At 39.8% G+C, this 72089-nt stretch overlaps 1 protein-coding gene across 1 annotated transcript; it reads left to right on the top strand.

The window, feature by feature from the left end:
• Positions 1-23417: 23417 nt before the first annotated feature.
• TAS2R1 (taste 2 receptor member 1) lies at positions 23418-68230 on the top strand (the record flags this gene model as incomplete). Its single annotated transcript, XM_080698279.1, has 9 exons — positions 23418-24316; positions 25297-25359; positions 27991-28112; positions 28203-28271; positions 54738-54853; positions 61025-61048; positions 63593-63691; positions 64045-64108; positions 67998-68230. The coding sequence occupies 9 exons, from the start codon at positions 23418-23420 to the stop codon at positions 68228-68230; spliced, it is 1689 nt and encodes a 562-aa protein (XP_080554405.1).
• Positions 68231-72089: the final 3859 nt, after the last annotated feature.

Below are 72089 nucleotides of genomic sequence, written 5' to 3'. Positions count from 1 at the left end.
CAGCCAGGAATTCCTCCCAACATGGTGCGCTCCTTTGCAACCTGACTTCCTATTCTTACCAAAAAGAAGATTCTCTATCTCTGCCTCCTTGAGGTAAAGCTGGATCTGTGATTTGCTTTGATCAGGACAACTGAAGAAGGGCATGGAGCTAGTTTTGGACAGAGTCCACAGGGAGAGTCCACAGGTGCAGGAAGGACTGCTGACCACTAGCACCCACCTCAAGTGTGGCTGCGCCTACCCTTGACCACTCAGTCTCCACTGGGCCACCTGACGGCTGCAGCTTACCTTGGGTAAGACCAACAGAAGAACTGGCTGCTGAGCCCAGTCTCACCTGCTGACCCACAGAACAGTAAGCACAAAATATCTTGTTGCTTTGGGCTGTTAAGTTTGGGGAGGCTGCTAGTGACCGTGTGTATTGATGCAACGTAAATCAGCCAATCCCGACTGATACTCATGTGTGTGTTTGTATGCACTAGAAGTCTGTATATTATTTACACACACAGATTCATATAAGCACAGGCCAGTTAATTTTTATTAGCAGACGAGGTAAGGAATGTGACTCAGTTTTCCTTTCATACATGAGGAAGTTCAGATGTTCACTGAAATTCCCCTCGCCGCTCTCGAGATAAACTCAGCAGATGGCTAGAGTGAAGGGGTCTTTTGAAATGGGCCTGTGGAAATCACGCCCTACTAACTGGTTCTTCTGTAGACAGAATCATATTAAAGCCAGATTGTGAGGCTAGAGGATCAGTGTCTCTGTTTCTCCTTTGTGCTCACACACTCCAGTGCCGGAGATGACGAAGGAGGCCACCTTCGGGGTCAGGAAGCACGGCACCCACGGGCAGAGGGCCCTTGGGATTGCTGTTCTGATGGTCTTGCTGTGGGAGGCCAGGCCAGCTCATTTGGGCTGAAGTGCAGCGTGGAAATCTACTGATGGCTTTCACGCAGAAAGTTTAGTAGCATGAAAAGTTATAAAGAACTTTCTAAATTATTTCAGCTGAGCAGGAGGGTTGCTTTACAAGGAGAAACCAGAGTTCATACTGATTACCGCCTAGGGCTACACAGGATAGGATTGGTTCAAGTGGAAAGGTTTTAATTAAAGGGGAAACTTGAATGGAAACTCTGTATTAATTTTTATGTTGTTGCCATAACAAATGGCCAAAAACGTATTGGGTTAAAATAACCTCTGTTTATTATCTTGGGTCTTTCTAGGTCGGAAGTTCAGGGCGGGTCTCATCAGGCTGAAGTGAATGTATTGGCAGGGTGGGGCTCCTTTCTGGGGGTAAAATCCTTGCTCATTCTAGGGCTGGCATATTTCCGTTCCTAGGGGAGGTCGGCTGAAGTCCCTGTCTCCTCTCTGGCTGTCACCTGGGAGTCCACCTTCGCTCGGGGGCTCTGTCTACACCTTGCGCTCTGTCCCTGTGTCTCAGAACCGGTCGCCCTCTTGAACTCTTTCTTGCTTTATTGACTCTGATTCACTCCTGCCTTGCCTTCTGCCTTTGCCTTTCAAGTTCATGCAATTAGGTAGGACTTAACCCAGGGTAATTGTCCCATCTCAAGGCAGGGAACCTCCATCAAGTCTGCAGTTCCCCTGTGCCACATAAAGTGACATATCTACAGGTTCCCGGCATTACAATGTGAAGACCTTGGGGGTGGGGATTTTCATTTTTAACTTACCATGGTCCAAGGCGCAGAGTGATTGGATGTAAGGACGTCAAGGCCACTGGATTTCACCTCTCAAAGCTGATCTCTTTGGAGGCACTTACTTAAAGAAGGGGCAGATTAAGAAATCTAATTGCCTCTGTGACAGCTCAGACACGTCTGTGTTAGAAAGAATGAGGTTCCTATGTTGCCCTCTTTTGGGTCAGCTTAGAAATATTTCAGGATTTCCCATAGAGCTTATTATTTATTCCCCATCAAAATTTTTTTGGTTGTTTGTTTGGTTGGATTTGAGTACTAGGGATCAAACCCAGTGCCATTAAACCTCTCTGAACTACCCCCAGACATATTTTATTTTTTATTTTAGAACAGTTCCTTGCTAAGTTGCTAAGGCTGGTCTTGAACCTTCAATCTTTTCATCTCAGCCTCCTAAATACTGGGATTACAGGAGTGTGCCATCACAGCCATCCCTAAAAGTGTTTAATTCCTCTTACAAATGTGAACGCTCAATGTTATCCATTTCCGGCCTGAGAGACCCACTGTGAGTGAATGTGGGTCTCAGGAGGTGAACTTTCCTGTGGTGATGGGACCAAAGAGCCCTCAGGAAGCAGGCAGCATCTTCACAGGCCCTTGCTGGGGAGTAGCCCTGCCCCAGGGCGTCGGCTCCTTTCAAGGTAAACACAGGTATCTGAGGAGCCTAGGTAAGGACTCTTTTCATACCTGGCCCTGTGGGGCTGTCCCTTCAACCTCTTCCAGAGACAAAAAGTTTCAAAAGGAAATCCATAGTAGAGCAAGATCTCTACTGACCTGAACCTTCGCTACCTGGCATAAATGTTCACAGCATATGATTTGCCTTCTAATATTTTTAGATGGTTGTTTTATCACCAAATATGTTCCACCCAACCCCAATTTCTCAGACTCCAGGAAACCCAGCAGGAGGGGCCCTGGGTGATATCATGTGACCACGTCCACCTGCACCAGTGTGGTCACTCATGGTCTAGGTGGCTTTGAGAGACCAAAGACCTCAGTGCATAGGGAAGTAGCTTCCCAGCTACAGGGTTCCAAGTGGGGGAAGGTTAAGCCTGAGATCTGTCTCTAGATTTGGTAGCACCGTCCTCCAGTGAGCAGCCCTAGAAGCCTGGAGTGGTGGTGGGCATGCTTAGGATGTTAGAACAGCCCTGATCCCAGGGCAGGATTTCCTGGCTGCTTGTGATCCCCTCATCATATGGGTCAAACTTTCAAGTGCCCACTTAAAAAGTCCACAAACTGGTCTCATCCATCTTCACAGAGCTTAGCAAACTTTGGGGGGTCTCATCCATGCTAGGAAATTAAGAACAAGAACATTTATTAAACTGGGACTCCAGTTTGCTAATTTGTCACAGGGGACAGACGTTGCAGGCAGGAAGATGCTGGTATCCAAGGCAACCTCTCCCGGAGCAGCAGAGTACAGACCAAGAGCGAAGGAAAGGCTGAGGGTGTGTGGCATGTTCTAGTCACACCTCATCTCCCGCAACTTCTGAAAACAATACTCCAGTGATTAGAAGGTGGCAATGTACTGTCGTGGTGGCTTTACAGCAAAAAATATTCCCGGGTTTTCTCAGATTCCCAGCAGGCTGTTCATGAAGATACATCCTGTCCTGCTAGCTGCAGTAGAGCTGAATAAGTAACAGCTTTTAAATTGGATTATCAACCAGTGTTGCTACCAATTACTTGCATATCAATAGCAAGCCATTTGGGGTAAATTAATTTGAACTGCGGGTAACTCATACATTATTGATTATTTGCCAGAGTTAATTCTGGAAAGTAACTGGTGCACTTTATTTCAACACTTACAACATGCTGCAGTGCTACTCAGTGGTGGGCTTCTCAGAGCGGCAGTGCTGAGACCACCTCAGCTTGACAGAGATTCACACTCTTGGGCCCTCCCACCAGCTGCTGAACTGGAATCGCTAGGGTTGGAGTCCAGGAAGGACCTGGACTAGTTTTTCAGGTGATTTATGAGAGCCACAGGTATCAGGGGTAAGAACTCAGGTGCTAGGATTGGCACTGCCTGTTCCTGTTCTACTGTCGGCTGGATGCCCTTTGAAAAATCGCTCACCTCTCTGAGCCTCCAGTTCCTTATCTGTAAATGAGGCTAAGACAGGTGTTTGCCCCCCAGAGTTCTTGTGAGGATTAGTCGGGTCAGTCTGTGTGAAGTGTGTTCTGAATAGGACGTGAAAGACAGTGGGTTCCCTCTTAGGGTTCACTGTTGATTGCTCCACTCCAGGGTGATAAGTAGCATCACAGAAGGGTTTATTCTGATTGCTCTGATGTGCAGGCGCTCAACCTCCGGATGGAGAAGGAGCGACAGGGGTGATCCCTGTGCAAGTGACCAACAAGGCTGGGCTGCATCCTGGTCACTTGTCAGTCCCAAATGTGGAGCTGGGCCCCTTCACCAAGTCACATGTGCAGGCTTTTTTTTTTTTTTTAAGTTGTAATAAAATACAAATAACATAAAATTTACCACTCTAACCATCTCTACATGTACCGTTCAGTACTGTTGAGAACAATCTCGTTGTGCAAAGGATCTCTAGAACTGCTTTCCTCTGGCAGAAGCACCTCTGTGCCCCGTTACTCCTCGTTCTCCTTTACCCAGGCCCTGGCAGCCCACGCTGTCTTCCGACTCTTAGAATTTGACCGCTCCTGGTTCTTCATGTTAGTGAGACCTTAGAGAATCTGTCTTTATGTGTCTGGCTCACTTTTGATCAGCATAATGTCTTCCAGGTTAATCCATGAACACATGTCCAAATGCTCTTCCTTTTTGAGGCTATAGCCCGTGACTATCATTTTTTATTATTTACTCATTTGTTTGTTGGTACTGGGGCTTAAGCCAAGGGGCATTCTACCTCCAAGCCTCATGCCAAGCCCTTTTAATTTTTTATTTTGAAAAAGTTTGCAATGCTGTTGATGGCCTTCCTAAATTGCTAAGGCTAGTCTAAAACATTGTGACCGGATTTCAGGTGTGTGCCACCATGCTGGGTTCCCTGACTGCGACTTTTAAGATCATCTTGTTTAGTTCCAAAGGTTGATATCATCTTAACCCCGTCTTCTGTTTGGACCCATGAGGAAAAGCAGTGTAGAGTGTGGGCCAAGGGTCAAACCAATCAGAGCTGGAACTTTTTCAGTAGCCAGCAGATGGGACATTTTGGAGTCATGGAACATCTGGAAAGAAGTGGGTCAGAGCTAAGTGCTTCACTTTCAGTCCTGAGCAGAACAGAACCTTAAAGTAAAGTTGCTTCAACATAACAGGGCTTTGAAAACATCTTTGGAGTTTTTTAAGATTGTATAATTAAGTCCAATGAATTCAAGTCAAAACAAGAAAACACCAACTTAACCACAACAAAAATCTTACCCATTCTATCAAGCCCGTAAAAGAAAGCTATTAATTTTTAGATATATAAATTTATACTATCTCATCTAAGAATACTATCTCACCTAATAGAACATACAGGAATATTTGTTGAGCACCTACATGCACAGGCTGCAGACTGAGCCCTTGGGCAGAAGCATCACCCTCAGAACTTACCACTGTGGGCACTCTGAGAAGAACACTGGTCGTGAAGTCGACCCCAGTGACAGTGGCCAGAAAAACATACACAGAGTGACAGAGGGCTGCAAAGTTGGGCTTCCCAGTCAGTACCGGGTCAGGGGAGCCACAGAGAGTAGTGGCTGAGTTGGTGAGCTGGGTACTGACAGCAGCTACCCAGGAACCAAACAGAAGTGGTGGTCCTGCAAAGAGGACTGAAAGGGCCGGTCAAGGTCACAGCAAGGCACACCCTATTTATATATATTATATATATAAATGTATATATATGTATACATACATATGTATACATACTGGGGATTGAACCCAGGGGCAGTCAACTTCTGAACTATACATTAGCCCTATTTCATTTTTTTATTTTAAACATGGCCTCACTAATTTGCTGAGCCTGGCCTTGAACCCGTACTTTTCCTATCTCAGCCTCCCAAGTCTGGGAAGACAGGCATTCGTGGCCACATCTGGCTTCCCTTGTTTTAGTTTGCCTGTTCCTTCTTTCTCGAGAGGTTGAACACTTTGAGACACTCACTGATTGTATTCTTTTTATTGTAAATTGTTCATTCATATTCTTTGCCTCTTGGGGGACACTGGGGATTAAACCCCAGGAATTTCTTCCTCTGAGCTAAAACCCCATCCCTTTTTATTTTAAAACAGGAGCTCCCTAAGTTGGTGAGGCTGGCCTTAAACCTTCAATCCCCCTGTCTTAGCCTCCTCAGTACTGGGATTACAGGTGTGCAACATCATGACCAACTTCTTTGAGTACTTTTCAAAATCCAAATGCCCATGTATTTTCTTTTTCATTTGCAGAAACTTATTTTACACTAGAGATACATTAGCCCTTGGTGTCTTGTATACTTAACAGTGTTTGGAAACCTAGATGGCCTTTGTTCATTTCCTTCTTGAAGTTTTCAGAGGCATTCATTTTCAGTTTTAAGATTTCTCTCCAAATAAGGCTCCTACCTTGATGTGTTTTGACAGATATGTGCTTCATGTGACCCTGTCTGCAAATCACATGTGGAGCATATTCCCCCTACAAAAGTGCTCACTTTTGCTCCAACTACAAACCTAACTACAGTCAATGGACTGTCACCATTCCTTCTGTCACAGCTTCTGTGGGTAAACTATGTCTATACTGAAACTTCATAAGAGGGCACTGCAATCAGCTTTTAGTCACTGGGATGAAAATATTTGACAACCTCAACTTAGAAAAGGAAGGATTTATCTGGCTCACAGTTTCAGATTTCTGAGGTTTCATAGGTCAGTCCATGGTCAGCCAGCTCAAGGAAGCAGGGCCTTGGGGCATATTGGAGGGTTAAAAAAGGCCTGATCAGCTCATGGAGCAGAGAGAGAGAGAGAGAGAGAGAGAGAGAGAGAGAGAGAGAGAGAGAGAGAGAGAGAGAGAGAGAGAGAGAGAAGAAGAAGAAGAAGAAGAAGAAGAAGAAGAAGAAGAAGAAGAAGAAGAAGAAGAAGAAGAAGAGGAGGAGGAGGAGGAGGAGGAGGAGGAGGAGGAGGAGGAGGAGGAGGAGGAAGAAAAGACAGACACATTCCTTAAAACTATACCCCCCAGAGATCCACCTCCTTACTTCTGAACCTGGCTGCATTGATAACACATGAGGTTTTAGGGGACCTACAAAATCCAAACCATATCGTATGGGGTTATCCATACAGACTCATGGGTGTCTGTCTTTACTTCTCCACATAAGTTTTTGTGTTAATAGGTTATGGTAAACAATCGTCACCCCACTGCACTGTGCCATAGAATGTTAGAACTCACTGCCTGTATTTTGGTGCTCACTGTCCAATCTCCCTTCACTCATCACCTATGCTCCCTACCCTCCCATTAATCAACACTCTACTCCCTTCTTTGAGATAGCATCCCACCCCACTCAGAATGGCAGCTATGAAAAATAATAAAAATAAAAATAAATGCTAATGAAAATGTGGAGAAAAAGGAACTCTTCTAGGTCATTGGTAAGAATGTAAATTAGTACATCCATTATGGAGAACAGTATGACAGTTCCTCAAAAAACTAAAAATAGATCTACCCGATGATCCAGTGATCCCACTTCTGCATACATATTCAATGAAAATGAAATCAGCAGAGCAAAGAGACACCTGCACACCCATGTTTACTAATAGGCACAATAGCTGAGGTACAGAATCAATGACAGTGTCATCTGAAGATGAATAGATAAAAAAAATATGGTACATATGCACAGGGGCTATCATCCACCATAAAAATGAAATTTTAATATATGTGACAAAATGGATGATACCAGAGGACATTGCATTATGTGAAATAAGCCAGAAAAAATATACTCATAGGCCGAAGCCATGATCTTTTTTTCCCCAAAAGCATTAGATATTTTTAAACAGAAAATGTAGGTAAGTTTTTTTTTTTTTCCCTAGCTGAAGTGTACTAGTTTTAAGTAAAACTTCAGGCAACTTGGGAATTTCTATGAAAAATTTTAATATCTATTATATTTTTCTTTTGAGGTACTGGGGACTAAAGGGACATTCTACATCTGAGTTACACCCCCAGTTCTATTTTTTATTCTTTATTTTGGAACAGTATCTCACTGAGTTGCAAAGGACCTCACTAAGTATCTGAGGCTGTCTGCAAGCCATGATCTCTCGTCTCAGCCTCCCAAATGCTGGGATTACAAGTGTGCACCACCACACCTGGCTATTGCCTATTATATTTCTTGTGAATCTGATCTGAGATACAATGATGGGGTTCTTAAAGTATTCAACTAAACTGCTCAGCTAAGCTGTCATACTCAGCACATCAGAAATTTAGCAGTAGAAATGATACAGGGTTTCTGAAAATAATTTCGAAAGAGCCTGAAAGATATAAAAGATGCAATAACTGAAGTGAAGGCATCAGTACAAACTATAAACAATATATAACAACACAGAGAATAGAATCTTGCTTTTGAAAGATTATCATACCAAAAGTGAATGCATAGTATATAATTTAGAGAAAGCAATTCAACAGCATGGGAATCAAAGAGATAAGGGCTCATATTAAAAGAGCTAGCCTAAGAAAAATAGGCATAGAAGAAGGGATAGAAGATAAAAGCAAAGGGATCGATAATCTTCAAAGAAGCAATATCAGAAAATTATCCAAACGTAGAAAAAGAGGTTGATGCCCAAGTACGGAGAACTTATAGAACTCCCTTTAGACAAGATCAGGAAAGGTTCACCATGCCACATAACAGTCAAACTGACCAATGTAGAAGCCATGAAGAGAATCTTAAAGGCAACAAAAGCAAAAGACCAAGTGACATTCAGAGGCAAACCAATTAGAATCAGTCCAGACTTCCTAAACCAAGTCATGAGAGCCAGGAAGGCCTGGTGTAACGTATCCCAAACTCTGCAAGAAAACAACTTTTAACCCCAGATTTACTACCCAACAAAACTATCTCTCAAATTAGATGAGAAAATAAAAATCTTCCACAAACAAAAGGAGCTGAAAGAATTTGTCTTCCAAAGAAGCACTAGAGAAAATACTCAAAGATTAACTGCAAAGTAGAAATAATTAATAAATGCCAGAACCAGAGAAACAATAATTTTAATTAAGCAAACAACTAAGCAAAGAAAAACAAACACAACCTCAAATAGAAGATAAAACCCAAAATGTTAGTCATTCACAACATTAATTATGAAATAAGTGGTTCTCTAATTTTGATGTGTCAATATTTAGCATTTTATTTTTCACTTTTATTTCAAGTTCTTTGGGTATTTGGCAGAGCAGGTTGAGGTGTTGATTCTGACCCATACAGTAATCCTGGGATCCCTGTCCTTCTGTCTGTGACTTCAACTTCCTCTTGTTTTTTGAAATTCTCTCTAGTCTGCCAGGAAAACAGACAGAAAGTGAGGATAGTGCTTGGGTAGCTCTTGTCGGTCAGGCCTCGGAATGGCATTTATCAGGTTTAGTCATACTCTTCTAGCAGGAATTCTGTCATTAACCTGTGTGTCCAGGAATATTTCTGGGAACTGCAAATATCTGTGGCAGACATTGTGCACTTGATTCTCAATATGAAGACATATTTGATGTAGATCTATCTGGAAAGACCATGATATCTTAGCAGTCAGAAAGGTATTTGTCTTATGGAGAGCAGAAGGATGTGGTGTCTACATGATTAATTCCATCTCCTAACATGATCATATGTAGTCATGTGAAAATACATATAATTATTTCATCAATCCATGATTTGATCAGAAAACATTGATTCGATAACGGACCTTGATTTCCTCCCGATGTTTAAGGAAAGTGGCTTTATAGGCATAGTTGTGACTAAGACCAGATCAAGTTAATAGATAAAGCTGAGAAGTACCTCCAGTGTGCATGGAAATATAGAAACCCAGCTGCCAAGGATCATTGCTTGGTTCCAGGTGACACCTTATCCCAGCTGCTCTGGCACTCAAATGGAAGGGGAATGGATGAGGGGGTTGGGGAACACTAGGCCTCAGCTGCAGCTTCTGTGAGCCATAGACCAGCTTCTGTTTTCTAGAATGTTCTTCCCTCTTAAAGCCTCATGGGGTAGCTCAGGGTGGGGATCTCTGGACAGGGTTGGAACTGCACCCACTCAAACAGAATGAGATACATATTGACCTCGACTGAAGTTCTACATATATTCATAAAATTGGGGGCTGAATTTTAATCTTAAAAAAAGAAAATCTTTAAAAACGCTACATATTTCTCCACTTAATATGCTTGTACTGACTTGAAACATCTTCCAGAATGTGAATATCCACTTTCCAGTTTATATTTCTTGTGACATCAGGATTTGGCATATTAGAAGTTCTTAAGTAACATGTTATTGAATCATGTCACATTTTTCTCTTGAAAATTCTCTCATCACCCATTTTTGGTTTGGCTCTCTTTCTCCAACCCAAGTTCTATCTCCCTCCACATTGGAATTTACTTGACCCATTACTTATAACATGTCTCTACACAGATTTATAATAATTAGACTTAAAAATACCATAATGATTGGTTCAACAGTGTATATGTGAAGCTGGTAATACATTCCCTCCCTCAGGCTCCACATTGAAAGTCTAGAGAGCACTGGTTTCCACAGGTCTGATGATAGGATGCATTTCTTTTTTCCATCTGGGACTTTGCCACCCCACCACACAGGGTTTCCATGCTCTTGGTACTGTGAGACTTTGAGCATCACATAGGAGTTGTGATATTTCCCGAGTATTCAATATGATGGCCATTTCCCAGACACCCCGCAGGCTGCATTCTCTAGCTCTCTAGCTCACCTTTCTGCAATATCAGCAACAAACAGACACACTTTTTTTGGGTAAACATTCAGTTATGTGTTCATTCAACAAAAGATTGTGGGTATCCACTCTGCATCAAGTCCCATCTAGTCACAGATGTGAGCAGACACTAGGTTTTCATTTTACGTGCTAAGAAGAGAGATGGATAAAAAATTAACAGGTGAGACAGTGATAAGTACTCACCAAACAGGAGATTAACATAGGGTCATGGGATAAAGGGTGCTGGTGACCAGTAGAGCCACAGAGGTGAGGTCAGATGAGGTGACACTTGAGTGGAGATCTTAGTAGGAGAGGGCAGGAGTCACATGAGTATGAGGAAGGAATGCTCCACAGATTCCAGGCCACAGATGGCATGACATGCACATGAACACACGGACCCCACCCTGGCATCCAGTGCACTGCACCCAGCAAAGCTCAGCCCCAAACAGAGGCACAGGGTTGTGTGGTCCACAGTGTAACAGATCTTGAGCCTCCTAGAGGATCTGGCCCAGAGTGCAGAGATGGATCATCCATCCAGCATGCTCACTGAGGTGTGAGACTTGCACACACGACCCTTGTTTTACTCCCCTCCCTTGGTCTCTATTGTTCAGTGTTTTCAGGGGCAAGCATAGATGTTGTTAAAATGACTTCTTCAATCTGGAAAAAAATTTTCCTTTTGTGAAGGTATTCATAAACAAGTATAGCATGTCTCAAAGATTATAATTCTTAAGCAAGTTTAGACCGGATATTTTTCTTTTATCTTACTCAAGAAATACAAATCCTTCTGTTGTTGTTCTCTTTGTTTGCAGATATTGACCGAAAATAGACTGCCCTTGAGAATCCTTTAAAAAATCATTAAGTGTACTTTCTTCCTCTATTACTAATTTTACTTTTATATACAATTCCTAGAACCAATTGCAAATTCTATAATATCTCCATTTGGACGATGAACTGCTTATAATTAAATTTGCTTTTTAATTGCTTATTTATGTGACAGCTATTATACCTCATCTAAAATACACATTCGTTAAGTACTCTCAGTTTTAGATAAGAAATAGATACCTATTCTTTTTTTAAAATGCAGCTTCTCAAAATCTTTGCCCCAAATGAAGAATATTAGCAGTTTTGTTGGTCATGAACCTAACTTAACTTTAGTAAAATCATCTTTTGCTTGAAAATGCTGACCAGAGTGGTTACAGTTTGCATATTTTGACCTCTTAAATGACAAAAACAAAACAAATGTAAATGTGGCCCTGCTTTTAACACACTTTTGCATGGTGCACAACAACTTGCTAGAACAGGCATGGCTGCGTTTGTGTTTCATTAAGCATCCATATTTGAGATAGAGCTTGCCCTGGGACATGTTCCTGCTAAGTTTTGATTGAATCATAGAATATTGAGAAAATAGAAGCGGATACAGTTACATTCCAGTGAGGTGGTAGGAAAGCTATTCACTCAGGTGTTTTGGAAAGATGAGATGTTGCTGGAGTCTCCCTGGGAAATTACCCAGCAGTCATGAAATTAGAGTCAGCAAGCTGCTGCACAGTCTTTTGTAAGTACTCCTAAATCTTGCTCAACACTAAAATTCTCTTATATAACATTTACCATGTTATGACCAAAAAAAAAAAAATAACAAGGTAGATAATTTTTTAAAATGCAACTGTGACCCATTCTTTGAATTATTCCACTGTTTCCAAGCATTGCTGGTGATGGTTAGCAAGTGGACACATAATGTTTGGTAGGTGACTAGTATTTGTTCAGTAGGTAAATAAACAAATGCAGTGTCGAAGAATTGGATGATACATAAGATTAAGACACCTGCCAAATAAAGGAGTGGATCTATAAGGTTGCTTGTAGTTGTAAAATAACTCCTACACCACTTTGGGCAGGCCTCCTTTTGATGTTGACCCTTGGAATTCAGCTGGTGTTTCTAGCTCTTTTTAACAACTAGGAATTTGGGACCTCAGATGAAACTTACTGTATGCCTTGCCAGATGAGAGAGTGTTAAATCAGATTGAATAACAAATTAAAGGATGAGAGCTTTCCAGATGGGGAAAGTTGTAGAGGAACTCCCCTGAGACTTCCTGGGTGCCGCTAGCTCCCTCCTCTTGCACCAGCACGTGGTCTTCTAGGGTTGAAGCTGGCTTGAGATTCAAATGTGTCCAAGATGTCACAGGTCACTGATGACATCTCTGTCAGCACAAAGGTTGTTATTCTAGACTCTTTGTGTATCATGTTCATAGCAAAAAGTAACAAAAATGCCAGAGATGCTGTAAAAACTTGCTTTTTTAATTTTGTCAGGATCCTGCTCTGCAGAGTATATGTGAGCCCATAGAAAGCAAACATGGAGGGCACTGGAGGCCCAGCCCAGATGTGAGCCTGTACTTGGAGCAACTATCTCACGGCCCCAAGTTTCAGGGGTCTTGGCCCAGCGCAACATGACCCTCATCTAACATCACAGAGGCCTGCGTCTGTACTTCCTCTGCCAGGCCTCAGTAACCCAAAACAATGCAAGAACAGTGCAACTCCGTTCTGTTAGATCATTGAAAAAAAAATAGAAGACATGAAAGCAGGTTTCTTAAATCAGGTTTAAAAGTGGTTGGAAACTAAAATAGGGCCTCCGTGTCTCCTCCCATCAATCTGAGTCAACATGAGCATGTGAGCTGCATTCATTGTAAGTCCGTGTAATTAGGATCATGTTTTCCTCTTGGACTCTTCTCTCCCGTTCCATATTGCTGTGCATTTGTGATCATATTTGTTTCCTCTCTTTTAAATCAAGGAATGACGTGTCTTGAATATATCTGACAATAATTACTTTTTAAGTACATCTGAGCTCATCTTGTTTTGATGGCTGAAAGTACTTATTTAATGGTAGCGTGAATTCTAAGGAGGAACCAAACTTTGCGAATTATTATTTTAAAGTGTGGCTAGCAAAAAAGAGTGCATTTAACCCAACACACATCTCAGACCTGATTGATTAGTTGTAAAAGTTACCCAACTCTCATCCTCTGCAGTAGAATCTGTGTTCTCTAGAATTATGTTATTACCTAGAATCTATGTCTTGTGCCAGATAGGAAGAATAGATTTAAATATTGGTGTTGTCTATTTAACTATACAAGATAACATTAAGATTTGTAAATAAGAAAGGATATTTTATAAAAGAAAATTTCTATATAATGTAAAACATACATAGGTGAAGTAGACAGTAGTAAGTATTAATGACTACAGAAAATCACAATTAAAGGTTTTCTTTCTTTCTTTCTTTCTTTCTTTCTTTCTTTCTTTCTTTCTTTCTTTTTTCTTTTTTTTTTTTTTGGTGGTACTGGGGTTCCTGAAAGCCCTTCTACCTCCTGGCTACACTCCCAGACCTATTTTTATATTTTTATTTGGAAACGGGGTCTCTTACGCCAGCGCGGCTGGCTTCGAACCTGCGTGATCCTCCTGTCTCCGCCTCCCGAGCACAGGGATTACAAGCGTGCGCCACCATGCCTGGCTAAAGGTTTACTTTCTATCTGCCTTTCTAATAATATGTTACTATTACAATTTAAAATATATCAAACCAGTTTCACTCTACACAAATGGTTTAGATCCCCTTGCTGAATGGTGTTGACTTTTCTGAGATTTTAAGGCCAGCTACAGATTTCTGTCTAAGCCTTGAGGAAACAGTGGTGAGATACAGATGCTGTGTGTGGGTGTGCACATCTTTCCTGAGAAGCATGGCCGCTAGTCCTATCCTAGGGAAGATCTTGGACAGTAAGATACAGAACCCGTATACTTGGTAGAGGATCTACTCTTCACGAGGAGGTGAAAGAAATCCACAGAATAGATGGCAGCTGAATAGTTGCTGAAGGAAGGTACAGAATATTATGCATCCTTTCTGAGATTCTGTTTTCTCATTTTACATATGGGAAGGAGTCAGCACAATAATCACTAACGTCCTCTATGGATCTGATGTAATGCAATAAATTCTCTGTGAAATTTACTCTATTGAATTCAAATAGCCATGTGCATAGATTTCTATTCCATCCTAATCAGTAAGAATCACTCTATGTCTTGGTCACAGATTTTAACCTTCACTTTTATCCTCACTTCAGATGGTAGCATCTTACTCTTGCTTTCTGTTGATGTAATAGGACACTGAAGACTGACGTTTATAAAGGGAAGGAGTTTACTTAGCTCATGTTTTAGGTGCTGGAGGTGCAAGATTAGGTGTCTACATCAAGCAAAGGCAGCATACTGTGTAGTAACACAGAAAAGCAGAATATGAATATAGAAGAGACGAGAGAGGGGGCTAGACTGGCTCTACTCTAATCCTGAAAAGCAAGCCCACACTTAGGAGAGAGGCAGTAATTTCTCCTAATGACCTAATTACCTCTTAAAGTTCCCACCACCTCTCAGATTTTAATATGCATTTAGAAGGAGATAAACCTCATTTAAACCAATTCAGGTAAGATATGGAATATTTTATTCCCTAGGAAAAAACATTATAATGTGTATGCAGCACTGAATTTTAGCTAGTCCCTTTCTACAGACGGAAAGCGTTATTCATCTGTTTACATTATTGTTCATTAAGGAGCTATTTTCAGAGCTACATTATCCACTGATACATGTTACCTAGTCCAAGATGCAAAGGATGGGCACAGAATCGCCAAAGTTCATGGCACAAGAAAATACAAGACCTGGTTCCTGCTTCTGGTAAAACAAATCAAGGCAAAAGAACCTGGGTCTTCCAGAAGTTGACAGAGTAGCAGAAAGCTGCTTTGAGGGGAGGGAGAAGCAGGACACAGGATAGCCTCTCTGCTGAAAAGCCCAGAATGCTCGGCCTTCTCTGTTCATTGTAATTCCTAGGTAAGTTTTCTCTCACCAAGAAGCAGTACATGCACATTTTACTTCCAGGAGAAAAGCACACTATTTAAGATCAGAGCAGAGCAGAAACGGTGCTTTGGGATTTAAGATTCATACTCAAGGAAGTATGTATCGTTTTCTTCCACGTGTAGAAGCATATTAAAATCTCTCTGACCATGCATCTCCTGGACAAAGTATAGTCAGCCAGTGTTAAGGATATTATGTGTAGTGTAAAATGAACAAATATTCTGATGCCCATGCGGTAACCTTGTGCTTTATGAGGTCTTCTTACAGCACAGTGTGAACATAAGCTGTCAGGGAAAGTATATGACAGGGAAGGGATAATTAAATGTACAGGGAAAGACTCCAGAAAAGGTCTGTTTCTTTTTGTTTTTCCTAAATAATTCTCATGCAGATATGTTTGAGAAAATTCATTGAGTTTAGTGGCTAGAGCTCTGGAGTTTAATTGAGCGATTACAGGTTTGAGCCCTAGGTATAGCACCCAATGACTGGCTCTAGGCAGAAACCTCCTCTGACTCCAGCTCCTAATTGTGGAAAGTAGAAAGCATGTCATTGTGTTTCCACGTGGCCCACGGCTCACAGAGCACACCCAACATGACAAAATCACCTGAAGCTCAAATCAGTAAAGAGTGGGAATTTGTGGGTTCACTTGAATGTGAAGGCCAGCAGAGAGGAAAGGCTGGTTCTGGGAGTGAATCTTCTAAGCAGCACCTGGTCTTGTTTCTCTTGTCTGACCTCTACGTGGAACCTGTTGTTGGGCAGATTCAGGTCCCTCTCTGTTGGTGACAAGATGGCTGCTGAAAACCTGCAGGCAAACTACTTTCTCCCCTGTGCAGAAAGGGGCATTTCACCCAGCCTACTTAATCTAAAGTTTAGAAATTAGTTTCACTCCAGCTTGATAAATTTGGGCCTCACGTTTGTCCCTGATTGGATGGTCCCTGACCAGTTGAGTGGATATGTTAATGGTCACACCTACCTACTCCTGGATTCAGCAATGGGACTGGTCCCAAATTCACATAAGAGTCATGGATGAGAGGTGGTTTCTCCAAAGACAGGCAGTGAAGATGGAAAGGAATGCTGGCCAGCCAAAAAAAAAAAAAAAAAAAAGATAACTTTCTCCCTTTGATGCCTAGACCATTGAAAAGAGCCAAAATTCTCATTGGGGGTATTAACATGGGATGCAGTTGGATTTGAAGTCAAGTTGTGGCTTATATACTAAAATACTACTTTTAAATTTCATGACTGAGGGCGATTTCCAAATCTCTGTGCACCTCAATAGAATAATACCTTATAGTTCACAGAATACTCATTTCACAGAGCTGCCAAGAGGGCCAATTCATATTATCTTTTAGTTGTGTAGCATTTTAAACACTAAACAAATGCTAAGTATTCTGCCTTGTCCCCATAGCCTCTGGCCACAGATTTTTTTCAATGTCAATTATTTCCATCCTCCATGTAATATAGCATTTCTGTGCTGTTTAAATTGTTTTGGTACATATAAATTAGGAAAAGATTAGTAATTTTTGATAAATTCAGCAGAAGACAAATGATCAAATGTATCAAATATAGCACCTAAAATATCTATGAATCAATTTTCCATATGAATAAAGGAGCAGCATTTCTAAAAGGGAGATGAAATAGAATTGGCTGTACATAAAGGGATTAGGATTAGGACCCCATAACCAGTGGGGTTGCTTCCCGGTAGAGTGTCGGTGCACTGTTCTGTTCTCATTGGAGATTCCTTCCAGAAAATGCTGGCACTGGAGGGGACTCACATGTGACATGAATGCGAAATGTTCAGTTTCATATTTGCACTGCTCAGACCCTCCAGCTGGCAATCTCCTTCATACTTGATCCTTCATACTTAATCTTCTTCTGTCTAGTGGTTTGAACTGTCATCTCTGTGCTAGAAAATTCCAATATGTATTTCCAGCCCTTATATTTCCCACCAACTCCAAACTTATCATCCATCATTTAACAACATTTCTACCAGGATAGGCATCTCAGGGGAAAAGTGTCCACAACAGAGCTCTTAATTTTAACTTCCCTCCAATCTTGCCATTCTTGAAAAATGGCACCAACTTTCACTGGATTATGCCAATGATCCAAAGGAAATTCTTGATCTCTCTTTCCTCATCCCCCCATTAGAACCATATGACATTTCCATTGGTTTTCCCTCCAAACTATATTCCACACCCAGCCGCTTCTTCCATTTCCACAGCCCAATTCAAACCACCGATATCCCTTGCCTCATCTACTGTGTCTACCTTCAAATTGGCCTTTCCTGCCCATGTTTGTCCTCTCCTGACTTCCAAGTATTATACCCAGGAAAAATGGCTTTTGAACATAGTAGCCAGGATAAATGTTTTAGAATATAGATTTTATTATGATAAAGTTTCTTCCTGTCTTGACTTTGCAATGGGATTCTGCCACAGGAATGATGAAACCCAGCCATTGTTGTGGCTCTGGCCCTAGGTGGTCTGGCTGTGCTCACCCCTCTAATTCCATCTCATAGGATGCTTCTTCTCACTCATGCAAAACAGTCTGGGCTTTTGAGTTTTCTGGAACGCTCCAACCTCTTCTTTAGATGGAGGAAGTTCTCTCTCCCTTTCTCTCTGCCTTGAATCTTCTTTCCAGGTCTCCCACCCAGGCCTCTTATCACCTCCTCTCTGGAGGAGTCCTTTCCTCCTGATCACACCTTCCAAAATAATGCCTCCATCTACCTGGAGTTAGTAATTTCTTTGTTTCTTTAATTCTCATCTTCCACACTACAGTGTAGGAACCAAGATGGGAGAGACTTTACCTTAATTCTTATGACATGTTCTGTGCTTAAAACAGCCTTGTCCATAGCACATACTTCACATGTACTAAAATATGGAAGGGAAGAAGAAAAAAGAAGGAGAAAAAGGAAGGGATGAAGAAAGGAAGAAAGGAAGGAATGGTTAGAGGCAATAAATGATTCAAAATTTCACAGAAGAGCTGAGTTCAGAGCAGAATATAAAACTATGAGGATCAGAGACCTCAGGGGTTTGAAAAGTAGCACCTCTTGCTTCTGCGTCCTTATTTTAAAATTGAGGGATTCTTGTTCAAAAATTGCTTTGGTTTCTTTATGTGTGAGGCTTAAATTCAAGGTATTGCATTGCTTTATTATCCTATTACTGAAATGCAAATACATTTCAGAATATTGAAAGAAATAAGGAAAGCCAAGAAATATATTAATAGGATAAACAGAGGAAGAGAAAGGAAAGCCATACAGAAGTGATCTGAATGTTAAAGACTAGAATTTTAACCTAAAAGATCAATTAGAAATGCAAATGAAGAGAAACAAATGAATGAATTTTAAGAATGATTAGCCTAAAAGAGCCTGGTTCTTTTAGCCATAATGTTGCCAAAAAAAATTAAACATAGTAAATTTTATGTAGGTTTTATGTGAGCTGAGCCCTGCTCCAGGGAGGACTCAGAAAGGATGTCTGCATTGATTTGCTTAGGTATATTTCTTTCTAATTTGAATGTTCTTATTAAATATACAATAATGTTAACACTTGCACATGTTTCCTAAAGCAGGACTGATTCCTCCAATGAGGATGAGGAAGGCCCAGTTGGGAAGGGTGCTGAAACTATCACTCACTTTCATAAAGACCACAGTATCAAAGTAAATGTCCCAGAGAGCTGGAAAGCCATGAGGTGAGCAGCATTGCCTTCCACCTGCAGAAAGGCTTGCCACTGGCAGACTAGCTGCATGCAGAAAAGCTCACACTTTCTTTGGAGGAGCTGAACGACTTTCTTTGGAGGAGAATGATTTGAATATAAATAAGTAACTCTTTCTGCTTGTCAGTTACCTTGAGGATATTTAGTGCTGTCTTCTTTAATGAGTGCTCATTACAGATGAGTGCAAGTGAACGGATTTAATCAGGGTAATACGGGGTAATAATCATGTGAATTTCTCCACATTGGGTCTCATTCCATCTGTTCCAAGCCATTTGTCCATGTAAAACTGTCACTGTTTCAAGCTGCTGACTGACAGGTGAAGCCAGACGTGTACATCTTTCATCTCTGAGTGAGAAGTTCTCTGATACGTCCTTTCTCACTAAAACAAACTACCTGAAAGACCCAAAATGGCTTGATCCTTAGGATTATTATTTTCTTGGTTTGACTTCTTTTGTTGATCATTAAACAACCTAGCTCACTCTTGCTGAGCATAAGAGCATGGCCAGTATCTATAACTAGTTTGACTGATGTTATATAATTCTAAGTGGAAGCCTGGAGAATCTGTCCTTGGAGGAGGTTTTCACCCAAGCATGATAAGGCAGATTCTTGGAGGTAAACAGGGTGTCTATTTCAGCAGTCCCACAAATGTGGTGCTGCTGCCTACGGACACTGTACTAGTCAGGTTTTCTTCACTGTGAAAGATACTGAGAAAATGATTCAGAGGAGAAAATATTTATTTGGCTTCTGGTTTCAGAGGTCAGTCCATGGCCAACCAGCTCAATTGCTCTGGGCCTGGGGTGAAGCCCAATATCATGAAGGAAGGACGTGGTAGGGAAAGCTGTTCTGCTCTTGGCAGCCAGGAAGACAAGAGAGAAAAAGAGAGTGGGTAAAGGGACAAGATAATCCCTTCTGGGACCCCGCTTTCTACAGTTTCCTCCACCTTTCTTTTGTCTTTCCAGTGGATTTCAGTAGATTAATCCTCTGATGAGTTATCATGATTTATATATAAAATATTCCCTGAAAGAGCTCATGTATTGGTGTTCAGAGTTGACATAATTAAATTATGAGGGTTGTGACCTCATGAGTAGATAAATCCTTTGTAATGAACTTACTGGGTGGTAGCTGAGCAGGTGGAGTATAGCCAGAGGAGGTGCGCCACTGGGGATGTGGCCTTAGGGACTAGACTTATGCCCTTGAATACTCTTGCTCACTCTTTCTCTCTCTTGCTTGTTGCCTCAGTGATGTGATGAAATCAAGCCCTCTCTGCTCGCTGCACCATGCTCTGAGCATTATTTATATAATTTTGTCTAATACAGACTAAACTGCTGAACTCTCCAGCACTCTGAGCAAATAAATCTCCTTTGTCCAATTTGGGGTAGTCAGGTGTTTGGGCTTACAGTAGTGAGTGCTGACTGAAACATGAGGTTAGAGCCTTGTGATCTTATCATTTCATACAAGCCCCAACTCTGTACATTGCTGCATGAGAGACTTGTCCACAAGTGGTGTGCCTTCAGCAGCCTTTATGTATATCCTCTGAAGAGAAAGAGGAAGAAAGTTATTTAATGTAAAAATGGTAGCGTTAGCCTACTAAGCCTTTATTTTTTGCTCCCTGGGATTCCCACATCAGAAGGCCTATTGTACATAAAATAAAACTCCCTAGGAACTGCCACTGTTCCTCAAGCACATTCTAGCAAGTGTTACAATGGACTAGCTGAGAAATGGCCCTTCAAGATGCTAGATCTAAATAAGAGATAAAAACATGTTAATAAATAGGACTGGACATCGTTGTTGCTTTTTGTATACTATACATTATCTTTTCTATTTTTCTCTCAGTGCTGAAAGTCCATATTATTATTATAGATTCAAGATGTGAGCATTTTCTTTCTTCTCTTTTCCCCCATTAGTGATCCCCTTGCAATTCTGAAGTGCCCAGATGCTAAAGGCACACAAAAAGCTCATGCCATAGATGTCATGGCAAAACGTGAATAAACAGGGATGAATTAAATGCTGATGTTATGGCCCTGGATGTCTAGGAACAAAGAGAGTTAGAAAGCAAAGGCTTTTTTTCAGATTGTCTTTGTAGTACTTACTTCTCTTCCTTTGGGATGAAAACCCTTATGTAACTGAGTTGGGTTCTATTTAACAAACCCACCATAAAACAAACACTGAATGAATGAGTGAATGAATGAATGAATGAATGAGAATGCAAACGAGACCTACATCTCCCTTCACAGAGTCTAGTCTCAGTACACAGAAGCTTTTGCAATTGAAGTCACAGTACAATGATAGAAGTTTGAGTCACTGAGGACGTACAGTGACTGCTTTTCTGAGAGTTCTTGGCTTTGTTATTTCATAGCTGGATGTCCTTACATTTTTTTTCCTACCTTCTGAATGTAAGACATTTAGGAAATAATTTTGAGTCCTTCTTTCTTCCCATTGTGGGAGAAGGACAGGGTCCACCCTATTGTCATGCTTGAATTTGGATCTGTTTTGATAGTATCCACTCAGGAACCAATTCTTAGGAAGCCTGCTTGAAGATGTCCCTGTCTGTTCCTTTCATCTCCCTGAAGTTATGACAAGAAGAACAAAGTAGAGTCCTGCATGGCCAGACACTGCAGATTCAGAGGATAAGAAAGTTGAAAGAGATTTACTCACACCACTGATTGTTCCATACACATTCTATCTCAGTATTCCACAGGAATGAGGTTCATCACGGTGCCTTTCTGACTCCCTAAGATGAAGTAAGACATATATGCTTCACTTTTGTAGGGTCCGCTGAGCACAGTTTGTTCAAGTGCTTTGTTGGAAGAGCTTCATTTCTAGCAAGGTTCATAAAACCTTCCCCACTGTGCATGGGGGTGGTGAATTGTCTGAAGAACTAACCTACTTTTATGCCACATTATACCTGTGGTTTGCTGTGCCTAGAGTCTCAGAATGGCTTTAGGATAGAAACTACATTTTCCCTGCCTTTATGGATGGTGATTCTCAACCAGGGGTGACCATCTCTCCCACAGCAGTTGGCAATGCCTGGAAATATTTTTGGTTGTCACAATCCAGAGAGTAGGGTGTGCAAATGGTAACCCACTGGTTAGAGGTGAGGGATATGTTAGACATCCTACATCACATCACACAGGACACACACACACACACACACACACACACACACACACACACACACCACAGACCCCACAGCATTATCCAGATCCAAATTTCAGTAGGGTTGAGGGTGGCTTCAAATAAAATGTAGCAGAGTAAACACATTAATGAATGCTAAGTTAATTTCCCAGTCTGTCACACAGTTATAACCTCAAATTGAACTATGTACTATTTTTCCTTACTCCTTTTTTGAACTATCAGCTCAGTTACAAAATTCTCATCATTTTGGAAAAATAAAAGAGAAAAAAAGGTTTTAACTCCTGCATAATCCTGCAGGTGAGCACTTCGTGAAAGGAGCAGAATGCTCCTGTTTCCTCACACATTGCCTTCTTTGGGGTCTTTAGCCTCCAAAGTAATTAGGCGTATAAGCCTAATTACTTGACTTTATATGTTGTGACAAGTGATCCTAAATTTCTCAACCTTTGCAGATTGGAAAGCTACTATTTCAGAATCTTATACCATGGTCATTTTAAATCCTTATAGCAGTAAGATAATCTTTAAAACATGTTTTTTTTTAAGAATTCCTTGATAACTCTAAGCAGAATCACACCTGTAGGCACAATTAGTTGCTTATGATAGAGATGAAGGGCTGAAGAGCTTTAGTGTTTTTTCTAGTGGTGGAGACCTCATTGCCTTGTTACTAGGGATTGAACCCAAGGGCATTCTACTTCTGAGCTCTATCCCCAGTCCTTTCTATTTTTATTTTATTTTGAAATAGAGTCTCGATAATTTGTGAAGGATCTCTCTCTTAATTGCCAAAGCTGGCCTCGAGCCTACACTCTTCCTGTTTCAGCCTCCTGAGTACTGGGACTGCAGGGCTGTACCACCACACCCAGCCTGACAAGGCACCACCAAAGGTATCTGATTCCACTATTTGCTTGCTTGTGATGACTTTGCAAGCTGAGTAGACTTAGAAAATGCAAAATCCATCACAAAGAAGCAAATTATTCTCTAGTATCTATTTCTCATTTGACTGTCTCAGAAGCAAATTGAGAAACCGGTGATATAAACAAATGCGCACGCCTTCCCCTTTCCAGCACCTTCATGGCTAGATTCATGTTCCCCAAAGGGGTTCTGATCTAGCTGAAGAGAAACAGAAACAGCATGGACAGCTGAAACTGTCCCTAAGTCTGTACTTCATTTGAAAACAGAAACTGATTATTTTTCTCTTAAAATGCCAGAGGCTTACCTTGTCGTCTATTTTCTCTTAGCAGTGATGCAATTTCTTACCGGGGTCATTGCAAACGGCACCATCATGGTGGTGAACGGCCTTGGCTGGATCAAGCAGAGGAGAATAGACCCCTTGGATCTTCTAATTTCTTGCCTGGCCACTTGCAGGTTTTGTCTGCAGGTGTTACTGTTCTTCGTTCACCTGATTATCCTGTCCTTGGTGACATACTCCATCCCGATTGGGGATATTTTAATTTTCATGTTTATAAATGAACTGGGACTTTGGCTGGCCACATGGCTCAGCGTTTTCTACTGTGCCAAGATTGCCACTATTCCGCACCCACTCTTCGTCTGGCTCAAGATGAAGATCTCAAAGTTGGTGCCGTGGATGATTGTGGGAACTCTGGCGTATACTTCTATCTCTGCCGGCTTCCACAGCAGATACACATTGAGTAAGTCAAGAAACATCATGGAGAGCTTCTTCTTCAAAAATGAAACACGCTGTGGAATGGAACTTCTACCCCAGTTTTCAGTTTTCTTTTTTATTATTCAGCTGGGGATACCGTTTCTCATCTTTCTTATTGCTGTCCTGCTCTTAGTTTTCTCCCTGGGGAAACACACCCAGCAGATGAGGACCATGGCCGCCGGCAGCAGGAGCCTTTTCAGGAGTCCCCACCTCAGAGCGCTGCAATCTATTATTTCTTTTCTCTTCCTCTATCTCTCCCACTATGTCATGGGTCTTTTGTTCTGTTTTCAAAAAATGGAATATGGAAGCTCTTTCTTTCTCTTCTACCTAATGGTGGTTGGCATGTACCCTGCCGCACACTCTGTCATCTTAATTTTAGGAAATCCTAAACTGAAACAAAGTGCAAAAATGTTCTTCCTCCATGGTAAGTGCTGCTGGTGAAAGAGAACTTGAATTTGTTTGAAGAACTCGTGATTTGGTAACCAGTACCTGCTGCACCTTAACCAGCCAGCAAAGCCTCCTCTTTATAAATAGACGAGATGTCATCTTAAGACTATTTTGCCAGCCTGACTTGTGTTTGTAATTTTGCTACTTTTTCTTCAAAGGGTTAAATTGATTTTTAAAGCACGACATAGCGCCATGCATGGTGGCGCATGCTTGTAATACCTGCTCTTGGGAGGCAGAGACAGGAGGATTGCGCAGGTTTGAAGCCAGCCGCACTGGCTTAAGAGACTGTTTCCAGATTTAAAAATATATAAAAAATAGGTCTGGGAGTGTGGCCCAAAGGTAGAAGGGCTTCCAGGAACCCCAGTACTACAATAAATAAATAAATAAATAAATAAATAAATAAATAAATAAATAAATAAAGCAAGCATGACATATGGGTAGATTAATCCATGGCCATTGCTGCAAGATGTTACAGTTGAGGAAAATGGTAAATGATATAGGGTCTCTGTATGATTTCTTATAATTGTATGCAAATCTGCAATTTTCTCCAATAAACTTAAGAAAAAGGAAAGCACATGTTTGAATATCTGAGCTTGTGATTTCAGAAGGACACAGGATGGTGAAGGGTCTCTGCATATCTTATGCCTGGTCTTAGATGTTTACCCTGATGTGAATGGGCTGAATGCTCATCCTTTTCTGTTGAAGTCACAGACAACAGAGTCATTTTTCCTCCTCGGATCAGAAAAGGAGCTGAGGACAGACAGGTCTTCTGTCCTTGTGAGCATTTGCACTACTCCATCCTATAGAAAACCTAAATGCTATGGAATGATTGTCTCAGAAACTGATAAAAAGGCAGACTTGAGGAGGAGAAAGAAGATGAAGAGGAGGAGAAAGAGGAGGAGGAAGACGAAGAGGAAGTGTTGTTGAAGTCTAAATGTTCATTTTCCGTTTCCCCTATGCTATGTTTTAGGTCTAGAATCCTCCCAAACCACCTGCGTGGAAGGTATGATCTGCAGTGCAACAAGTTCCAGAGGTGGGGCATGCATGGCTGGAAGAAGTGGGTCACTGGGGGTGTGGCCTTGGGGGCTTTATCCCTGGTCGCTCGGCCCCACTCCTCTGCCTCCTGGGCGGCCTGAGAAGCTTTCCTCTTGTCACACTCTGCTGATGATGCTAAGATGGTTTTGTCTTGGATCTGGACAATCATGATCTGAATCTTGGAAACCATGAGTCAAAAGAAACGTTTCCTCCATTATGTTGTTCTTTTAAGGTACTTTGGTCACAGCAACAAGAAGCTCCCCAATACACCCAAATCGGGCACCCTGCACAGATAATAACTTGCAGAGATCTTTCATTTTGCCTCTTTGCACTGGCTTCGGGACCCTTTGGGTCGACAGTGGTAATTTGACACGCCTACCTCGTGGTGTGTCTTTGTTGACAATGAAGCAGCATCAGTATGTGGGTGGGCTAGGGGGATTTTTCATCTGCCTGAAATTATAGATGCATTTTCTGTTGGGCTGATGATTTTGGAAATAATCATTTTCTGTTGGGCTGATGTATATGTACAAATCTAAAATAAATTTAGGGCCCTTTTGCTTTCAGATGAGTAAATAAAAAAGATTCTTAGGTTCAGCTATAATTTTCAGTTTAAGTGTGGTGACACCACCTGTGTCTAGGTTTAGATTTCCTAGTCATCAGTGGTAAGAATTCTAGTGCTGATTTTCTAACCTCCAAAATCTGTCTCCCTGAGGAATCGCTATAGGAGATTTAGGGTAATGTGTCCTTTTCCAGGGTGGGATTCAGGGTGCTTAACTTACTCCAACAGGTCTTGGTTCTCATTAAGTAGCAAAGTAACAGCCTCATTCTTCCTCTATTTAATTCCCCTATTTCCTTCTAGGTGGGAATGGTTGTAGCTAACTGTCCACTCAGATAACCAGCTTTGGGGAAAGCTGTTGTGTCCTGGGGGTGATTACCATTCCTACTTAGGGAAAAGACAGTGAAGCATCATTTTTATTTCTCTGACATCTCAAGTTCAGCACATACCTATGGCTTGAATCCATGAGGTTCCTACCTGAAAGTCACGATCATTCTGTGAGTTTTTTCTTAGCTACTGAATTCTGATTCTACTCCATGTGACTCCTGCTTTAATGGTGCTGGTTAATGAGATGACTATTAAGATATGACTCAATTTGAATAATTAATATTACCAAGAGTTGTGGGAAAAGGAACATAACGCACAATAAAGCATTCTAAAGACATTTTCATAGCCTGCTTTCCTAAGGAACCTATTTCTTCCAGAAACCTTGCCTCATGATTGTGTTAGGATATTAATTGCTTGAATTTAGAGGCCCTGGTATCTGGAGCCATCTTTACCAGGACTCACTGGACCCGCCAGATTGTTTTCTTTTTCCTCATCTAGCATCGAGTTGACTTTTTATGTGAACAGCATCTTTCTTTATCCAACCTTCTGCTTTTAGAGGCGGGGCTTACCATGGTTGATGTTGGGGGACGTTCCCGACTGAAGTTTATTCTTTATTACACAGTTAAGAGAGTGGAAACTTAATCTGCTATGGTGTAAGAGGTGGAGCCTTAGGCAGGTGATTTGGGTTAGGTAAAGTCACCAGGGTGCAGCCCCCATAATTGCATCTTGGTAACTCTATATAAAGAGGGAAAAGGGCCAGAGGAGATACAGATTCCTGTCTCTCCCAGGCGATGCTCACAGCTACCTCTGGATTCTACTACCAAGAAGACCATCAAGAGATTCAACCCCTGACTTCAGACACCAAATATGCTCCTAAACATTATTTCTTTAAAACATATCTGGTCTGTGGTATACTGTTTTTTTAATTTTTTATTGGCATATTATAGTCATACATCTTAATGGAGTACAAGATGGTAGAGGCATACATGCACACACCACTCATTTAGCCCATCTCAAATTCCCACCCCATTTCCTCCCCCCTCCCTCCCTCTCATGTTTGGCTTAGTGATTGACTTTGATATGTTTGTGAATGTACATCATGTGCATTAGAGAGTTTCCCTCTCTCCCTCTTATCCCCCTAAGTTAGGTTGTCTTATTTGCTCAGCTAAGGTTTCTCCTTCTTCATCCGGAGTTCCTCCTATGATCCTTTTCTCCCTACCTTTTGTACATTAGAGAGAGCATCCGGTATTTTTACTTTGTGTGACTGACTAGTCTCACCGGCATAACATTCTCTGATTCCGTTCATTTCTTTGCAAATGACATAATGTTCTTCTTTATCACTGAGTAACATTTCATTGTACATATATCCCACAGTTTTGTAATCCATTCATCTATCGATGGACATCTTGCCTGGTTCCATAGTTTGGCAATTATGAATTGTGTGACTATAAACATAGATACACATGCATTAGTTTGATAGTTTAGTTTCCATTCTTTGAGGTAGATACCCAGAAACTTAGAAGTGGTATTGCTGAATCATATGATAGATTCTTTTTCATTCTTCTGAGGATCCTCTACTTTTTTCCAAAGTGATTGCACCAATTTGCAATCACACCAACACTGTATTAGAGTTCTATTGGCAATGGAAAATGGACTAAGACAGGGCTGGATGTGGTGCATCCTGGGAGCCTTTGCACAAGATCTCACACACTGCCCACCTTCTCTCTTCATCCTGTGTCTCCCCAGGAGAATTATCATCTGCATCTCACTCCATGCAGCTCTCAGTGAAGGCTTCCAAACCGAGAGTCTGGCCAAAGGCAAGGTCTTACTGAAAAATTACCCAGGAGAGATATTCCACTTAGATAAAGGTTTGCTGAGCTGCGCCAGAACAAATGCCCTCTCTTTTCTAACAGTGACCTCTTCAGTCCCAAACCCCAACTGTTCTCTGTGGTTTACAGTGACTGAAGATGGTGACACCAACCATCTTCAGTGCCTTAATATACATAGGCCTGAAAAACACAAGTATGGTACCAAATTTAATATTAAAACAATAAGCACAACAATTGTACATGTTTCACAATTTATAAATGCCTCTTAAAGTCTTACTCATTCGAGTGCAACAACTGCTTAAAGATAGGATAATTGGGACCTGATAGGGCTAGGCGGACATTAGCATTTAATCATTACCCTTGGTCTTCAAGCTAATAACTTGTTGATGCTAATGACCAACCATCCATCCTAGATACTCCAGACAGTTTAAAGGCTATACCCTGGTGCATCCTTAATTATAGTCTTACTTCTCAGATGAGGAATAATCTAATTTTAGGCTTGAGTAAGATGATTTGTATAATTTTTGCCCATGTAGAGTTACACCTCTCTGGGTGAAAAGAGAGACACATAATTAAAAATATACAAGGAAGAAAGAAACCAGCCCAATCATGCAAATTGACTTTGGTGATCAAGGGATGACAGATGTTACAGACAGATGGCATATCCTCATTGGAGAAATATCCAAATGGCCAGGGCAGGAAGTCCACATGTTTTAAGGAGGGTCGTGCTAGTGGTTGAGTTTGGAGCCGGTTTAAGCACAGAGTGTGTGTTTTAGCAGACAAGCAGAGGTGAATATTCTCTAGAGCATCTATCACAAAACTAAGCTAGATCAGTGATGTATTCTTTCCGTAATTATTATTCTTTGCCATCATAGACAATCATCAGGAAACTTTATGTATTCTAGGAAAACCTCAGGGTGTGTTCTAGGAAATCCTCAGTGAGCTGAACATGTGAAGCTCTTGGTAAGAGTCAGTACAGATGCAAATAGCCCATGAGTATTTGTCTCGCTGCCTTCTTTCTATACAAAACAACATTTCTTTCATGGATTAGATTATCTAATACATCACCCTATACCTTTGCAAGATTAAATAATGATTGCTTTTAAGATGTGATGTAAACATTTGGATTCATATCTGCGACATCTGGATCTACTTAATCTTTTTGACTGGGGATCAGGAGTTGGTGATTTGTTCTATAATTTAAAACATGTTCAAATCAATGAAGCATGAGTTCCTTTTTTATTATTTTTGGTGTTGTATTAGGTTCCATTTTAAATGTTTCTCCACAAGATCATCATTATGACACAATACTACCTATCTACTTAAGGCAATGAAGACATGTCCAGTTTTTAAAATGTTTAAAGGTTCATTTTGTCTATATTTCACCATTTCTGAGAAAAAATTATAGCATGGCTCTATTTCAGTGTTTGAAATTGGGATGCATGTTCCTAAGAAATATTCTAGCTTCCCTTAAACTCTCTTCTCCCTATAGTTTTGTTCTGGACTAGACAAAGTTCTTCTTTTATTAAACCATGTCTTTCTCATCCTCTTTGCTTTCTCTTCAAGATAAGTTGCAGCTTCCCAAGAAAACTACAATATCAAACACCATCATTCACATTAAACAAGGTTTTCACATGATACGCATTTATTTTTAGTTTTCTGAAGTCATCTTAACCAGTGTTACTGTAATTTCTGTTAACAATGGTAAACAATGTTTAATGTGGAAATTAAAGCTTTCTTCTCTTGTTTAAAAACACTAAGCATAGAATTAGTTTATGTTCTAGCAATTCCACTAAAATTCCAATTTCAATACCTAAGAGAATTGAAAACTAGGTCTGGAACAGACATTTGTACACCTGTGTACACAGCAGCATGGTGTGTAATAGTTAAGAGAGGGGAACAATCCACATGCCCATCACAAAGGAAGGAGGCAAAGCAAATGTGGTATGCCTATCTCATGGAATACTACTCATCCTTAAAAGGAACAAAGTACCCAAGTGTGATCATGCTCAGTTGTAATCCCAGTACTTGGAGGCTGAAACAGGTGGATCACAGGTTTGAGGTGAGGATCAGCAACTTAGAAAGTCCCTATTCAAAAAAAAAGTAGGGAAAGGAACGTACTTTGGAGGAGAGTGCACTTGGGTTTAATTCCTAATGCCACAAAAAGGAACAAAGTTTTAATACCTGCTACAGCACAGATGAAGCTTTAAAACACTAGGCTAAGTGAAAGAATTCAGATAAAAAGGACAATTGTACAATTGTACAATTCTACTTATACTTAGGAAATTAAATTCATGAAGACAGAGAGTAGAATATAGTTACTAGGGACTGATGGGGGAAGTGGACATAGAGAGTTTCTATTTAATGGCTACAGAATTTCTGTTTCTAGAAATAGTATAGTGATAGTTACACAATACCAAGAATGTACTTTATGTCTGTAAATTATACACTAAAATGATAAAAATGGTAAAAGTTTATACATATTTTATATAATATATCATAACATAATAGATAGGCCACAATAAAAATAGTTGTATAGTCAAAGAAGATAACATAGGGTCTGGGTATACTTCTGTTATTCTATTCTGGTATTGTTCATGGACAAACACAGGTGACCCAGTCTGCATTGTGGATTAACTCAGTTAACTCTCAGTAAGCCTTTCCTATTAGAATCAACTTGTGTATAAACTAATTGACAAAAATTTAGCATCAGAATATATGAACACAGCAATGTCCATGGTCATCTTAAAATATAGCAAGATAAAACCAAGTATCCTGACATCTTTAAAAAGAAGTTAGTATGAAACTCATTTCAAGGGTCAAACCCAAAGAAATACAAAAGGAAAATTTCTTTTATTTTTTTTCCTTTTAAAAATAATAGGCTCAACACTCCAACATATAGGCACAGGTAGTAACTTTCTCAACAAGACCTCCAAAGCACAGGAAATTAAAGCAAGAATTAACAAGTGGGATGGCATCACACTAAAAAGTTTCTTCTCATCAAAAGAAACCACCAAGAACCTAAAGAGAAAGCCTACAGAATGGGAGAAGATCTTTACCAGCCACCACTCTGATAGAAAGAGCTCAAAAGACTTCACACTAGCAAAAAAAAAAAAAAAAAAAAAAAAAAAAAAAAAAAAAACAACACACAATCAAGTAATGGGCAACTGAACTGAATAGACACTTCACAAAAAAAGAGATACAAATGGCCAATAGATACATGAAAAGATGTTCAACATCATTAGCCATCAGGGAGATGCAAATCAAAACTATGCTGAGACTCCATCTAACCCCAATCAGAGTGGCAAGCATAAAGAACACTGTTGGTGGAAGTGCAAACTAGTTCAGCTGCTATGAAGATCAGTGTGGATATTCCTTAGAAACTGGGAATAGATCCACCATATAATCAGATTACACCACTCCTGGGTATCTTTCCAAAGGGCTTGAAGTCAGAAAATTACAGTAACATATGCATACCCATGTTCATAGCAGCACAATTTGTAGTAGCCAAAATATGGAACCAACCTAGGTCACCATCAACAGATGAGTAGATTGCAAAATTATTGCAAATACACACAATGGAATTCTATTCAGCTATAAAGAAAATTAAAATCATAGCATTCACAAGAAGATGGAAAGATCTAGAGAACATTATGTTAAGTGAGATCAGCCAAGCACAGAAAGAGAAGAGACACATGTTTTCTCTAATACGCCCAACTAGGGAGTAGTGGCAATACCAGATGCACCCCGGATAATGGAGGGGAAATCTCAGCAAAGCCAGAAAGAAGGATAGGTGCGGAAGAAGGCTGAGGTTTATTAATGGAGGAACTACAACCAAATATGTGTAAAGGTATGAATATAGCATGGTTAACCTGGACACTCATTGTTGGGAGGAGGGGAAGGAAAATGAAGGGGGGAGGGCACCAAGCACAATCTAAATGTATACCATTTTCAATATGTTCCACATATAAATAAAATAAAATATGAAAAAATAAATAAAACTGAAAGTCAAAAATAAAATAAAACAATATTTATATATATGTGTGTATATGTACATATACATACACACACACACATATATATATATACATATATATATATATGTATATATATATATGTATTAGAAGATGCCTGAGGCAAATGGTTAGGGACCAGAACTCATAACCCCTAAGGCATCAAAACTGTCTATGTTCAATGGCTTGCAGTGAAGTATTTTAGAGGCTGATTTAATCATTTGTAACTAATTCAGAGTGAACAAACTCTGCAGATGGCACAACTTCCAGGATGTGAGAAATACAAATGGCCCCCGTATTCACACGGACAGATGTAAACCGGAGGATCTCTGCTCTTGTTCAAATACCAGTTTCTCCTGTTATGTGAGATTATCATTTTTAATTTTGGATAAATTGCTATAATACTAGATGTCAACCACTAAGCCAAGCATGGAAGGAAGGGATGGGGAGAGAATGGGGTGGGGATCTGGTGGGGGCTGACTGGGCGATGTGTGCATGTATGTCTACAAAAGTTTGTATTCCATTATGATGTATGAATACAGTGCACCAATAAAAAAATTAAAAAAAAAAACAAATACCAGTTTCTCCAGGGTCTGGGACACCAGCTCAGCTGAACAGCCCCATCTGAAGACACAGCACCTTTCTTTGTTTGCACGTTTCGAGTTCTTTTACACTCTGGGTTCCTGCGCCTGCAAACCACAATGCCGGGGGTGACTTCGTACCCAGATCCGTGGGAATGTGCCGGGAGGTGGGCTTGCAGCTACATGTGGAGCGGACCCCTTCTGAGGGAGCCCAGATGGGCCTCGAGCATGAATAGCTCTCTGTCTCCCTGTTTCCACAGGGAGAGAATGAATGAATGTCTTGTGAAATATCTCTGTTGTGTTCTCTTTGGGCTTTTGAATTATATTTGAGAAAGCAAAAATAAAACAAAGCAAAGCAGTGCAGACAAACAAGCAGGAACTTCCTGGGAAAGTAGCCTCAGGCCCATAGAACTGAACCTGCCATGGGCCAAGGTCACGCTGAGAATCGTGATTGGGCGATGGAGCCCCGGAGCAGACCAAGTGGATATTCACATTGGACTTCCAGAGCAGGGAGTTTTACATTACTAATTAGGTTTTTTCTTCATTGCAAATAATGTAACAATGAATACCAAATAGTACAGAAGAAATGTGCCACATTAATAAATTAACAATTTTGATTTGCCTGTTTCCATTTAAATTCTGCAAATAAAAATATTTGATTTCAGCATTATTATAATGCCAAGGTATATTTTTATGTTGATTTTTATTATTTTATATTTTTTGTGGTACAAGGGATGAAACTCAAGAGAATTCTACCACTGAGCTACACCCCAGCCCTATTTTTAACTCTATATTGAAACAGGGTCTCACTGAGTTTCAAAGGGCCTCACTAAGTAGCTGAGGCTGTTCGTGAACCACGATCCTCCTGTCTCAGCCTCCCAAATGCTGGCATTACAAACTGTGCCACCATATACGGCTTATTTTTTGTTTGTTTCTTTGTTTGTTTTTAATAGGACTTTAGACTGGAACTCTTACAATGTGTCTGGAGAGAAAAATCTGGTTTATGTTTCATGCCAGAATATATATATATATATATATATATATATATATATATATATATATATATATACATATATACTATTGGTGCACTATATTCTCACATCATAATGTACATCAAGTTGACAAAGGCATATATTCACACAGTACTTGGTGCCCTGCCCACTTTCCCCACCTCCCCATTTCCCTCCCTCCCAATACTGAGTGTCCAGGTTAACAATATTATATTCACATGTATATATATAGTCATAGGTAGCATTTCTATTAATGAACCTCAGTCTTCTTACTCCCCTACCCTTCTTCCCTGGCTCTATTGAGAATATTGTCCATTATCTTGAGTTTCTCTGGTATCCCAAATACTCCCTGGCTCAAGCATATTAGAGAAAACATATGTCCCTTCTCTTTCTGTGCTTGCTTAATCTTAATTAACATAATGTTCTCCAGGTCTTTCCATCTTCTTACAAATGATATAGTTTTGTTCTCTTTTATTGCTTAGTAGAATTCCATTGTGTGTATTTCCCATAATTTTGTAATCCGTTCATGTGTTGATGGACACCTAGGTTGATTCCATAGTTTGGCTGTTATGAATTGTGCTGCAATGAACATAGGTATGCATATGTTACTGTAGTTCTCTGATTTCAACCCCCTTGAAAAAATACCCAGTAGTGGTATAAGCAGATTATATGGTGGATCTACTCCCAGTTTTCTAAGGAATCTCCACACTGATCTCCATAGTGGCTGAACTAGTTTGCACTCCCACCAAAGTATAGAAGAGTTCCTATTTCCCCATGTCCTCACCAGCATTTGTTGGTTATTCATGCCATTCTGATTGGGGTTAGATGAAATCTCAGTGTGGTTTTGATTTACATCTCTCTGATGGCTAATGATGTTGAACATTTTTGCATCTATCTACTGGCCATTTGTATCTCTTCTTTTCTGAAGTGTCTACTCAATGCAGTTGCCCATTTCTTGGTTGGATTATTTGTTTTGCTACTGTAAAATCTTTTAAGCTCTTTGTAAATTCTAGATATTAGGCCTCTATCACAAGAGTAGACAGTAAAGATCTTCTCCCATTCTGAAGGCTTTCTCTTTAGATTCTTGATGATTTCTTTGATGAGCAGAAACTTTTTAGTTTGATGCCATCCCATTTGTTAATCCTTGTTTTAATTTTCTGAGCTTTGGATGTCTGTCACGGAAGATATTACCTTTGTTTATATTTTGGAGTGTTGAACCTATGTCCTCCTCTGATAGCTTCCAGTCTCTGGTCTGATTTCCAGGTCTTTAATCTATTTTGTGTTGATTCCTGTTCAGGGTGAGAGGTAAGGATTTACTTCCATTTTTCAACAAATGAATAGCCAGTTCTCCCAGCACCATTTATTAAAAGGGCTGTCTTTTCTCCAGTGTATGAATTGACCCCATTGCCAAAGATCAGTTGACTATAAGTGTGTGTGTTTGTTTTTGTATCTTCTGTTATGTTCTGTGCAGGTCTATTTGCCTGTTTTTGTGCCAATACCATGCTGTTCAAAGTACTATAACTGCAGTATAACTTGAAGTAAGAAAATGTGATGCTTCCTGCATGGTTCTCATTGCTGAGAATTTCTTTGGGTATTCTGGGTCTTTTGTTTCTCCATATGAAATTCATGATAGGTCTATGAAGAATGTCAGTATTTTTGGATTGCATTGATTTTGTAGAAAACTTTTGGCAGAATGGACATTTTTTTCTTTTCTTTTCTTTTATTTATTTATTTTATTTAATTTTTTATTACTTTTTTTATTGGTGCACTGTATTCATACATCATAGTGGGATACATACTTTTGTAGACATACATGCACACTTTTCCCAGTCAGCCCCCACCCAATCCCCACCCCATTCTCTCCCTATCCCTCCCTCCCATGCTTGGCTTAGTAGTTGACATCTAGTATTATGGCAATTTATCTAAAATTAAAAATGGTAATCTCACATAACAGTTTCATTTGTCTGATACCAAGCTTTTGATGACTTAAAGATAACATTTCAATATTTCTTTTTGCTTTCTTTCTTACCAGAGAATATTTTTTTTCTATTTTTTAGGTGAAACTATCATATATTTATATATTTATTTTTCAGAAAAAAAATCTATCCTAATATGGAATATGGACTCTAGGTACCCAAAACGATCTTGAAAAAGAACAAAGCTAGAAGATATATATTTTCTGATTTCAAACCATATAAAGCTACAATAATCGACACAGTGTAGTACTATTCTAAAGGCAGATATATAAACCATTGGAGTTAAATAAAAGCCTAGAGCTAAATTCTTCCCTATATTGTCAAGTTATTTTTGACAAGGTTTCCACGAATATTTGGTGGTGGAAATATTAATCTTTTAACTAAATATTATTAAAAAATAATAATTACATGGAAAAGAATAAAATTGATCCCTTACCTAATCCCATATACAAATATTAACTCAAAATAGGTAAAAGACCTACATATAAATCTTAAGACTATAAACTTTTAGGAGAAAATCTGGGTCATTAAACCTCACAACATTGAAATTGGCAGTGATTTCTTGGTTATGATTTCAATGGCACAGGCAACAGAAGCGTATACAAACTCCCTAAAAAATAAAAAAAATATTTTATATCCAAAGACAATGTAAACAGAGTTAACAGTTACTAATAGAATGGGATAAAATATTTCCAATTGCTATATCTGAAGGTATATTAATATTCCAACTAGAAGTCCTAAAAATTAACAACAATAAAGGCAAACAATACCCTTTAGAGATAGGTAAAAGACTAACATAAATAATAAATCTCCACAGATAACCAATCTTAGTTGTCTGTTGGATGGAAAATCTTGTTTCTCTAGTTCTGGTGTGTGTTATCTATTTCTTCTTTGTAGTTAATCTCTTTGAGTATTTTCTCTAGCGCTGGTTTTGAAGACATAAATTCCTTCAGTTTCTGTTTGTCATGGAAGCTTCTTATTTCTCCATCTAATTTGATAGAAAGTTTTGCTGGGTAGGAAATTTTTGGCTGGAAGTTGTTTTCTTTCAGAATTGGGAATATGTTACTCCAAGCCCTCTGGCTCTCATAACTTGGTTTGGGAAGTCTGGAGTGATTCTAATTGGTTTGCCTCTGAATGTCACTTGGCCCTTTGCTTTTGTTGCCTTTAAGATTCTCTGCTTGGCTTCCACATTGGTCATTTTGACAATTATGTGGCGTGGGGATCCTCTTCTCCGATCCTGTCTAAAGGGAGTTCTATAAGTTTCCTGGACCTGTGTATCGACCTCTTGCTCTATGTCTGGAAAATTTTCTGCTATTACTTCCTTGAAGAGATTGTTGATCCCTTTGGTTTCACTTTCTTTTCCCTCCTCTATTCCAATTATTCTTAGGTTAGCTCTCTTAAAATGGGCCCATATTTCTTCAATATCAGATTCCTGCTGTCGGATACTTTTTTCTAGATTAGAAACTATGCGTTCATTTTTGGATTGCTCATCTTCTAAGAGCGAGATTCTGTTCTCCATGTGTTCTAATCGGTTGTTTGTGCTTTGAATTGAGTCCTTTACTTCATTAATTGCATCCTTTATCTCTTTTTGGCTCTCTCTGAGTTCTTTTCGAAGCACCTCTATTATTTCTACAGTTATTTTCCTGATTTGATCTTCTAGAAATCTCTGATTTTCTGTTTTATCGGGTTCTGATGTTGTGGGGTTGTGTGCATTCATTGCTCCAGTATTATTCCTCTTTCCCATGATTTCGGATGTTTGTACCTTCTCTGGGTTCTTCTCTTGGGTCACTATGACTTCACTTAAGGTGTTCTTGATCTCGAGTCAGTAGTATCTCAGACCCCACTACTCCTTTACTGGGTTTTATCACAGAGTCTCCGACCCAGAGAGTCGATAGAGACTGCTTTAGACTGTGGGGGGTGCCAGGTTGCACGTTCTCCTATGGTGTGATATCTCTGCCACCGCCCCTCCCCCACTGGGTCAAGTCCTAGGGAGTACAGTACTGGGATTTCTCCTCTGTGGCCCACAATTTGACTCACTGTTTTTGAGTGCGCAGATGTAGCTGTACTGGCCTCGCTGAATTCGCTGCTGCTGCTGCCGCTGGTGGCAATATGGCGCCGCTGCTACGCCCTTGGCTATGGGGCTGGCATTTTTCTTCTTGGTTTTGATTTCGACTCTGAATAGCTGCAGCGTTTGCTGAGCTCAGCCACTGGGAGCTTTAGACACTCTCTGCGTGGAGAATTCCACCTGGCTGTTCCGCAGTGGCTCACCTCGGCTTGCTGTAGCCGTCCCGTGAATTCGCCGGTGCCGCCAGCAGTATGGCGCTGCTGCTGCGTCTGCCGCGTCCTCGGGCGCGAGGCCAGTGTATCTCCTCTGTGGCTCTGTTCTCAGTCCGCTTTCTCTCTGGAGCCTGGTGATTTTTTGTTTCACTGGTGATGGTGTTTTCTGGCTATGAAAGGCGCTGATTTTGTGGTAATGGAGTTTGGCTGTTAGCGGGGCTCTTAAGCCCCACTTTTCTCGGTCGCCATCTTCCCGGAAGTCTCCAGAATGGACATTTTGATGACATTTATTCTGCCTCTCTATGAGCGAGGGAGATCTTTCTATCTTCCAAGGTTTTATTCAATGTCTTTCTCTAATATTCTATAATTTTCATTGAAGAGGTCTTTTACATCTTTGGTTAGGTTTATTCTTAGGTATATTATTGGTTTTGAGGCTAATTAAATGAAATTGTTTTCTGTATTTCTTTCTTTGTGAATTCATTGTTGGCATATAGAAAAGCTATTGATTTCTTTAGGTGGATTTCGCATCCCACTACTTTGCTGAATTGGTTACTTAGCTCCAGTAGTCTTCTGATTGAGATTTTTTTTCTAGAAGTAGAATCATGTCATCTGCAAACAAAGATAACTTCAATTCTTCTTTTCCTATTTGAATTTCTTTGATATCCTTCTCTTTTCTTACTCCTGTGGCCAGATTCTTTGTGTGTGTGTGTGTGGGTGGATGGGTGGAACCCAGGGGCCTTCTACCTCTGGGCTACACTCCCAGACCTATTTTATATTTTTATTTGGAAACAGGGTCTCTTGAGCCAGCTAAGGCTGGTTTCGAACCTGTGTGATCCTCCTGTCTCAGCCTCCCAAGCACATGGATTACAAGCGTGCACCATCATGCCCAGCCAGTGGCCAGATTCTTGAGGACTAGATTGAAAAGGAGTGGTGATAGTAGGCATCCTTCTCTTGTTCTTGATTTTAGAGGAAATTCTTGCAGGTTTTTTCCTGTTCAATATGATTTTGGCTTTAGATTTATTGTATATTGGCTTAATGATGTTGAGATATGTTCCTTATATTCCATTTTTCTGCAGTGTTTTTAACATAAATGGGTTTTGGATTTTGTTAAATAACTTTTCAGCATTTATTGATGTAATCATGTGATTTTTGTTCTCATTTCAATTTATGTGGTGAATACCATGTATTGACATGCATATGTTGGATCAGGCTTGCTTTCCTGGGATGAAACCAATTTGGTAATGGTGTACAATACTCTTGATCAGGTTTTGAATATGCATAGGTAGAACTTTGTTTAGAATTTTTGCATCTATGTTCATCAAAGATATTGAATTGTAATTTTTCTTGAAATATCTTTATTTGGTTTTGTTATCAATATATTGGCATCATAGAAGAAGTTTGGAAGAATTCCATCTCTTCCAATTTCCCAGAACAAGTTATAGTGTATTGGGTTTAGTTCTTCTCTAAAATTTTTGTAGACTTCATCTGGAAACCCACCCATCTGGGCCTGGGCTTTTTGTTGATGGGAGAAGTTTTATTGCTGCTTCTATGTATTTGCTTGCTCTTGGTTGTTTTAGGTTTTCTGTGTCCTCTTGGCTCAATTTAGGTAGGTTATATATGCTTAGAAATCCATCAATTTCTTGCATGTTTTCTAGTCTACTGGAGTATAAATTTTCAAAATATTTCTGATAATCCTTTTAATTTCCCCACTGTCTGTATTGGTGTCTCCTTTTTCATTTTTGATTTTAATAAATAGAATTGATTATGTCTTTCTTTTGATTAGGTTGGCCAGGGGTTTGTTGATCTTAAATCTTTTCAGAGAACCAGCTTTTTGTTTTTATAATCCTTTGTACTTTTTATTCTCGGTTTCATTTATTTATGCTCTAATTTTAATTATTTTCTGCCTTCTGTTGGCTTTGGAATTAGGCTGTTGCTGTTTTTCTAGGCCCTTGAGATATGTCATTAGGCTGTTTGACAACTTTCTGTTCTTTTTATGTGGGCACACAATGCTATAAACTTTTAACACTGCCTTCAAAGTGTCCCATAAATTTTGGTCTGTTGTGTCTCTAGTTTTGTTTAATTCCAGGAATTTTCTTATTTTTCCCCTTATTTCTGATCTTATCCACTCTTCATTAAAGAGTTTATCATTCAATCTCCATGTATTTATACAACTTATTTTTGTCTTCCTGTTGTTGATTTCTACTTTTATTCCTTTGTGATCTGAAAAGGTGCAGGTAATTATATCTTTTGAATTTTATGTTGCTTACATTGTGGCCCAGGATGTGATCTATTTTGGAGAAGGTTCCATGGCAGCTGAAAAGAATATGTATTCGGCTGTTGCTGCTTGAAATATTCTGTACATGTCTATTTAGGTATATTTGGTTTATAATTTTATCTAGTTCTGAAGAGTATTTACTCATCTTTTGCCTTGAAGATTGATCTAGTGGTGTGAGTTTTGTGTTAAAATCTCCCAATATTTGGGTCTTTGTGGGACCTGATGTCCTGAAGTTTGTTTTACAAGTGTGGGAACATGCACATTTGGGGTATAAACATTTACTATCATTATATTTTCTTGCTGGATTTTTCATGTTCTTAATAAGAAGTGCTCTGCTTTGTCTCTCTGAGTCTATTTTATTAGACATCAACATTGCTACCTCTGTTTATTTTTGGTCTCCACTGGCATGATATGTCCATTTTCACCCTTTCACTTTTAGCCTATGAATACCTTTGGCTCTAAAGTAAGTTTCTTGCAAGCAGCATATATTTGGATTATGATTTTTAATCCACATTGCCAGTCTATGTCTTTTAATTGGTGAGTTAAGTCCTTTGACATTCAGTGTCATTATTGAGATAATAATTTTTATTTTCTGTCATTTTGTGTTCTATATTCTGTTTGATGTAGTGTTATTTCTTCTTTATTTATTTTCCCCACTGATTGAATTAATCTCTTCTCTGCTTCTGAAATTTTCTTTTTTATGATTTATTTCTTTAAGTATTTTCTCTAGTGCTTGCTGAATTTGTTATGATTCTGTTTATCTTGAAACATTTTCATTTCTACATCAATCTTAAACAATAACCTTGCCTGGATATAGCAGTTTTGGTTGGAAGTTGTTTTCTTCCAGGGCCTGGATTACATAACACCTGTCTCTCCTGGCATTCGTATCTTATGTTATGAATTTTGGAGTGATTTTTATTGTTTTGCCCCTGAATGTCATCAGTTCTCACTGTTTTTAAGATTTTTTTCCTTAGTCTTTATGTTGGTCATCTTGATTATTTAGTGGCATGGGGAAGTCCTTCCTTTATCTTAATGGTGTTCTGTATGTCTTCAGTATGTACATGTCCAAGTCTTTATTCATGTTTGGAAAATTCTCTGAAATTATTCTCTGAAGAGATTTAGATACCCTTGGTTTGTGCCTCTATTCTCTGCAATGACTTTTGTCCATAACTTAGGATGTTTCCTATTGTCCCATACTTGTTGGATGTTTATATTTGGTTGTTGTAATGTCTTCTGTATACTGTCAACTGTTTCTTTGGTTTTGAAAAAAATGTCTCCTAACAGTGATATTCTATTTTTAATTTCATTTAATCTTCCAGAATTTCTTTCTGTTACTGTCTTTATTTCATTTTTTGACTCCTCTATTTTATTCCAGGCCTCTTTTTTATTCTTTCTTAAAGTCTCAATTTTCTCTTTCATTTCCTATATACTTACTGTGAGGCCTTTCATCATCTTGAAGATCAGAATTTGGAATTCTCCTTTTTGCATTTCTTGTATATTATTGTTTATTACTTCTCTGAGTTGTGGGGATTATTTTTTCACTGTTGCTCATTCTCATATTTTCAGAATTCTCAGTTTGTGTTTCTATTGTCTTGTCATCTTTTTTCTCTTTGTTTGTGAGTCATTGTTGATAGATGTTGTTCCAGATTGCTATTGGAAGAGATGATTCCAGCTGCTACTTACACATTGATATTAACCCTGAAGACTGTGTCTACTATCACCCCACTGTTGTTCTATCTGTAGATCATCAATACTGAGGTGCTCTGGAGTTCCTTTTGCCTACTGCTATGGTGGTGTTGATGGGTTTTAGTTGTTAAGGTCAGGTATTCTGTCTGACAACACCTTTATAAAAAGTCAGCTCAGCAGTGTGGGCATAATAGTTTGTGATCTATGCTTCTTTAAGCCTCAATATGTGGGCTGTTGAGCATTTCTTTCTATTTTCTGTAGTTAATCTTTATTGTCTTGTTGTTCTTTCATGTGGATCACCTCTCTGATCCAATCTTAGTTGGAGGGTTTTAAAGGTGACAGCAGGTTTATGTATGGGTAAGTAGTTGTTTTCTTTTTTTATTATTTTTTATTTTTTTATTGGTGCACTGTATTCATACATCATAATGGTATAAAAAAAACTTTTGTAGACATACATGCACACATCACCCAGTTAGCCCCTACCTGATCCCTACCATGTTCCCTCCCCATCCCTGCTTCCCATGCTTGGCTTAGTGTTTGACATCTAGTATTATAGCAATTCATCTAAAATTGACAATGATTATCTCACATAACAGTTTCATTTGTCTAATACCAAGCTTTTAATGACTTTTTTTTTTTTTTGGTGGTACTGGGGTTCCTGGAAGCCCTTCTACCTCTGGGATACACTCCCACTGGCTACACTCCCAGACCTATTTTTTAACTTTTTATTTGGAAACAGGGTCTCTTAAGCCAGCGTGGCTGGCTCCAAACCTGCGCGATCCTCCTGTCTCCGCCTCCCAAGCACAGGGATTACAAGCGTGCGCCACCACGCCCAGCCTTTTAATGACTTTAAGATAACATTTCAATATTTCTTTTTGTTTTCTTTCTTACCAGAGAAATTTTTTTTCTTTTTTTTTAGGTGAAACTATCACAGATTTATTTATTTATTTTTCAGAGAAAATCTATCCTAATATGGACTATGGACTTTAGATACACAAAATGATCTCAAAAAAGAACAAAGTTAGAAGATGTATATTTTCTGATTTCAAACCATATACAAACTACAATAATTGAAACAGTGTAGTACTGTTCTAAAGGCAGATATATAAACCATTGGAGTTAAATAAAAGCCTAGAGCTAAATTCTTCCCTATATTGTCAAGTTATTTTTGACAAGGTTTCCACGAACATTTGGTGGAGGAAATACTAATCTTTTAACTAAATATTGTTGAAAAATAATAATTACATGAAGAAGAATAAAATTGGACCCTTACCTAACACCATATACAAATTTTAACTCAAAATAGATAAAAGACCTAAATATAAATATCAAGACTATAAACTTTTAGAAGAAAATCTGGGTCATAAAACTTCATGATATTGAAATTGGCAGTGTTTTCTTGGATATGATTTCAATGGCACAGGCAACAGAAGGGTAAACAAACTCCCTAGAAAATAAAAAAAATTGAATATCCAAAGACAATGTAAACAGAGTTAAAAATTACTGATAGAATGGGATAAAATATTTCCAAATGCTATATCTGAAGGTATATTAATATTCCAACTAGAAATCCTAAGAATTAGCAACAATAAAAGCAAACAATACAATTTAGAAAAGGGTAAAAGACTAACATAAATAATGAATCTCCAAAGATAGCCAATCTTAGTTGTCTATTGGATGGAAAATCTTTTTTCTCTGGTTGTGGTGCATGTTACCTAATTCTTTGTAATTAATCCTTTTGAGTATTTTCTCTAGTGCTGGTTTTGAAGACATAAATTCCTTCAGTTTCTGTTTGTCATGGAAGCTTCTTATTTCCCCATCTAATTTGATAGAGAGTTTTGCTGGGTAGGAAATTTTTGGCTGGAAGTTGTTTTCTTTCAGAGTTTGGAATATGTTACTCCAAGCCCTTCTGGCTCTCATGACTTGGTTTGGGAAGTCTGGAGTGATTCTAATTGGTTTGCTTCTGAATGTCACTTGGCCCTTTGTTTTTGTTGCCTTTAAGATTCTCTGCTTGGCTTCCACATTGGTCATTTTGACAATTATGTGGCGTGGGGATCCTCTTCTCTGATCCTGTCTAAAGGGAGTTCCATAAGTTTCCTGGACCTGTGTATCGACCTCTTGCTCTATGTTTGGGAAATTTTCTGCTATTACTTCCTTAAAGAGATTATTGATCCCTTTGGTTTCACCTTCTTTTCCCTCCTCTATTCCAATTATTCTTAGGTTAGCTCTCTTAAAATGGGCCCATATTTCTTCAATGTCAGATTCCTGCTGTTGGATTTTTTTTTCTAAATTAGAAACTATGCATTCATTTTTGGAGTGATCATCTTCTAGGAGTGAGATTCTATTCTCCATGTGGTCTAATCAGTTGTTTATACTTTGAATTGAGGCCTTTACTTCACTGATTACATCCTTTATCTCTTTTTGGCTCTCTCTGAATTCTTTTCAAAACACCTCTATTACTTCTGCAGTTATTTTCTTGATTTGATCTTCTAGAAATCTCTGAATTTCTGTTTTATCAGGTTCTGATGTTGTGGGGTTGTGGGCATTCACTGCTCCATTGTTATTCCTCTTTCCCATGATTTCAGAAGTTTGTGCCTTCTCTGGGTTCTTCCCTTGGGTCACTATGACTTCACTTAAGGTGCTCTGGATCTCGATTCTGTGGTATCTCAGTCACCACTACTCCTTTACTGGGTTGTATCACAAAGTCTCAGACTCAGGGAGTCAATCGAAGCTGCTTTAGACCATGGGGGGGGGTGCCAGGCTGGGCATTCTCCTACATGGAGTTTTGACTATATTGTGATTTCTGGGATTTCTCCTCTAGGGGCTGCAATTTGACTCACTGTTGTTGAGTGCGCCGATGGAGCTGTAGTGGACTTGGTGAATTCTCTGCTGTTGCCCCGGTGGCAATATGGCACTTCTGTCATGCCCTCGGCCATGAGGCTGGCTTATTTCTTCTCTGTTTTTGAGCTCCGCTCTGAGTCCCTGCAGGGTGCGCTGAGTCCAGCCCCTGGGAACTTTAGTTGCTCCCTGCACCGAAAAATCTGCCGAATCCCACCCAGCTGATCCACAGCAGCTCACCTTGGCTCGCTGTCCACCGCTCCTCTCTGGAGCCTGGTGGGATGTTGAGTTCATTGGTCTGGTGCCGTCCGGTGAAGTTGCCACTGCCAACAGCAGTATGGCGCTGCTGCTGTGTCCTCAGCCGTGAGGCCAGTGTATCTCCTCTCTGGCTCTGGGCTCCGTTCTGAGTTCCCCTCTTCTCTGGAGCCTGGTGCTGGAAGGAAAGATGGTGTCCGCACGGCTCCATGCCGCGGCTCTGGCTGCAGCACTGCGGTCTGGTTTCTTTCTGGTGTCTCATTTTTTCAGCCCTCTTTTTCTCTGTCCCTTGTATTTACCTTTTTTGTTTCTCTGCTGATGGTGTTTTCTGGCTATGAAAGGCACTGATTTTGTGGTAATAGAGATTTGTTGTTAGCAGGGCTCGTAAGCCCTGCTTTTCTCCGTCGCCATCTTCCTGAAAGTCCAGTTGTTGTTTTCAATGGTGAGGGTTAGGTGAGGGGGGAAGGAGCTGGGGTGATGGTTACAGGAATAGTGAAAGTAGAGGATACATCCAGGTTGAGTAAGAGTTTAAGTATAATAAGTTAGTATCTGGTTGAGATCAGAGATAGTGAATATATAGTAGGATTCGTGTAGTCAACTTAGAGTATTTAGGCATAGTGATATGAAATAGATTGAATAGACTGAATAGAAGACAAGGAGATACAGAAATAAAAAAATAACTTTTGAGAGAAGAGAGTTGATAGGATAAAGGGAGGAAGCTTGTAAAAGGAATGGGTGAGGAAGCAAACAAACATGCAGTAAATAACAAAACAACCAGCCAACTAACAATAGCAACAATAAAAAACAAAAATAAAAACATTAATACCAATGAAAAAAGCGATGCTTCAAATATACACATTAAGAGCTGAGTTAACCTCTGCAGTCCTCCTGGTTCTGTGTAGATACTTTCAGCCATATAATGTCTGCTAACTATAGTAGGTTCTGGGACATGTTCCAACATTTCTCATTTGCTCAATAACCTATTGTCAGTTGTCAGACTCACTTTTTGAGTGCCTGTGCCCCTTTCTCACTCTCACCACTTTGCACTCAGGTTTCAGGACTGTAGGTGTATAAATGGGCTCCATGAAAAGGCAGGGTTCTGAACTTTCCTGGGCTTGCACTTCCCTGCCCTTACTGGTGGAGGGTGTAATCTTGGAGTAATCTCTGTGATCCCTTGTAGGTACTGCATCCTGAGTACTATGGGCCTCTCCTGTGTCTCTGTAGGTTATAGCCTGACTAAATAAGAGTAAACTGCCAAATCCTAGCCCATGGGGGACTCCAGGTCATCTCTGGTTGGTTGTCCTGTGAAAAACTAGTTACCTTACTGGAGGGCACAGTGTGCTGCTGTAGGTGCAGGATTCTGGCGAGCACATGGGCTTTTGGATCTTTTTTCCCCTTGTCCCTGAAGTGTGGTGCTGGTTACTTATGATGTTGGAGTTCTGTAGCCACTCACTTCACTTCAAGTCCTTGGCTTTCTTGCTGAGGATTTCTTGGGGCTGTAGAGCTGGCAGACATGGCTCCAGCGGGAGGCCCAAAATGGCACAGGCTCCGCATAAGTGGTGTTCACCAGGTCAGTCATGCATTCAGACTCTGCTATCTCATGTTCTGACGGCTGGATTTTATTCCGCCAAGTTTCTCTTTTTGTGTTTTTGTTTGTATGTATCTTTGCTGTTTTGCTTTTCTTGTCAAGAAGCTGTCTTCTTGGTAGTTGATTTTCACTTGTTACATCTACTGAGATGTGCTGTGTCCCACAGTCGCCATTTTCTTCATTCCTATGCTACTTATTTGTGTTAAATATTTTCTAATTGATTATTTTAATGGCTGAGAAATATTTTATTAAGCTGATGTAGCACAATACCCAGAAATAGTGACAGTTAGTAAATATTTGTTGAAAAGTGAATTAATACATTTACTTTTCAGCCAGGTGTGGTGGAACATGCCTGTAATCCCCATGCTTGGGAGGCAGAGACAGGAGGATCGCACTGGTTTGGAGCCAGCCTCGCTGGCTTAAGAGACCCTGTTTCCACATAAAAAAGTTTAAAAATAGGTCTGGGAGTGTATCCTGGAGGTAGAAGGGCTTCCAGGAACCCCAGTAGCACACACACAAAAAAATACATTTACTTTTCTATTTCATTATTTGAGGGTGTTTGCTCGAGTGAGTGTGAGTGTGTGTGTGTGTGTGTGTGTGTGTGTGTGTGTGTGTGTGTGTTTTACTGGGTATTGAACCCAGGGGCATTCAACCTCTAAGTTACATCCCCAGTCCTATTTTACTTTCTATTTTGAAACAGGGTCTCCTGAGTTACCATAGTTTGATTGCCTCAAACCTGAGATCATCCTGTCTTAGCCTCCCAAGTACGTGGATGAAAGATGTGTGCCTCCACATGCAGCTGCTTCCACTTTTACTATCGCAGATAATGTTAAGGGACATTTTTGTGCACTTTTCATACTTTTTATAATTCAATTAGAAAAAATTCTGAGAATGAAGATTATTAGGTCAGTGGATGAGAAATGTATTGGCAAATTCTTTTGTTGGGATGGTGCAGATTTGCATTTCTCCTAGAAACGTGCCAGTGTTCTGGGTTTTTTTTTTTATGTTGAACAACATGGCTGGTTAATGTCAGTTTTCCTTCCTTCTTCCCTTCCTTTTTTCCTTTCTTCCTTCCTTTCTTCATTTAATTTATTTATTTATTTATTTTGAGACAGTGTTTCCATAAACTGCTCAGACTGGCCTGGAACTTGAGATTCTTTCTGAGCCTCCTAAGTAGCCGGGATTATAGGCATGTGCCACCACACTCATCCTCTCCCCCTCCTCCTCCTCTTCCTTCTCCTCCTTCTTCATCTTCTTTATCTCTTTGTCTTCAAATCTACTAATTTAATAGGTACCAAAAGTGAGAATTTTATTTGTAAATCTCTCTTTTAAAATAATTGTTGAAGAACCAGGTGTGGTGGCACATGCTTGTAATCCCAGTACTTGGGGGGTTGAAACCGACAGATTTCAGGTTCAAGGACAGCCTCGGCAAGTAATGAGACTCATCAACCTAGTGAGACCCTGTTTCCAAATAAGAAATAAAAAAAACAGTCTACGTGTTTAGCTCAAAGGTAGAATGCCTCTGAGTTCAATTCCCAGTTCCACAAAAAATAAAATAAAATAATTGTTGAAGTCCTGCAGGATGGAGCACACCCGTAATCCTAGTACTTGGGAGGCTGAAATTAGAGGATCACAGGTTTGGAACCAGTGCACAGTAACTTAGTAAGACCCTATTTTAAGAAAAAGTGGGATTGTGTGTAGCTCCGAGGTAGAATACCCCTCTACCTAGTACCAACAATAAATAAATAATTATGAAGTACCTTTTACTTTTTCATCTTCATTTACAAAAAAGTGAAATGGGGTGTGTGGAAAAACTAGTAGGTAGCTCAAGGGGATGTTTTCTGGAGACCAGAGATAGGAAGAGAGATTGAGGAGACCTGATCATCACTGCTGAGGCTGAGAGGAAGGACAGGTAGGACTGAGGGCCTTTGGCTGCAGCTCCCCTTGACCCGGTGTTCCCATAGTCTAGCACTTGGTAAATGCAGCAAAGGTCTATCCCACAGACAGCCTGGTTAGTTCCACCTAGCATTTGCAGGCAATGTTGATAGTGTGGAGAATGGTTAAGTCCCAAAATGGAGATAACAAGACCCTGGAGAAGGCTAGCCTCGCCTGCATAAACAGCTCATTCCTGGGAACTTCCCATCCACTTAGCAGTGATTCCTGTCTCTTCAGACTGTTCTTTCTGTGGCTCGCTCATGTTTTCCCGGGCCTAGGTCAACATTTTCTTCTTGGATTAAACTAAGAGAGATTCCCAGGGGAAGTGAAGGAGTCCTTTCCCTCGTTGTTGTAGAGCAGGTCTTTCTACTTTAATACTGTGCACATTTGGGGCCACATAGTTGTTTGTGTTGAGGGGAGCAGCGACAGGGGCTGTCCTGAGCCCGGCAGGGTGCTAACAACATCCAGTGCCATCTAGATGCCAGTGGTGTCTTTCCCAGCTGTAAAAACAAAGACTGTCCTCAGACAACACCAAATGTCCCCAGGAAGCAAAAATATCCTCCTCGCCCCATCAATTGAGAGCAACCGTGATAGAGGAACTCCTGTGTTTCACTTTACAAATGGACCAATAAGTATATAGACAAGCAATTTTGCAATTTAAAAGTAATCCGTGGCCATTGTGCTAATCATACCATCACATAATAGGACATCAAGCTTCTGTTAATATCTCTTTCCAGATAAAACTCTGAATTGTGTTATTTGACACAGTTACGTTCACTCTTTGTCTTTCTCTCTGACTTCCTGTTCTGAACCACATTTATTACCCCTCAGAGCAGTTGCTCTGTCTCAGGAGTGCTGAGATTCCACTGTACTGAGTGCGTTCACATGTGTTCTGAAAATATCCATTGGGTTGAAGACATTTATGAGCACAAAATTCACAGTTGCATTTGGCCAGAGATCACGAGAGGATTCCAGTTCTGTGGGATTCAGAAGTAGAAGCCAGGTATAGTGGTGCATGCCTGCAATTTCAGTACTTGGGAGGTTGAGGTGAAGAATGGCAGGTTGAAGGCCAGTCTCAGCGTCTTATAAAGACCCTCAGCAACTTAGTGAGACCCTGTTTCAAAAATAAACGGAGGGGCTGGTTTGTAGTTTAGAGGTTGAATGCCCCAGGTTTTATCCCCAGCACCAGGTGATGGGATGAGGGATTGGACCCCTTCCTTTTATTTGTGGCCACACCTAAGGAGAGTTCTGGGGTTTTCCTTGTTATGTAATTTTTCTTTAATCAGTGCTGTGTATACAGTGAGGTTAAAGGTGATAGTAACATAACCCGCACAGAGCACTTGGCAAGTTTCCCTTTGCATCCACTCCGCTTCCTCTTCTTCCTCATATGTGATACTGAAATAGATATTCATAACTTCCTATATGGTTTTAGCATTTTTGGAATGACTTTTGAATTGATTTTTTGTTTGATTCTCTGGGTGACTTTCTGGGGCACAGAAAATGGAGGCGACTTCAGAGAGTGAGGAAAGGCGGGAAGCTCGGGTTCCATAGCCCATGCCCGTCTGCAGGGAGGGGCACTGGGCGCCAGACAGCCTTCCAAAGGGAGTGCACGAGTGTCTCCAGCAGGGCCATCCATCACTTCTTCAGACACAGGAGGGGAAAGGTCAAGCCATAAGTTGGGGCTATCCTTCATCCTCCCTCCATGTGTATTTTGGGGCCTCTCCGAGGCCTGGGGTCAGCCCCACTGAGGACAGCTTGCAGAAAAAAGAGGCTCACTTGAATTTACTCTACATGAGACTGATGACTCTGGAGAGGCGCTTTTACCCTGCAGGGAGGGCAAGGGTAACTACGGGCACTGGAGTGCCAGGGGTGCTCCTCTCATGAGGAGTATCAGTGCAATGGGGGTACCAGTGTGCAAGGAATGCAGGCAGCAGGCATGCACAAGAAAGGCTAGTGCAGTGAGAAGCTCAAGTGTAACAGAGTGACTTTGTTTTAAATTTCCTTCTCACCAGATTGCTAATGGGCCTAGGGTTGCCAGCTGGGTTAAAATGCAAATATAAATCTTTATCAGCAGAAAAGTAAATTGAGTATTTGTAGAATTTGGGGACAGGAGAGGTCATTATGTGATGGATGCTAGAGCTAGCAGCTTCAAAGATCTGATCACACAACAATTTTAAGATATCTCTATAGGTAAAGGACCTCTTGGTAAATATTAGAAAAATTGGGAAACTCTCACAACACATATAACAGAGCTTATATTAATAAAGCAAGAACTCTCAAAAGCAACAAGAAAAGACAGTGTGTGCTGTAGAGGAGGCAAAAGATATGAACTAGGCAATTCCAAATAGACCACTGAGTGCTTGAAGTTTAGTAACAAAAATATAGAATAAGGCAGTTAAGTACAGATAGGCAGAACCATAGTTCAGTTGCAGATGACAAAATGAAAGAATATGAAGTACACAGTGCTGATTACAGTGTGGGGTGAAAACTCACACTGGGGATGGGGATTTTTAAATAAGGACTTCTACAGAACTATTTGCCAATATAGCTAGAGAGTTGAAACTTGAATTCTTTGACCTCACAATACCATATCCAAGAGTCTAGTATTAAGAAATAATGAGATAAGTACCCAAAATGTAAATTTGGAGAACTTCCTTACAAAGTTGTGTGTGAATGCAAAAATGTTGACAAACCTAAAAGACCAGGAAAGTGTTTAAATAATTAAAATATAACCATACAATACGGTATTCACTCATTTAAAATATGAATATTGCTATGAGAATGCTTATAAAACATTAAGTGCAATAGTTAGCTTAAAATGCAACCAGACATCATAGCATACAATAGTTACATTTATGTGTCCTTACATAAATGCATAGAAAACTGGATTAGTATATTCTAAAATATTAGCAATGCCTATCTATAGATTTACAATATAAAATGACTTGATTTCTTCTACCCTTTATGTGTTTTCTAATATCTAATTTTTTATTTTTTTATTTTTATTTGTTTATTTATTTATTTATTTTTTATTGGTGCACTGTATTCATACAACATAGTAGGATACATACTTTTGTAGACATACATGCACACTTTTCCCAGTCAGCCCCCACCCAATCCCCACCCCATTCTCTCCCTATCCCTCCCTCCCATGCTTGACTTAGTAGTTGACATCTAGTATTATGGCAATTTATCTAAAATTAAAAATTATAATCTCACATAACAGTTTCATTTGTCTGATACCAAGCTTTTGATGACTTAAAGATAACATTTCAATATTTCTTTTTGCTTTCTTTCTTACCAGAGAATCTATTTTTTTCTATTTTTTAGGTGAAACTATCATATATTTATATATTTATTTTTCAGAAAAAAATCTATCCTAATATGGAATATGGACTCTAGGTACCCAAAACGATCTTGAAAAAGAACAAAGCTAGAAGATATATATTTTCTTATTTCAAACCATATAAAGCTACAATAATTGACACAGTGTAGTACTATTCTAAAGGCAGATATATAAACCATTGGAGTTAAATAAAAGCCTAGAGCTAAATTCTTCCCTATATTGTCAAGTTATTTTTGACAAGGTTTCCACGAATATTTGGTGGTGGAAATATTAATCTTTTAACTAAATATTGTTAAAAAATAATAAATACATGGAAAAGAATAAAATTGGACCCTTACCTAATCCCATATACAAATATTAACTCAAAATAGATAAAAGACCTACATATAAATCTTAAGACTATAAACTTTTAGGAGAAAATCTGGGTCATTAAACCTCACAACATTGAAATTGGCAGTGATTTCTTGGTTATGATTTCAATGGCACAGGCAACAGAAGCGTATACAAACTCCCTAAAAAATAAAAAAAATATTTTATATTCAAAGACAATGTAAACAGAGTTAACAGTTACTAATAGAATGGGATAAAATATTTCCAATTGCTATATCTGAAGGTATATTAATATTCCAACTAGAAATCCTAAAAATTAACAACAATAAAGGCAAACAATACCCTTTAGAGATAGGTAAAAGACTAACATAAATAATGAATCTCCACAGATAACCAATCTTAGTTGTCTGTTGGATGGAAAATCTTGATTCTCTAGTTCTGGTGTGTGTTATCTATTTCTTCTTTGTAGTTAATCTCTTTGAGTATTTTCTCTAGTGCTGGTTTTGAAGACATAAATTCCTTCAGTTTCTGTTTGTCATGGAAGCTTCTTATTTCTCCATCTAATTTGATAGAAAGTTTTGCTGGGTAGGAAATTTTTGGCTGGAAGTTGTTTTCTTTCAGAGTTTGGAATATGTTACTCCAAGCCCTTCTGGCTCTCATGACTTGGTTTGGGAAGTCTGGAGTGATTCTAATTGGTTTGCCTCTCAATGTCACTTGGCCCTTTGCTTTTGTTGCCTTTAAGATTCTCTGCTTGGCTTCCACATTGGTCATTTTGACAATTATGTGGCGTGGGGATCCTCTTCTCCGATCCTGTCTAAAGGGAGTTCTATAAGTTTCCTGGACCTGTGTATCGACCTCTTGCTCTATGTCTGGAAAATTTTCTGCTATTACTTCCTTGAAGAGATTGTTGATCCCTTTGGTTTCACTTTCTTTTCCCTCCTCTATTCCAATTATTCTTAGGTTAGCTCTCTTAAAATGGGCCCATATTTCTTCAATATCAGATTCCTGCTGTCGGATACTTTTTTCTAGATTAGAAACTATGCGTTCATTTTTGGATTGCTCATCTTCTAAGAGCGAGATTCTGTTCTCCATGTGTTCTAATCGGTTGTTTGTGCTTTGAATTGAGTCCTTTACTTCATTAATTGCATCCTTTATCTCTTTTTGGCTCTCTCTGAGTTCTTTTCGAAGCACCTCTATTATTTCTACAGTTATTTTCCTGATTTGATCTTCTAGAAATCTCTGATTTTCTGTTTTATCAGGTTCTGATGTTGTGGGGTTGTGGGCATTTATTGCTCCAGTATTATTCCTCTTTCCCATGATTTCGGATGTTTGTGCCTTCTCTGGGTTCTTCCCTTGGGTCACTATGACTTCACTTAAGGTGCTCTGGATCTCAAGTCTGTAGTATCTCAGACCCCACTACTCCTTTACTGGGTTTTATCACAGAGTCTCCGACCCAGAGAGTCGATAGAGGCTGCTTTAGACTGTGGGGGGTGCCAGGTTGCACGTTCTCCTATGGTGTGATATCACTGCCACAGCCCCTCCCCCACTGGGTCAAGACCCAGGGAGTACAGTACTGGGATTTCTCCTCTGTGGCCCGCAATTTGACTCACTGTTCTTGAGTGCGCAGATGTAGCTGTACTGGCCTCGCTGAATTCGGTGCTGCTGCCGCCGGTGGCAATATGGCGCTGCTCTCTAATTTTTTTATAAATGATATGTATTGCTCATGCAACTAACTAATAATAAATATAGTGGAAAGAGAGAGGGAGAGAGAGAAGGAGAGGGAGAGAGAGAGAGAGAGAGAGAGAGAGAGAGAGAGAGAGAGAGAGAGAGAGAGAGAGGAAGAGAGAGCGCTCATCTAACCATAGATAATTGTTTTCTGCCACTTGTTCAACTCTGGGGCGACTTGCCTGGTCAGAGACCCTCCACATGCCTTCTCACCCTAAGCCTATGTTGTGAACTCTTGCCTGCCCCTTCCCTTCTTCTTAGCAGGGTCCAAATCCAGTGTTCACTCTAGCTCACCTTTCCCTGGTGGATCCTGCTTTTCTGGGCTTCTGAGCCCAAACAGAACAAATTCTAAGAAGCAGAATCAGATGCAGGAGAGGCCATCACATAGCAGTGGTGGTCATAGGTCCATATATAAAATTGGCTCTTTCCACTCCCGCTCCAAACCCTCTGCTGCCTGGCTCTCTCATTTTCAAGGTAAAATGATATACTCCCTATAGTTTGCAAGATCTCATGAAAGCTGAGCCCTGGAGCTCTGAATCCACCCCTCACCCCTAACTCCCTTTTTCTTCCTTCATCTGAAGAACCCACAGTGGCTCAGAGGACATACAAGCCCTCCTGCCTCAGGGCCTTTGCATGTGGTTTTCCTTTGCCCAGAACATGGGCAGTTTGGTTCTTTCAGGCCCTGATGTCACCTCGATGGAGAGTTCTTTTCCCATCCTTTCCTCATTCATCATCTCCCATGTCCTCACCTACCTTAATTTCTCTTTGTAGCAACAAGTGCTACCTGCCAATATGTTATTCATTCATTTGTTCTTTTCTTCTCACGTAGAACAAAAGCTCTTTGGGGACAGAGACTGTACCTTCGTCCCTGCTGTGGCTCCTGTTCTAAAGAGCATCCCATCTACATTTACTGGCAGGAAGAGAGAAAAGGATGATAGTGAAGATGTAATCAGAAGGCAAAGAAAGTCTATGTCAGCAAAACCTGGTTTTTAGAAAACCTCCTCACATACACTACTGACAAAACTGATTCAATAAAAAGACACAGTTATAAATTATATTAACAATGATAAATAAGACAAAATTTCTAAGATAAAATGTCTCAAAAATCATAAGGAGATGCCCGGACCAACTTTATACCAGTAAATTGGGAGGTTTTGCAGATGGTGTGGGCAGGGTTCTGCCTTTCCCAGACGTGCCCCATTCTAGGTCTCCTATCCTGTAGGGTCAGAGGCCTTCCTAACCCACTTAAGGAAGAAAGAATACAGAATTTGATCAAAACAGAAGGAAAAACCCTATGCAGACTTATTTTATTTTATTTATTATTTTTTTTGGTGGTACTGGGGGGTGGAACCCAGAGGCTTTCTACCTCCGGGCTATACTCCCAGACCTTTTTTTTATATTTTATTTGGAAACAGGGTCTCACTAAGTTGCTGAGAGCCTCACTAAGTAGCTGAGGCTGGCTTCAAACCCATGTGATCCTCCTGTCTCAGCCTCCCAAGCGCGGGGATTACAAGCGTGCGCCACCACACCCGACTACCTATGCAGATTTAAATGCTAAAAAGCTACCAAAACCCCAGCCTCTTGCATTCAGAAAAGCCATAGATCTTGTTCTGATTAGTAGGCACAGACTGTTTGACACTGCTCCTCTGTAAAACTCATTTCTCTCTTAATTTTTTTATCTTTTTCCTACATGTCTCTTCTTCTGACAACAATTTTTAATATCATCTTGTATAGAATGGAAAACTAATTTCACTTTTCTTGTAGCAAGGTGAACTGAAATTTTTGTTCCTGAGAGTTTAGGAAAGCTTCTTTTAGTATACCTATCACAATTGGCAATGCCACAACAGTGACTTTTATAAAATTTATGATCAGTGGGGTTTTATTTTGGGGGAAAATGGGTTGGGGACAGGTGCAGAATCAAAAGAAGCCTTTGGAGCCTCTGGTGTTTCTTCAGGGGCTGGTGTGGGGGCAGGATTAGGCCAGTTCTCAAAGCCCTCAGTCTCTTGTTTGGCCACCCAAAGATATAGCCTCAGATGTGGGTCTGGCTCCATCCCTCCCTCCCTTTCTTATCTTCCATTCTTCCAGCATTGGTCCATCCCAAGCAAGGAGAAGTGAAGAGGACAACAGGATGGGTCAGGATGCTTCCCAAGTTCACAAAGGGTATACTAACCCCAGAATTGCAGAGATAAAGGTGTTGTTGGTAGCACTTTGGTCCCCCAATTTCTAAATTTTCATTCTCCCTTCTGTAGCCCAACACACACACATACACGCGCACACACACACACACACACACACACACACATACACACACACACACAAACACACACACAAACACACACATATCAGCACAGTGCAAGGGCAATTCCTTGTCTCAGCCCTTGCATCATGGTGTCTGGTTGGTGGCTAGAGTTACTGTAGACTTTCTGTATCTCTGGAGGGATCACACCCAATGTAAACTTGCTTTTCTTCATGGCAAGCCCACCAGTGAGTGGGAGTCAAGTGTGCGGCAGGTAAGAGCAGCTCAAGAGCCTTCAGGAGCAAGGCATAAAGGCACATGCAACTCATCTCAACACTAGGGAGGATGAGATAGGAGAATCATAGGTGCAAGGCTAGCTGTGGCAACTTAGCGAGGTCTTCAGCAATATTGCAAGACCCTATTTCAAAATTTATTTATTATTTATTTTTTTTATAAGTGGAACATATTGAAAGTGGTGTACATTTAGATTGTGCTTCATTCCCTTCCCCCTCCATTTCCCTCCCCCCACCCAATTGAGAGTGTCCAGGTTAACCATGTTATATTTATACCATTACACATATTCATATATAGCTCCTTCATTAGACAACCTCAGCTTTCTTCCTCTCCTATCTTTCCATTCAAGCTTTGCTGAGATTTCCCCTCCATCATCTGGAGTCCCTCTGGTATTACCACTACTCCCTAGCTTGGGCATATTAGAGAAAACATACGTCCCTTCCCTTTCTGTGCTTGACTAATCTCACTTAACATAATGTTCTCCAGTTCCTTCCATTTCTTGCAAATGCTATTATTTTATTCTTCTTTATAGCTGAATAGAATTCCATTGTGTGTATTTCCCATAATTTTGCAATCCATTCATCTCTTGATGGAGATCTAGGTTGGTTCCATATTTTGGTTATTACAAACTGTGCTACTATGAACATGGGTATGCATATGTTAATGTAGTTCTCTGATTTCAACCCCTTTGGAAAGATACCCAAGAATGTTATAGCCAGATCAAATGGAGATCTATTCCCAGTTTTCTAAGGAATCGCCATACTGATCTCCATAGTGGCTGAACTACCCTGCACTCCCACCAACAGTGTAAAAGAGTTCCTCTTTCCCCACATCCTCACCAGCAATGGTTGTTGTTTGATTTCTTTATGTTTGCCACTCTGATTGGGGTTAGATGGAATCTCAGTGTAGTTTTGATTTGCATCTCCCTGATGGCTAGTGATGTTGAACATCTTTCCATGTATCTATTGGCCATTTATATCTCTTCTTTTGTGAAATGTCTATTCATTTCAGTTGCTCATTTCTTGATTGGGTTGTTTGTTTTGCTGGTGTAGAGTCTTTTGAGCTCTTTGTATATTCTGGATATTAGCCCCCTATCAGAGTGGTGGCTGGTAAAGATCTCCCATTCTGTAGGCTTCCTTTTTAGGTTCTTGATGGTTTCCTTTGATGAGAAGAAAGTTTTAGTTTGAAGAGATCCCACTTATTAATTCTTGTTTCAATTTCCTGCGCTTTGGAAGTCTTGTTGAGAAAGTTACTCCCTGTGCCTATATGTTGGAGTGTAGATCCTATGCCTTTCTCTAATAACTTCACAGTCTCTGGTCTAATTTCTAAGTCTTTGATCCATCTTGAGTTGATTCCTGTGCATGGTGAGAAGTAAGGATTCAGATCCAACTTTCTACAAATGGATAGCCAGTTCTCCCAGCACCATTTGTTGAAAAGGCTGTATTTTCCCCAGTGTGTGAGTTTGGCCCCTTTGTCAAAGATCAATTGACTATTGATGTGTGGCTTTGTTTCTGTATCTTCTATTCTGTTCCACTGGGGTCAGTCTGCCTATTGTTGTGCCAATACCATGCTGTTTTTACTACTATTGCTCTATAGTATAATTTGAAGTCCAGGATTGTGATGCCTCCTGCCTGGTTCTTGTTGCTGAGAATTGCTTTTGCTATTCTGGGTATTTTCTTTCTCCATACAAAATTCATAACTGATTTTACCAGGTCTATAAGAAATGTTATTGGTATTTTAATAGGGATTGCATTGAATCTATAGATCACTTTTGGAAGAATGGCCATTTTGATTATATTTATTCTGCCTATCCATGGGCAAGGGAGATCATTCCATCTTCCAAGGTCTTCTTCAATTTCTTTCTTTAATGTTTTGTAGTTTTCTCTGTAGAGGTCTTTTACATCTTTGGATAGGTTTATTCCTAGGTATTTTATTGGTTTAGAGATTACAGTAAATTTAATAGTTTTCTTTATTTCTTTCATTGTGGATTTATTTTTGGCATAAAGAAAAGCAACTGATTTCTTTAGGTTGATTTTGTATCCTGCAACTTTGCTGAATTGGTTAATCAGTTCCAGAAGTCTTTTGGTTGAGTTCATTGGATCTTCTGGATAAAGAATCATATCATCTGCAAATAAGGATAGTTTTAGTTCCTCTCTTCCTATTTGAATTCCTTTGACTTCCTTCTTTTCTCTTATTGCTGTGGCAAGAGTCTCAAGGACTATATTAAAAAGGAGAGGTGTAAGTAAAATGGGGATGAGGTGTAGGCTGAAGCTAGAATGCCCCTGGGTTCAATCTCCAGTAGCAAAGCATTTAAAAATTTTTTAAAAATCCAAAGGGACAGATGGACTCTGTTTGGGTGGGGACAGATTACCACCATGGCTACTCTTCTGGACATGTCATTTCCTGGCCCTCCACATTCCTGTTGGTCTCCTGGTATTGGCCATTGGGGCTTGCATCAATACATTCAGTCATTGTATCACAGCCAAGAACCTGGGTCTTTTCTTGACATCTGCCATTGCACTATTTATTTCTTTTTTCTTTTTTTTTTTTTCCTATTTGGTGGTACTGGGGTTCCTAAAAACCCTTCTACCTCCGGGCTACACTCCCAGACCTATTTTATATTTTTTATCTGGAAACAGGGTTTCTAAGAAAGCCAGCCTTGCTGGGTTTGAACCAGTACGATCCTCCTGTCTCTGCCTCCCAAGCGCTGGGATTACAAGTGTGTGCCACCACGCCTGGCACACTATTTTTAAAATCACTGCCTCCTCATATCAGCTATTGAGACATGTAAATTTTTCACATTAGCTAGTGTTCTATTTTGTTTTGTTTGTGTTTGTGTTTGTTTTTGTTTTTTGATAGAGAATTGAACTCAGGAGCGTTACACTTCTTTTCAGCATCTATTGATATGATCATGTGGTTTTGTTCTCAGTTCTATTTATGTGGTCAATAACATGTATTGATTTGCTTATGTTGAACCAGCCCTGCTTTTCTGAGAGGAAATCAACTTGGTCGTGGTGTGCAATTCTCATGATTTTGGTTTTGAATGCATAAAACTAGTATTTTGTTTAGAATTTTTGCATCTATGTTCATCAAAGGTATTGGTTTGTAATTTTCTTTTCTTGATGTGTCTTTATTTGGATTTGGTATTAATGTGATATTGGCCTCATAAAAGGAGTTTGGGAGAATTCCATCTCCTTCAGTTTCCCAGAACAAGTTGTAGAGTATTGGGATTAGTTCTTCTCAGAGTGTTTTGTAGAATTCAGCTGGAAACCTGTCTGGCCTGGACTTTTTTTTTTTTTTTTTGGATGGGAGAATTTTATTACTGTGTGTGTGTGTATATATATATATGTGTGTGTGTGTGTGTGTGTGTGTGTGTGTGTGTGTATCTTTTTTGCTTGCTATTGGTTGGTTTAGCCTTGCTATGTCCTCTTGGTTTAATTTAGGTAGGTTATATGTGCCTAGAAATCTATTGATTTCTTTCATGTTTTTCAGTCAATTGGGGTATAAATTTTCAAAATAGTTTCTGATAATCCTTTGAATTTCCCCTCTCTGTGGTGATGTCTCCTTTTTCATTTCTGATATCAACTCAACTCATTATATTTGAGATGATTCTATTTCTTTTGGTTAGGATGGCAAGGAATGTGTCAATCTTACAAATCTTTTTAATAACCAGCTTTCTGTTTTTATTAATGATTTGTATTCTTTTTATTCTCTATTTCGTTTATTTATGCTCTGATTTAATAATTTCCTGCCTTCTTCTGGCTTTGGGATTATACTGCTGCTGTTCCTCTAGGATCTTAAGATGTGTCATTAGGTTGTTTACTGGAGGATTCTCTGTTCTTATGTGGGCACTCAATGCTGTAAACATTCCCCTTAACACCACCTTCAAAGTGTCTCAAAGATTTTGTATATTGTGTCTCTATTTTTATTAATTCCAGAAATTTCTTTATTTTTCCCCTTATTTCTGATCTTACCTACTCATCATTCAGTAGTGTATCATTCAACCTCCATGTATTTAAATAGTTTCTTTTGGTCTTTCTGATGTTGATTTCTACTTTCAATCCATTGTGATCTGAAAAAATGCAGGGAATTATATTACATCTTTTGAATTTACTGGTGCTTGCATTGTGGCCCAGGATGTGATCTGTTTTGGAGAAGTTTCCATGGGCTACTAAGAAGAATGTGTATTCTGTTATTCATGGCTGAAATATTCGATATATATTTCCATTGGATCTATTTGGTTCATACTTTTCTTCAGTTCTGAAGAGACTACTCATCTTTTGCCTTGAAGGTCAATCTAGTGGCATTAGTGGTTCGTTGAAGTCTCCCAATATTGTATTTAGGTCTATTTGAGATCTTATGTCCTGAAGAGTTTGTTTAAGTGCACCCATATTTGGGGCATAAACATTTATTATCATTAAATCTTCTGGATGGATTGTTCTGTTTAATGAAAGAAAGTGCCCTGCTTTGTCTCTTCTGATGTGTTTTAGCTTAAAAGTCTATTTTATTAGATATCAGCATTGCTACCCCTGTTTGTTTTCAGTCTCCATTGGCATGATATGTCTTTTCCATCCTTTCAATTTCAGCCTATGAAAGTCTTTAGCTATAAGGTGAGTTTCACACAAGCAGTGTATATTTGAATTGTGTTTTTTAATCCACATTGCAAGTCTATGTCTTTTAATTGGTGAGTTAAGTCCTTTGACATTCAGGGTTATTATTGAAGTATAATTTTTGTTTCCTGCCATTTTGTATGATATATTCTGTTTGATATAATGTTATTTCTTCTTTGCTTAGTTGCTTCACTGATCAAATTAATCTCTTCTCTGGTTCTGAAATTTGCTTCTTTTTTCTTCTTTATGATTTATTTCTTTAAGTACTTTCTCTAATATTGGCTTTGTATTCATGAATTTTTTTGAGAGTCTGCTTATCTTGAGACACTTTTGTTTCTCCATTAATTTTGAATAATAACCTTGCTGGATATAACAGTTTGGGTTGGAAGTTGCTTACTTCCAGGGACTGGATTACATCATACCAGTGTCTCCTGGCATTCATGACTTGGTTTATAAAGTCTGGAGTAAATTTTATTGTTTTTCCCGGTATGTCACTGGTTCTTTTGTTCTCACTGCTTTTAAAATTCTTTCCTAAAGGCCAGGCATGGTGGCGCACACTTGTAATCCCTGCACTTGGGAGGCGGAGACAGGAGGATCGCGCAGGTTCAAAGCCAGCCTCACTGGCTTAAGAAACCCTGTTTCCAAATTAAAAAAATATAAAAATAGGTCTGGGAGTATAGCCTGGAGGTAGAAGGATTTCTAGGAATCCCAGTACCACACACACACAAATTCTTTCCTTCGCTTCTATGTTTGTCATTTTGATTTGTACATGGTTTGGGGAGGTCCTTCTTTAATCATGTCTTAATGGTGTTCTGTATGGCTCCTGTACATGTATTTCCAAGACTCTTTCCATGTTTGAAAATTTCTGAAATTATTTCTCTGAAGAGATTACAAATACCCTTGGTCTCTACCTCTATTCCTTCTTTAGTGCCTTTTATTCGTAAGTTATACTGTTTCATATTGTCTCATTGTTGTTAGATATTTAGTTTATATTGTTGTAATGTCTTCTCTATGTTATTTACTGTGCTTTCAGTTTTAAATGAACTGTCTTCTAACAGTGATATTCTGTTTTCCATTTCATCTAATCTTCCAGAATTTCTTTTTATTGCTGTCTTCATTTGTTGGGTCTTTCATTTCATTCCAGGCCTCTTTCTGATTCTTTATTAATGTCTCCGTTTCTTCTTTCATTTCCTGTACACTTACTATGAGGTCTTTTATCATACTGAAAATCAGGATTTGGAATTCTTGCATTTTTTGTAGGTCAGTATTTGTGATTTCTCTTATTTCTTCATTGTTACTAGTTCTCAGATTTTTAGAGTTGTTGGATTTGTTCTGTTGTCTTGGTATCTTTTGAATTTGTGTGTGTGACCCTGTGGATAATCTGTCTGATCCAATCTCCACTGTAGATATTTAGAGTAGTCAGCAGGTTCATGGATGGGTAAGTAGTGCTTTTTTCAATGGTGAGGGTTGGGTGCACGGTGGGAGAGCTGGAGTGATGGATACAGGAGTCAGATAAAGTAGAGGATATGATTAAGAATTTAAGTATAATTAAGTAGTATCTAGTTGAGAATGATAGAAGGTAAGATAGTAGAATTCTTATAGTTAGTACAGAGTATTTAGGTATGGAGATATAAAATAGCTTGAATATAAAACAGGGAGATAGAGTAAGGGAAAAATGTATTGAGAAAAAAGTAGCTAGAGGGAAGTAGTAGTAAGCTAGAGGGAAGTAGTAGTAAGCTAGAGGGAAGTAGCTTGTAAAAAGCAAATGGGGGAGGAAGCAAACAAACATGCATAAAGTAACAAAACAAATGAGAGAAACTAACAATTATAAATCAAAGACAAAAAGCAACCAAAAAAAGGAAAAAAAAAAAGAAAAAGCCCAAAAAGAACTAGCAATTGTGTGAAAGAAAAATTAAAAAACAGCAATTCTGCTCATTTGCATATATAGGGCCCGAGCCTGTATAATGTCTGTATGTCTGTTCACTGTAATGGATTTTGAAGTATTTCTCCATTGTCTTTCATGTGCTCCATAGCCTGTGTGTTTTCTCCTCTCTCTTTCCTCTGACAGCTTTGTGCTCAGGTGTCAGGACGTGAAGTGTCACTGGAAATGAGTTCCGTGTAAGCTCAGGTTTTGCATTTTTCCACCCTGGGCTCCGTGCTTTCTGGCATGGACACTGCACTCTCTGGCCCTAGTCTCTGTTCTCTCTGGCCCTACGCTCCATGCCTCCAGGCCTTAGGCTTGGTACCCTCCGGCCCTGGCTTTGCACTTTCCACCCTTGCTCTGCAATCTTAGGCTCTGTGCTTTGCACTTTCAGACCCTCAGCTCTGCACTTCCAGATGTGGGCTCTGTGCTTTCTGGGTCTGCATTCTTCACCTTCCATCCCTGGGCTTGTGCCTCCCTATCCACACTGGCAGAGGGCATCCACTGTTGTCTCAGAGTGACCTTCTGGTGACCACATGGGCTTTTTTATTGTTTTCTCTGTCCCTGAAGCATAGTGCTGGTCTCTTAAGATGTTGGAGCTCTGCTCCTCTTTGCACTTCAAGTTCTTGGATAACTCATCAGAATTTGTTGGGGCTGTGGAGCTGGAACTGGCAGTCACAGATTTGGGCCAGCAGACCAAGAGGTGTTGGCTGCCACACCAGGTCAGTCCAGTACTCAGTTCTTTAAAAAATATCTCAAATTTTACTGTCTGTGTTGTTGAGTGCCGGTCTGGATCTCTGGAGGATGTGTTGAGCTCGGCTGCCACTTCTTGACATTGTAGCTGTTGTTTGTGCAGATTTAACTGATGACTTAAAATTCTGATGATCTGCAGCTATTCACTTCAGATCCTTGGTTGTTTTCTTTTTTTCTTCTGGAGCCTGGTGCAGTGAGACAAGATGGCACCACTGCAGTGCCATGTCCTCAAGGTGGGTGGGTTTCTTTTCTGGTGCTGTTGTGTGCTGCTCTGGATCTCTGGAGGGTGTGATGAGCTCAGCTGCCACTGCTGGATTTGTAGCCAGTGATTGTGCAGGAAGAACTGGTGGCTTATGATTCCAGTGATGTGCAGCTGCTCACTTCAGGTCCTTGGTTGTGTTCCTGTTCATCTCTGAAGTTGGGTGCAGTGAGGCACGATGGTTCCATTGTGGTGCCTGTGGCCACTAGGCAGGAGGGTTTCGTTTCTACTCTCTGATCACCTTGTAGTTACGGTGTTACTTTTCTAGTTATGGTATTTTCTGGCTTTTGTAGAATGCTGTTTTTAAGGCAATGGAGATTGGATTTCAGCAGGACTGGTATGTGTTGCTTCCTTAGGTCACCATCTCCCCAGCCAGTGTGTGTGTGTGTGTGTGTGTGTGTGTGTGTGTGTGTGTGGTGTTGGGGACAATATCCAGGGGCCTTCTACCTTCGGGCTATACTCCCAGACCTCTGTTATATTTTATTTGGAAATCGGGTTTCACCAAGTTGCTGAGAGCCCCACTAAGTAGCTGAGGCTGGCTTTGAACCCCCACAATCCTCCTGTCTTAGCCTCCCAAGTACTGGGATTACAAGTGTGTGCCACCATACCTGACAGTTTTGTACTTTTTAACTGAAGAGTTTTATTTCATTGTTTAAAAAAATAAATTTATATTGCATTACTGATATTCTCAGCATACTTCTCTTTAATTCCTTAGACATGGTCACTTTTAACTCATTTTAAAAACATATATAAAACAGCTTACTTGAGACCTTTTTCTAGTAGTTCCAATGTTTGGGCCTCTTCCTAAAAGATAATTTCTACTAGTTGCTTTTTACACTGGTAATATGGACCATTCCTTTCTATTTATTTACATACCTCATAGGATTTTGTTGTTGTTTAAAACTAGTCATTTAAAATGACATAATGTAGCAGTTATGAAAGCAGGTCCTGCCACTCTAAGTTTACTGTTATATCTTCTTGTTGTAATTGCTGGCTATTGTTTTATTTTTCCTGCCTTGTCTGAACTAATTCTGCACAATTTATATTCTTTTTCATATGTGGCCAATTATGACTCTATTCAATTGGTTAATAGTCAGTTACTGGACAGAAATTTCTTCTATTGCTTGGAACCAATAATCTCTGCCTTTTTGTCGAGGTGATCTCTAGGTGTGTTGGGGCACTTATTCAGGGCTCAACTAGTTAGTCGACAATTTACCTAATTTTCCCGTTCTGCTTGCACAGAGCCTCAAGGTCAGCCAGAGGTGAGAGCTTCAGACATTGTCAGTCTTTTCTGAGCATGCACATAGCCTAGAGCCTGTGTGCAGTACTGACATGCACATGCCTTCCAGGGTCCCAGGGACGTGTCCGAGCTTTGCTAAGCTCTTCTGACTATCCCACACCCCAGCTTTTCTTCCTAAGCTCTCCATTTTGTCCATTGTTTATCCCACTTGATATTTATGACCTCAGGCAGCTAAAAAGTTACATTAAATGCCTATAATTATTCTTGAGAAGGTCTGGAGATACAGCTCATTGGTAGAAAACTTGCATAACATGCGTGAGGCACTGGGTTCAATCCCCAGTTCCACATATGTGTCCCATCCCTAAGGCTCCGTCCTGCAGAGCCCTGGGAAAGAACACACTAATGCTGAGTCTGTTGATGATGCTTCCTCTTTAATGCTTCCCCTCTTTAATGCTTTTCCTTCAATGTGCACAGCAGGCAAATATATATCAGTCTCATAATCACTCCACCAACCCCAAGCTTCCCACAGCTAGGGCATGCACATTTCTAACCCTCTCTTAGGCGGGCTGGTGGTAGCACGAGGCGCTGCATCATTGATCATCCGTAGGGCGCCTGATAGGGCTCACTGTGCAGGCTCAGGGCACCGCCAGCCTCGTGAGCCTTGTGACTTGGCAACATGCCTAGGCACCATCTTGAGCCACCGCCCCATCCCGGTCAAGCTGAGTGGGCCCTGACACATATGCACATGCAAAGGCAATATGATTGTTCTCAACAAATGTCTCTTGAGATGAAGGATTTTGTGCTTGGTAATGGCTATGTCATGTCAAATACAGATAGCCTTGCAAATGGGACAATTTCATGGAACTCTGAGACAGGTCAAGTAATGACAATTCTCTAGAAATGGGGTGGGCTTTGCAAGAGCTCCAGCTCTGTTTCCTACCTCCAGGGCTTCTGGGCTGCCACAGGAACACAGACTTTCATTTTATAAGATTCCTCTGAGCTGAGGAACATGGGATAGGACCAAGGCAAATTAAAATTCTCTAAGCTCATTGGTCCTACTGGAATTCAACCATTTATTCTTGAATAAACACTCCCTGGGTTACTGTGAGCCTTTCGTTAATTCCCAGAGTCCTCAAGAAGTTGGTTGTGATGAGTGTTGCCAGTTTCCTGGCTGTTTTTATGAAGAAAAGAATGCTTGGGGCCATTGCTTTGCTATTTCCACTAAAGCCATTAATCTTTTTTTCTGAGTGACATAATTATGCAGAATTTATGTTACTTTATCTGACAGAACCACTCTTCTGCTAAGGGAGTTTGACCTTGATCCTTGGTACCTGTTTACTCCTCTTAGCCTAACTTCACACAGCCCATTACGGGGGCACTCCTCAAATAAGTTGGAGTAAAACGTGTGCTCATTGATGGTACCCTAGTTAGTGTATGTTAGCACCATGACATTTTTGTATAGGTAGATAAGTTGTCGTGCCAAGCAGCAGGGACCTTAGAAACGCCCAATCTCAGCTCCTCACTTGCCATTCAACTAGAAAGCAGGGGTGGGGCCCAGGTAACTGCTTCAGCAAGTGCTCTAGGATGCATATGCGCATTAGATATAACTACTGGCAAAGAAAAATGTGAGTAATTCACACTGGCTAAACGTTCTATTAATCCAAGTAGCTGCTTTTTTGTCTCTATCAAATCAAATAATCTTGGATGACTTAATTCTTTTTAGTTAGAGGTCTTATATCCATCCTAACCTGTGATATGATAGGATGTATATGTCCTCACAGATCAGGCGGGATCTTTTTTTTTTTTTTTTGTATGACAGACATCTGGGTTACCAAACTTAGAAGCAGCTTTCACACTTGATGGTTTAGAAACAAAAAATATAATTTCTATATTTTATTATAACATTAAGTGGATTTTGTCTTAAATCCATCTAGAAATCATTTTATAATTTGATATAAATCTGTATTTTCCTTCTAAAGTATTAGATATTTGTTCAAGTATCATTTATTATATGTTAAAAAATCAAGCATTTTTCATTGGTTTCTGGACTCTGTTCTCCTTTGCTTATTAATTTGTCTTCTATGTCATATCATATAGTTTTGATTAGGGTAGTTCTAACATACATTTAAACATCTGTAAGTAAGTCCCCTCTTATGTTTTTTTCCAAAACATTCTCAGACATTAACAAGTTTATTCTTCCATGTTAAATTTATAATCAATTTGTAGTTACAAAAGCAAGGCCAAAATGAATTAATAGCCCATCTGAATCCTAATTGGGGTTCTATTATATTTACACATGGACTTGAAAAATTTTATGATGTCTTTCTACTCAGAGATACGGCATGTCTCTATTTACTAAAGCCTTGTTTTATAACTTTAGTAAAATATTAATATTGAAATATATGTTCCAGTCCCATGACTTTCTTTTTTCTCTCTTAATCCAGATCTATGCTACTTCCAAGCCACACCTTTGGCCCCATTTTTTGTTTATTATTTTGAAACAGGGTCTTGCTAAGTTCCTACAGGTTTCCCTAAGTTGCGAAGGCTGACTTTGATCCTGCAATCCTCCTGTCTCAGCTTCTTAAGTACAGAGATTACAGCAGTGTGCCATTACATCTGGTTATGACAACCCTGATAAATTTATGTTTAGATATGCTAGCTTTATTAACTATAATGAATAGACTCTTTCCTCCTTTCAATTTCAAAATGACCATTATTCATATAGAGGAAGACTGTTGAGTTTTTTAAATAGCGACACATTCTTGTGATTTTCTAGGAAGAAAATTAGTTCTAAATGGTTTTCATTTAGTGACACCTCCTGCATTTCCTAAAGATAAGGTGATACCATCTGGGAAGTGTGAGACTCCTTTCACTTCTCTCCAGTATTTACACCTAGAGCATCAGCCCAAACCTGCTGAAGAGGCAGACTTAGAGAAGGGAGCCGCCCTGCTCCTGGCCCTGCTGCCTGTCCTGGGAGGAATGCTCTTAGGATTTTACAGCTTGATATAATGCTCCATAATGGCATTGAGACCGTTTTTTGAAAGTTTTTTAAATTTTATTTAAGGCATTTAATCAAAAATTTTATTTTAAAGTTTTTTTAAATCATTAATTAGCCATTTCTTCTCTATTAGATAAACATTCTTTCTGTTATAAATTGTATTGCTCTATGCTCTCAAGTTAAACCATTCTAACAAACGTGAAATAAACTTTAGTGTAGAAAAAGATATCATGAGTATAATTAAATGATAATTGAGATATTCATTAAAAGTATTTGTAGTGTAATTTATAAAAATTACATTCTATCTAATATCTGTTATGTATAATTCACATATGTAGTTGCATAATGTAATCTCTATTTATTAACAAAAAAGTAACTGGGCAAAGGGCATATTTTAAAAAGGCAAAACAGAAGAAAATACAAATGACTAATAAATAGATGAAAATATGCCCAATCTAATAATTTTAAAGATAAAAGTTAAAATGAGATATACTTTTGCCTTTCAAAATGGCAGCATTTAAAAGATTTAAAATGTCAAATGTGAGAGAGGATTAAAAAAAACTGGTATTTTTCTACATTTATAGTGCCAGCATGAGTTTGTATAGCCTTTTAAAATGTATTTTGATTTATGTTATAATACAATTTTTAGTATGCATATGTGGTCATCCAAAATCTTACTGCTAGGAATCATTATACAAGCCACAGAGTGAGTTGGTAATGATAAATGTGATTTCACTGCTACATTATATACAAAAAGTATGAAAATTGCTTCATTGTCTGAGAATGGGGGATGGTTAAGCAAATTACAGTAAATCAACACAATACCACAGAATGCCATGAGCAATTAATAAAAAGAAGAGTGGGCCTAAGTTGACCAGTGTGTATAGAAAATTTCCATTTTTAATATAAAAGTGTATTGCTTGCATGTATATAGACTGTGGGCATGTCGAATACACATAGGACAGTAGGAATCACACTAGATAATCATCTACAAGCAAAAATACTCAATTCTAACCAAAATAAAATTCAAAAACATAACAATAGGTTGGGGAAACTAATGGTATTTTTGAGTCATCTGGAGAATTAAGTTTCCATGCACAAGGACTGCAGGACCTTCATGGTCACCAGGTCTGGTGGACTACAGTTGAACTGCAGCCATGTTTGGCCATGATTCTGCTCCAAGTCCCATATCATATGTGCCCTATGGCCAGGTGGACAAGCACTGTCACCACAAGGGGTCAGGGGCCTATTCAAAAAGACATCACAGTTGAGCCTCCTTCTTTTGGCTGATTCATTGCTGGGTGTGGTGGCGCACACTTGTAATCCCCGCACTTGGGAGGCAGAGACAGGAGGATTGTGCAGGTTCGAAGCCAGCTTGGCTGGCTTAAGAGACCCTGTTTCCTAAAATATATATAAAATAGGTCTGGGAGTGTATGCCAGAGGTAGAAGGGCTTCCAGGAACCCCAGTACCACGAAGAAGAAGAAGAAGAAGAAGAAGAAGAAGAAGAAGAAGAAGAAGAAGGAGGAGGAGGAGGAGGAGGAGGAGGAGGAGGAGGAGGAGGAGGAGGAGGAGGAGGAGGAGGAGGAGGAGGAGGAGGAGGAGGAGGAGGAGGAGGAGGAGGAGGAGGAGGAGGAGGAGGAGAAGGAGAAGGAGAAGGAGAAGGAGAAGGAGAAGGAGAAGGAGAAGGAGAAGGAGAAGGAGAAGGAGAAGGAGAAGGAGAAGGAGAAGGAGAAGGAGAAGGAGAAGGAGAAGGAGAAGGAGAAGGAGAAGGAGAAGGAGAAGGAGAAGGAGAAGGAGAAGGAGAAGGAGAAGGAGAAGGAGAAGGAGAAGGAGAAGGAGAAGGAGAAGGAGAAGGAGAAGGAGAAACCAAAGTTCAGTCTGGTGGTTGATAATCCACTTAGCACAACCTAGAAATCTTTTAGACCCAGGTGTGTTCAGTCTGGTGGTTGATAATCCACTTAGCACAACCTAGAAATCTTTTAGACCCAGGTGTCAAGAACTGTGGCTCCAAGTTTTCTGTAGTCTGCCTGCCTGACTCACAAGCCTAGAAATTCCCAGACAGAGCATAGGTTTTCAGAAGTGACAGAAAATGTGGCAAAAGCCTCCCTGAGACAGCCTTCAACTTCACTTAGGCAGAGAATATCTTTGGATTGAGGAATCAAAGATGAACTATGGCTGGAGTTCTGCTATGGTACTCTGGGGACCACCAGTCACCGTGGGGTAGAGCTCAAGTGTGGAGTGCTGCTGGGTGGGATGTTCATGAGTATGTGTACATGAACATGCAGAGTGTATGTATATGTATGTGCAGTGCATGTGTATAAATGCAATGTATAAGTACATGCATGTACAATGTGCATGTGTATGTGCATGCAATATATGCATGCATCCTGTATGTATGTGTGTGCAATGTATGTATATGTGCAATGTATAAGGATATCTGCATGCAATGTGTATGTATACACACATGCAATGTGTGTGTAATGTGTATGTATTTGTAGTAACATTGTTTTTGCTTACTTATGCTTTCCATTAGTTTTCATACACAAAATTAAACATATTTAAAACTAGATCTTTCTAATCCCATGATGTTTCTATTCTACTTGAACATAATAAAACATGACAACATTCAATATAAAAGCTTTTGACAAGGCCACATTTCATTTATATGGTCTTCAGACCACTAGGAGTAGGAAGTCACGTGGGTCTTTGTAGTGAACAGCCTTCCCTGTGAAGCAGCAGGTCCTGATGATTGCCGTGGTCTGTCTGGAGCAGATAATAGAGCCAATTTTGGGGGTCTCAGGTTCCTGGCCCTTCCCTCACCTGCTGGTGCTGACGGTTGAGACCCACAGTTGGACTCTCCTCTCTCTCTCTCTCTCTCTCTCTCTCTCTCTCTCTCTCTCAAGGCAGTAGTGGATTTGTGCTAAGTCATCGCGCTCTTCCACTCATAATCCCCTGGGACACAATGCACTTGACTCCATTGAGTCCGAGTTCACCTCTATCTATGTGACCTCAGGCAAGAACAGGTTGTGCACTGGCTCCCACAGGCTTTCCATGAGCACCAAGTGAAATGCGACATGAAAAGGACTAGGCTTTACACGGGTTGAGTTTTCACGAGCAGCCGTAGTCACCTTCTTAATAGATTAATCAAGTGACATTGCCTCCCTTAACAATACCCATGGGGAAGGGTAGAAGTCCAGCACAGGAAGGTGGAATCCCAGCTGTATACAGGGCCACACACCTCTGGTCACATCATCTCTTCCATCACCACTGCCCCAGCCCTGTCATCCTCTCGTTCCTGGAATTCCTTGCCATCCCTGCCACCTTAGGACCTTTGTTCTTAGCCTTTTGCCTGGAATGATCTCTCCTCCCAACCTTACTCTGACATGTGTTTGTTCCATTCCAATGTATGTCCATCAACACTCTCAGTTATCACCTAAAGGTGATACATATATATATATATATATATATATATATATATATATATATATATCACCTAAAGTCGACCATACAATTTAGAGAAAAGATTTATTTTATTGTAGTTTCAGGTTCAGTCCAGGTGAGACTGGGACCACGGGTCTCAAGGAGAGCTTATGGGCTGTTCTCCGCACATCATAGAGTCTGGAAACAAAAGAGAGACTGGGGGAGGAGGAACCATCTATAATTCCCAAGGCTGTACCCCAGGGATCCACCTCCTCTAACCACACCCTACCAGCCTAGGCCACCAGGCAGATGAATCCATTACAGTGCATTTATCCACTGCTGGGATTACAGCCCTCACGACTCAATTACATCAGCTCAAACACTGATTTATTCAAGGGATCATTCTACATCTAACTATAACACACTATATGCTAAAAAAAAAAAAATCC

This window comes from Muscardinus avellanarius (genome assembly GCF_963383645.1).
Source record: "Muscardinus avellanarius genome assembly, chromosome: 1".
In the NCBI taxonomy this organism is placed as follows: Eukaryota; Metazoa; Chordata; class Mammalia; order Rodentia; family Gliridae; genus Muscardinus; species Muscardinus avellanarius.
Note: the sequence above shows the minus strand (reverse complement) of the source record. Positions and strands in the feature narration are given on the sequence as shown.